This window comes from Haliotis cracherodii, unplaced genomic scaffold (genome assembly GCF_022045235.1).
Source record: "Haliotis cracherodii isolate W230 unplaced genomic scaffold, xgHalCrac1.p SCAF_27, whole genome shotgun sequence".
Lineage (NCBI taxonomy): Eukaryota > Metazoa > Mollusca > Gastropoda > Lepetellida > Haliotidae > Haliotis > Haliotis cracherodii.
This window is the reverse complement of record NW_027266283.1, coordinates 4,010,330-4,081,672: the sequence shown is the minus strand read 5'-3', so window position 1 is coordinate 4,081,672 and position 71,343 is coordinate 4,010,330. Positions and strand designations below refer to the sequence as shown.

The 71,343-nt window shown below is 43.2% G+C and overlaps 7 protein-coding genes and 1 long non-coding RNA gene across 8 annotated transcripts; all 8 read right to left on the bottom strand.

The window, feature by feature from the left end:
• Positions 1–4,326: 4,326 nt before the first annotated feature.
• Positions 4,327–5,666, bottom strand: LOC139473195 (uncharacterized). The gene is made up of 3 exons (XR_011653922.1): positions 5,609–5,666; positions 5,202–5,387; positions 4,327–4,439 (listed from the first exon to the last, which is right to left on the bottom strand). It is a non-coding gene; the product is annotated as an uncharacterized lncRNA (long non-coding RNA).
• Positions 5,667–9,369: 3,703 nt separating this feature from the next.
• On the bottom strand, positions 9,370–10,956 carry LOC139473166 (wnt inhibitory factor 1-like). Its single transcript, XM_071255682.1, has 3 exons — positions 10,944–10,956; positions 10,577–10,762; positions 9,370–9,662 (listed from the first exon to the last, which is right to left on the bottom strand). Exons 1-3 carry the CDS (start codon positions 10,954–10,956, stop codon positions 9,370–9,372), a joined length of 492 nt encoding a protein of 163 aa, XP_071111783.1.
• Positions 10,957–11,963: 1,007 nt separating this feature from the next.
• Positions 11,964–16,418, bottom strand: LOC139473165 (multiple epidermal growth factor-like domains protein 10). The gene is made up of 5 exons (XM_071255681.1): positions 16,226–16,418; positions 15,080–15,265; positions 14,535–14,720; positions 13,181–13,366; positions 11,964–12,178 (listed from the first exon to the last, which is right to left on the bottom strand). The coding sequence occupies exons 1-5, from the start codon at positions 16,416–16,418 to the stop codon at positions 11,964–11,966; spliced, it is 966 nt and encodes a 321-aa protein (XP_071111782.1).
• Positions 16,419–18,639: 2,221 nt separating this feature from the next.
• LOC139473164 (protein shifted-like) lies at positions 18,640–20,052 on the bottom strand. The gene is made up of 3 exons (XM_071255680.1): positions 20,029–20,052; positions 19,058–19,286; positions 18,640–18,833 (listed from the first exon to the last, which is right to left on the bottom strand). The coding sequence occupies exons 1-3, from the start codon at positions 20,050–20,052 to the stop codon at positions 18,640–18,642; spliced, it is 447 nt and encodes a 148-aa protein (XP_071111781.1).
• Positions 20,053–22,300: 2,248 nt separating this feature from the next.
• Positions 22,301–27,111, bottom strand: LOC139473163 (adhesive plaque matrix protein 2-like). Its single transcript, XM_071255678.1, has 5 exons — positions 26,889–27,111; positions 26,114–26,299; positions 24,952–25,137; positions 22,621–22,806; positions 22,301–22,344 (listed from the first exon to the last, which is right to left on the bottom strand). Exons 1-5 carry the CDS (start codon positions 27,109–27,111, stop codon positions 22,301–22,303), a joined length of 825 nt encoding a protein of 274 aa, XP_071111779.1.
• Positions 27,112–34,296: 7,185 nt separating this feature from the next.
• LOC139473162 (wnt inhibitory factor 1-like) lies at positions 34,297–38,242 on the bottom strand. Its single transcript, XM_071255677.1, has 4 exons — positions 38,092–38,242; positions 35,214–35,399; positions 34,921–35,106; positions 34,297–34,508 (listed from the first exon to the last, which is right to left on the bottom strand). The coding sequence occupies exons 1-4, from the start codon at positions 38,240–38,242 to the stop codon at positions 34,297–34,299; spliced, it is 735 nt and encodes a 244-aa protein (XP_071111778.1).
• A 1,542-nt stretch (positions 38,243–39,784) lies between these two features.
• Positions 39,785–42,906, bottom strand: LOC139473161 (adhesive plaque matrix protein 2-like). The gene is made up of 5 exons (XM_071255676.1): positions 42,864–42,906; positions 41,788–41,973; positions 40,957–41,142; positions 40,408–40,593; positions 39,785–39,849 (listed from the first exon to the last, which is right to left on the bottom strand). Exons 1-5 carry the CDS (start codon positions 42,904–42,906, stop codon positions 39,785–39,787), a joined length of 666 nt encoding a protein of 221 aa, XP_071111777.1.
• A 2,280-nt stretch (positions 42,907–45,186) lies between these two features.
• LOC139473159 (tenascin-like) lies at positions 45,187–48,783 on the bottom strand. Its single transcript, XM_071255675.1, has 6 exons — positions 48,753–48,783; positions 48,282–48,470; positions 47,888–48,073; positions 47,100–47,285; positions 46,091–46,276; positions 45,187–45,473 (listed from the first exon to the last, which is right to left on the bottom strand). The coding sequence occupies exons 1-6, from the start codon at positions 48,781–48,783 to the stop codon at positions 45,187–45,189; spliced, it is 1,065 nt and encodes a 354-aa protein (XP_071111776.1).
• Positions 48,784–71,343: the final 22,560 nt, after the last annotated feature.

Sequence of the window (71,343 nt, the reverse complement as noted above, 5' to 3'; positions counted from 1 at the left end):
AACATTTTATCAAGATCACGTGAACCAATCGGATCATCATTTTGATATGGAGGCAAGGTAATATTAATACACAACGAAAAGGCCCAACGTTTGCATACACATACCTAGCTTTAAGGAATATGAAATGTCAATCTTACGCCACTCCCTGTTTAAGAATGTATAAATACATGACTCAAATGAAACTTGTCGGCCTTATCAATATACAGACATGTAGCTTTCAGACAAACATTGTAGCGTTCATATGAGGGATCCACATGCCATGACTCCAATACTGTGATACTGACAGCGACCTTGGTTGTAATTAAAATAACTTTTGAAGTTGCAACAAAAATTACACATTTCTTCCCACACTTTTCAAGAAAACCGCAAATATGACCTTTGATAGACATAGCACCGACATATGACTTGGGATATTTGTAGATAGATGCAAATATTATATTTCATGCTAATTGCTTTGCCTCAAAAGAGAATGTAGAAAACATGTAATGCAAATTCTGAACGTCGACCTTGACCTTCCAGCTATTTTGAACAAATCCGTTCCACAGCAAGGCCTCATCTTTGAGAAACTGAGTACTAAGTTAGTGATAAAGGCATCAGTACTTTGCGAAAGTGTAACCCAAACCTTATTTAACGTCATATCTTATTGTAAATAACCTTGAAGGTATGTGAACCTGGTGAAAGTCGGGCAAAACTCATCTTCCTGAGGCAAGCGTGTCCACTGGACTTTCCATCAAAGTATTGTTTCCACCCTGAACACCCTGTTCTAAATATCATTGGACTTAAACCTAAACAGTTATTCCCGTGTAACAAGGCTGCTACTAATTTAGTAGCAGTTAAAATCTGTTAGGAAGTACATCAGATGATCTGAACTGTGTGGCCAGGCTACAGTTCCACAAAGTTGTTCTCACCGCATTTCGAGCCACTCCATCCTTCTGAGCATTCGCAGGCACAGCTCTTGGGGTTGTGTTTTCCGTTGATGCAGGGGCTCTTACACGGAGGCAGGCCACATGCGGCTCCTCGGAAGCCATTGACACACGTACAGGAACACTTGTTGGGGTCAAGGACGCCACCATTCCGGCAGTTAAGGTTACAGTCTGAAAATAAACGGCGAGACCAAAAATAAATAAATATATATTCTAACCAGCGTTTGATAGGATTTCAACCAACAGGGATTCACGCTGAGCCTGGCTTTCAACGTCGTGTCGGCTATATCCGGAGTGTCAGCTTGATGTGGAGGAAATCTCGGAGTGATGCAGGTCTTAGACGTTTACCACTTTGGTAAAAACGTCGCCCTTGGGTTTGGTGCCGAGAAACCATGGATACTAATCAGTGATAATTTAGGATGCGACCCCACTATCAAAGGATCCTGGCACTCCCAAGGGAAGAAACTCTGCACGGGAAACAGTTTGTATCATGGAACGCTACCTAAAGTCAAACGTCATTTTTATATGCCGATATACAGTAGTGCTGCAACCTGCAGAAAGTTATTATTATCCTGTCTTTAAGAAGCAAAACAGTAAGTCATCAGGACGAGTATTAATAGCTTTATTATACATACGTTTGTTTGTTTGTTGATGCCGCACTCAGCAATATTCCAGCTATATGACTACGGTCAGTAAATAATCGAGTCTGGACCAGACAATCCAGTGATTGATATAATGAGCATCGATCCACGCAATTGGGATCGATGACATGCATCAACCAAGTCAGCGAGCCTGACCACCCCATCCCGTTTGTCGCCTCTTACGACAAGCATGGGTTGCTGAAGACCTATTCTAACTCCGATCTGCCGAATTGAATAGTTACATCATTTTCCCTCGTTTTATTCAAACATATGGCTAATAGTCCGTTTTGTTTACCATGTTATTCATACAACTTATTAATATTTAAGTAACTATTTCATGTATATGGCATATCAAACATTAGCTACCCACTTGCCTGGGGAGATTGCAAATAATTATTGCTCAATCGCACCAGCAATCTTGCAGCTATTCGCGGCGATGCCCTGAAAGAATATCTTAAACATTTTGATTGACTAAAAACATCGTGAGTGGATTTTTAAGTCGCAATGAACGATATTCTAACTTTCTGTGAACGAGTGTGGTCCTGTAAGACAAGAGCTAGTGGTCGATAGCAAGAGCAACAATCACGCCTTCTGACGTACGACGTGCATCCGACAGTTTAGTCTTAAAGTTTCAAAATAAATACAATACCGTCACGATATACCTACCACATTTGGGTCCGGACCAATATTTTCTGCAGACACATTCACAGGTGCGCTTGTTGACCCGGCCGCGCACACACTCCGTCGTACACGGGGGGTCGCTGCAGGAGTCGCCACGGTAGCCGTTGGCGCACATGCATCGGCAGTATCGCGTTAACAGGGTGCCGCCATTGTTACACTTCAGCCCGCATTCTGTATTCAAATACAATATTTTCTGAGAACGTACCTTAAGATGCATGTCAAGATTCTAGAAAGTCTAGAGCATTTGTGAAGCCTTCCCAAAGTAAGACTATAGCAGGAGCAGAACTACTACTACAGCAGGAGCAGTGCCACTAAAGCAGGAGCTGTACTAATATAAGTGCAGTGAAATGGGGTTTTAACGTTGCGTCCAAGATTATTGCACATATATAGCGACTGCATGCGTGCGTGCGTGCGTGCACTAGTCCGGACTGATGCCGATGTATAGTGCTAGCTCACTGAGATACAATGCCACATGAATACCCCACTCAGACACAGCATACTGACTCCGAGCCGACCAGTCCTTGTTTTAGCCCCTTAATGCCGAGCGCCAGACAGGGTAACAACAAGTACCATCTTTTAACGTCTTTTGGTATGACGCGGTCGGGGATCGAACCCCGGACCTTCCACTCTCCGGGCGGACGCTCTACCACTAGACCACGGAGGCGGTCGGCATTATTGTTTATGAGAACTATTGGTGCTCCACGGGCCGCTGCCTCATGACGGGAGGATGCCATCTTCTTCCTCTTGAACGGCCGTCTGGTATCGTTCATGCTCGATAACCCAGTGTATTATATTCTCCTTTATATTACGACAAGTACCCTATACCCTTTCGCTGTCAGTTTCACTTCGGTGGAAACTTCATCTCCAATGAGTAACATCTTTCCGAAAGTCCCTCGTCTGGATGTATTCTGTATTCGGTTATTTGCAGCGTGACAGTTTATTCAAGCTGCCGTGAGGTATCCATCATAATAGAATAGACATACGACCCTGGAGTATCGATGGATGTGTTTGTAAATATAAATTTGTGGCGACGAGTGTGAATGCCCGCTCCTGCCTTGACTGCAGTATCGCGATGTCCGACACCAATGTTTACACATAATCTATTAATATGGAGATAAAACAAGGAATTCACAGAGCTAATGAAATGGTTAAGCCACTATGTCACTCCACCGATCACCGACCCTCCACCGATCCCCGCCCCTCCACCGATCCCCGCCCCTCCACCGATCCCCGCCCCTCCACCGATCCCCGCCATAAACAAATCTGACAACAGTATTTCAATTTCCAATAACACGTAATCCCAAACATGAGCGAGTAAGGTTTGTCTCCGCTTTTAGAAATATATTCCATCAATATAAAACAGGGGGACATCTGCAATAGCCTTCACGCATCATACCAATGCGGGGAATTGAAGCCTTCGGTGTGATAACCGAATGTTTTAACCACTTGACTGCACCCCTTCCTCTCACACGTGGGTAATTGTGACAAATGTGATGAAAGTTTCATTTTGCAGAATGTTTGCAGGATCACTGTTTTAAGTGTTTAAAGCAAAAGTCAATAGTCCAGTTATGTTTCAGATTTTGCACTCAGCAATATTCCAGCTATATGACTACGGTCAGTAAATAATCGAGTCTGGACCAGATAATCCAGTGATTGACATCATGAACGTCGATCCACGCAATTGGGGTACGATGACATGCATCAACCAAGTCAGTGAGCCTGACCACCCGATCCCGTTTGTCGCCTCTTACGACAAGCACAGTCACCATTTACAGCATGCATTGGATGCTGAAGATCTATTCTACTCCGGATCTTCACGGGTCCAGTCCAGTCATGACGATATGACAGGAACATACATCATATCGGTGCCGTGACGCAACCAAGGCACTGTCTGACCACACTATAAATTTAGTATCAACATGAATCTTAACATAAGTTTGCTGGGTACCGTTTCTAATCCCTGTCTAATAATGTCAGTTTTACAAGTTAACCTCATCTAACCACTCACCACAAGACGGACCGCTCCATCCTTCCAGACACTCACACTTGCAGTTCGGCTGATTGACCTTGCCATTGATGCACTTGGTGGTGCAGGGGTCAAGGCCACACAGGGCGCCGCGGTAGCCTTTCACGCATGCGCACTCACAAGTTTCCGGATTCAGCACACCTCCGTTTCTGCACTGCCGCTTGCAATCTACAGGCCAGAATGACAGGTTTTGGGAACATCTGATTTACGGTAAAATGTGGTACATACATGCGATTGGTCAATGCCTGCAATGACCCCATTACTTGGGTTTGGCGACCGTTGTTAGGGACATCCATCGTGTATAGGATTGCGATAGTTTACAAGCAATTTTGCAACATAAATACAATTGTATTGTCTTATATTTGCATCCATACAATTTGTCATTGTAGCTTTCCTCGTGATCAGTCAAATACTTCAACCATGTCATTGCTTCGGATGTTTGTTTGTTGTTTAACGCCTCAATCAGCAATATTCGAGCTATATGACGGCGGTTTGTAAATAATCGAGTCTGCACCAGACAATCAAGTGACTGATATCATGAGCATCAGTCTACGCAGTACAGATACGATGAAACATCAACCAAGTCAGCGAGCCTGACCACCCGCTCCCGGTAGTCGCCTGATACGGCAAGCATAGATTGCTGAAGATGAATTCTAACCCGGATCTTGACAGGTAGTTCCGGATGTTGTGAACAAGATATCTCAATCACCTTCCTACATATACTACTCAAAAGAAGTTAAAGAACACCCGATTTTTTTTATATGACTAAAGTTAATCTGCCATTGCCGGTTGGTCTTGCAACACACAGCCTTCGAAATGGGTGTTCCTTAACTTGTTTTGAGTAGTATATCAATTTGCAAATTATGCAATCACTGCAGTCACGTATTGAGCATTTCAATTAAAAAGGTAATCGATTAACGGGTCACGTACCGCATTTTGGTCCCTTCCAACCGAAGTTACATTCACAGGCACAGTCTTTCTGGTTGACCTTGCCATTGATACACTCCGTCTTGCATGGAGGAAGACTGCAGTCGGCACCACGGTAGCCACCAGTACATGCGCACTTGCAGGTGCTCGGATCCAGTTTACCTCCATTTGTACACTTGAGATTACAGTCTGTAACATGTTAGGACTTTGTAAATCAAGCTGTTTTCGCTGGATGTTCACTTCAAGAGTGACAGTGTGTTCATTTAATCGAACCTATCAAGCTAAACTAAGACGTCTCAGTTAGCGTCTCTATTAGACTATCAGGGAAAGTATCTTCGTTTAGCGTTTGTCGAGCACTAACAAAGACAGAGGGTACCTTCCGAATTCCGATGAGAAGAGAACAAACTCACCGCACTTGGAACCAACATATCCTTCCGCACACTCGCAGGCACAGTTCTCCTGGTTGACCTTTCCCTTGACACATTCCGTCTTGCACGGAGGCTTGGTGCAATCCGCTCCTCTATAGCCTCCTGCACATGCGCACTGACACTTTGCCTTGTCCAGTGTTCCTCCGTTAGAACACTTCAGTTGGCAGTCTATATAAACAGTCAATGATACAAATTGTAACATTCTTCAAAGCTTTTGGCAGTGATGCAATTTTGGTAACAAAAAGAACAATGTCGGGAAATCAAGATTAGTCTGGAATTAATGCTATCCCAAAGAACATACACTAAAATGGCTCAAAGATGCAGATTACATGATGCACGACATTTGATAAAGAAATCTAAAAAATATCCACGATCCTGAACTTTAGTTCAGTACAGCTCCATATCGTTTAATCAAGGAGCGTTTCCTTTAAATCAGGGTCTATACATTTTCCTTAGAATGAGTGAGTTGGGTTTAACGCCGCTTCTAACAGTATTCCAGTTATATCACGGCGTGTCAGCTTAATGAAGGAGGAAAGCCCGAAGTGATGCATGTCTCGGACGTTTAACACTTCGGTGAAACCAACGAGCGCGGGTATGGTGCTGACAAACCTAGAAACGTAATCGGGGCGAACCGGGATTCGAACCCACAATCATAGGTTTCTGGCATGCCCAAGGGACGCAATTCTGTCCAGCGAATCGCGGCGCCCTCGACGACAGGGCCACCCGTGCCCCTCATTTTCCTCAGAACTTGGAATTCCAAGGACCACCAAAAGGAACCGTGGTGCCAGCCTTAGTACCATTACCATCGATACTAGTATGTGTAGCTTCACGGTTGGTTGTTGGTTGATTTGTTGTTTTACGCAGCAATATTCCAGCTATCCGTCGGCGGTCTGTAAACAATAGAGTCTGGACCAGACGATCCAGTGATTGACATCATGAACATCGATCGACGAAATTGGGATTGATGAAATGCATGAACCTGACCACCTCATCCCATTAGTTGCCTTTCACGGCAAGCATGGGTTGAAGACCTATTCTTCCCCGGAATCTTTAACGGATCCACATTTGGCTGTATACTTATCGAAATCTTACCACACTTAGGACCGTTCCAGCCTTCTGTACATTCACAGGCACAGTCTTTCTGGTTGACCTTGCCATTGATACACTCCGTCTTGCATGGAGGAAGACTGCAGTCGGCACCACGGTAGCCACCAGTACATGCGCACTTGCAGGTGCTCGGATCCAGTTTACCTCCATTTGTACACTTGAGATTACAGTCTGTAACATGTTAGGACTTTGTAAATCAAGCTGTTTTCGCTGGATGTTCACTTCAAGAGTGACAGTGTGTTCATTTAATCGAACCTATCAAGCTAAACTAAGACGTCTCAGTTAGCGTCTCTATTAGACTATCAGGGAAAGTATCTTCGTTTAGCGTTTGTCGAGCACTAACAAAGACAAAGGGTACCTTCCGAATTCCGATGAGAAGAGAACAAACTCACCGCACTTGGAACCAACATATCCTTCCGCACACTCGCAGGCACAGTTCTCCTGGTTGACCTTTCCCTTGACACATTCCGTCTTGCACGGAGGCTTGGTGCAATCCGCTCCTCTATAGCCTCCTGCACATGCGCACTGACACTTTGCCTTGTCCAGTGTTCCTCCGTTAGAACACTTCAGTTGGCAGTCTAGTCAAACAGTCAACAATGATACAAATTGTAGCCTTCTTCAAAGCTTTTAGCAGTGAAGCAATTTTGTTAACAAAAAGGACAATGTCGGGAAATCAAGATTAGTCTGGAATTAATGCTATCCCAAAGAACATACACTAAAATGGCTCAAAGATGCAGATTACATGATGCATGACATTTGATAAAGAAATCTAAAAAAAATATCCACGATCCTGATTTTGTTGTTGTTCTGTACAGCTCCATATCTTTTAATCAAGGAGCGTTTCCTTTAAATCAGGGTCTATACATTTTCCTTAGAGTGATTGAGTTGGGTTTTACGCTGCTTTTAACCGTATTCCAGTTATATCGCGGCGTGTCAGCTTAATGTGGGAGGAAAGCCCAAAGTGATGCAAGTCTTAGACGTTTACCACTTCGGTGAAACCCCAGAGCACGTGTATGGTGCTGACAAACCTAGAAACGTAATCGGGGAGAACCGGGATTCGAACCCTCAATCATAGGTTTCTGGGGTGCCCAAGGGACGCAACTCTGCACAGCGAATCGCGGCGCCTTCGACGACAGGGCCACCCGTGCCCACCATTTTCCTCAGCACTTGGAATTCCAAGGACCACCAAAGTGGAACAGTGGTGCCAGCCTTAGTACCATTACCATCAATACTAGTATGTGTAGCTTCACGGTTGGTTGTAGGTTTGTTGTTTTACGCAGCAATATTCCAGCTATCTGTCGGCGGTCTGTAAATAATCAATTCTTGACCATTCTTGGGATTGATGACATGCATCAACCTGACCACCAGATCCCCGGAATCTTCACGAGTAAACATTTGGCTGTATACTAATCGAGATCTTACCACACTTAAGACCGTTCCAGCCTTCTGTACATTCACAGGCACAGTCTTTCTGGTTGACCTTGCCATTGATACACTCCGTCTTGCATGGAGGAAGACTGCAGTCGGCACCACGGTAGCCACCAGTACATGCGCACTTGCAGGTGCTCGGATCCAGTTTACCTCCATTTGTACACTTGAGATTACAGTCTGTAACATGTTAGGACTTTGTAAATCAAGCTGTTTTCGCTGGATGTTCACTTCAAGAGTGACAGTGTGTTCATTTAATCGAACCTATCAAGCTAAACTAAGACGTCTCAGTTAGCGTCTCTATTAGACTATCAGGGAAAGTATCTTCGTTTAGCGTTTGTCGAGCACTAACAAAGACAAAGGGTACCTTCCGAATTCCGATGAGAAGAGAACAAACTCACCGCACTTGGAACCAACATATCCTTCCGCACACTCGCAGGCACAGTTCTCCTGGTTGACCTTTCCCTTGACACATTCCGTCTTGCACGGAGGCTTGGTGCAATCCGCTCCTCTATAGCCTCCTGCACATGCGCACTGACACTTTGCCTTGTCCAGTGTTCCTCCGTTAGAACACTTCAGTTGGCAGTCTATTTAAACAGTTAACAATGATACAATTTGTAGCCTTCTTCAAAGCTTTTGGCAGTGATGCAATTTTGGTAACAAAAAGATGGCGCGTTTCAAGAAGGATGTCGGGAAATCAAGATTAGTCTGGAATTAATGCCATCCCAAAGAACATACACTAAAATGGCTCAAAGATGCAGATTACATGATGCATGACATTTGATAAAAGAAATCTAAAAAAATCTAAAAAAATATCCACCATCCTTAACTTTTTGGGTTCAGTACAGCTCCATATAATTTTAATCAAGGAGCGTTTCCTTTATATCAGGGTCTATGCATTTTCCTTAGAACTTGGAATTCCAAGGAGCACCAAAGTGGAACCGTGGCGCCAGCCTCAGTACCTTACCCTCAATACTTGTATGTGGGTAGCTACACGGTTGGTTGTTTTACGCCGCACTCAGCAATATTCCAGCTTTCTTCGGCGGTCTGTAAATAATCGAGTCTGGACCAGGTAGTCCAGTGATTGACATCATGAGCATCGATCCACGCATTGGGATACGATGATATGCATCAACCAAGTCTGTGAGCCTGATCACCCGAACCCGTTAGTCGCCTTTTACGACAAGCATAGTCGCCTTTTAGTAGCTTTATGGGTCTCTTGGGATGGCCTTACTTGACATGGTTGATAGGTACAGGCGTGGACAGTGAGAAGAGAAGAGCAAGTCATTTGGCTGAGTAGTAATCGAAATATTACCACACTTAGGACCGTTCCAGCCTTCAGTACATTCGCAGGCACAGTTCTTCTGGTTGACCTTGCCATTGATACACTCCGTCTTGCATGGAGGAAGACTGCAGTCGGCACCGCGGTAGCCGCCAGTACATGCGCACTGACACTTGGCTTTATCCAGAGTGCCTCCATTTTCGCACTGAAGACTACAGTCTGGAATGGTTAACACCACACGATTATATACACGCTTGAGAAGTGCCACTACACATGTAATGAAACAAATGAGGCGAGGTGAAATAGGGTTTAACGTCGCGTTCAAGATTATTGCACTTATGTAGTGATTGATCGTTGTTTAACGCCGCACCCAGCAATATTCCAGCTACATGACGGCGGTCTGTAAATAATCGAGTCCGGACCAGACGATCAAGTCATTGACATTATGAACATCGATCCCCGCAATTGGAATTGATGACATGCATCAACCAAGTCAGCGAGCCTGACCTCAAGATCCGGTAAGTCGCCTTTAAGGCAAGCATGGGTTGCTGAAGACCTATTCTATCCCGGAATCTTCAAGGGTCAAATGAGGGTAAGGTATTTCACTAGGTATATAACACAGATTGCAAATAATGTTAATGTCACGATGGCGCGCACTTGTTTGTGTCTAACACTGCAATATTCCAGCTATATAATAGGACAAAAGACCAGTGATATTGTGAGCAATGCATCAATCAATGTATGGTGAGATGACACTTCATCAACCATAGTTTAGCTATAATTTAGCTGCCTCTGACACCTATGACATTATCTGGATATAAGGTATAACTTGCCGCATTTGGGTCCACTCCAGCCCTTTGTACACACGCAAGCACAATCCTTCTGGTTAACATTGCCGTTGATACAATCCGTCTTGCATGGTTCCTTGTTGCAATCAGCACCTCGGTATCCACCAATACAAGAACACGCGCAGGTGCTCGAATCTAATGTTCCACCATTGGCACACTTAAGACTGCAATCTGAAACATTTAATGGGGTTAGGGCGATATATTCAAATTTGCACTCGAAACAGTAATTTTTACAGAATTCTGTGAACAAACATGACATACAAGAGGCAATTCAAAGTAACTTACCACACTTGGGACCAGACCAGCCTTTCGAACACTCACAGGCACAGTTCTTCTGGTTGACCGTGCCATTGACACAGTCTGTTTTGCATGGAGGGAGACTACAATCAGCTCCTCGATAGCCACCAGTACAGGTGCACAGACATTTGGCCTTGTCCAAGGAGCCACCGTTGTCACATTTCAAACTGCAGTCTGCAAAAGCGAAATGAAATGGTTTACTGTGAAGAAAAACTAAAGTACCGTCGGAAATTCTAGAGGTATGCTTACCTTGCTTTATATAATAAAAATGAACCATAGGTCTATGTCATCGGTCTCAATTGCATGGATCGATGTTCATGTCAATCCCTGAATTGTCTGGTCCAGACTTATTTACGGACAGCTGTCATATAGCCGGAATATTACCAAGTGCAGCGTTAAACAACAAACACTAGCTTATATGAATGATTTACTACACTTCTGCTGCAGTTTGGCAACATTTGCTAAAATCTGTTGACAAGTCTTCCAGTTCTTATTACCGATATCAAACAAATTTAAAACTACCCACCACACTTTGGCCCACTCCAGCCTTCAGTACACTCGCAAGCACAGTTGTTTTGGTTGACCTTTCCGTTGACACAGACCGTCGTACAGGGAGGCTTGCTGCAATCAGCACCACGGTGACCACCAACACACGTGCACTCACATTTGGCACTGTCCAAGCTTCCGTTGTTTTTGCAGATGAGTTTGCAGTCTGGCATTGATAAAAATACATAGCTAAAATTTTAATAGTGACATTGTGGTTATTGCAAGAAAAGAAATGTCCCCCTCAAAAGTAGAGATGTTTATTACATATGATCAAGCCTTTTTAGGTTTCCCGAAAGAAATACAGATTTCGAATTGGACTGATGCAGTTCATGTATACAGATCCTTTGATTTTAAAAAGGACTATTTCTGTTAAGATTAAATAAAACTACGTACCACACTTGGGACCAGTCCAGCCTTCTGTGCATTCACAGGCACACGTCTTCTGGTTGACCTTCCCGTTGACACATGCTGTCTTGCAGGGAGGCTGTGCACAGTCAGCTCCGCGGTAGCCTCCAACACAGGCACATTTACAGGTGTCCTTGTTTAGGGTACCGTTATTGGCACATTTGAGGTCACAATCTGTAATAGTTGCAATAAACACAGAAACAGCTACACAATAGCACGGGGATCAGAATAAGGAATTTAGTACACATGTATTTAACCAGCCAGTATCACTATTAATGAAGCTTTCAATTGACACTTTCCTGTAGACCGAGGCATTCCTATGGTTTGTTAGCGCAAGGCTGCAGTGGTTTTGCCTGTTCAGCCACATTGTAATCGCCTGTCACAACCACAAATAGGGTGATGATGCCTATTCTAACCACGGTTTCTATTGAGCTACGCCGAAATAACACCTACCACACTTGGAACCCTTCCAGCCTTCTGTACACACACAGGCACAGTTTTCTTGGTTGACCTTTCCGTTGACACAGGCCGTCGTACATGGAGGCTTCTTACAGTCAGGACCTCGGTAGCTACCAACACAGGTGCACTGACACTTTTCCTTGTCAAGGCTTCCTCCATTGGCACACGTTTGGTTGCAATCTGTGCCATGTACAAGAAATGATATGTTATGTGATAATACAGAGTGAGTGAGTGAGTTGGGTTTAACGCTGCTTTTAACATTATTCCAGTTATATCACGGCGTGAAAGCTTAATATGGGAGGAAAGCCCGAAGTGATGCAGGTCTCAGACGTTTACCACTTCGGTGAAACCCATGAGCACGGGTATGGTGCTGACAAACCTAGAACCAGGATTGGGGTGAACCAGGATTGGGGCGAACCAGGATTGGGGCGAACCAGGATTGGGGCGAACCAGGATTGGGGCGAACCAGGATTGGGGCGAACCAGGATTGGGGTGATCCAGGATTGGGGCGAACCAGGATTCGAACCCACAATAATAGGTTTCTGGCGTGTCCAGGGGACGCAACTCTGCACAGCGAATCGCGGCGCCTTAGACGACTGGGCCACCCGTGGCCCCCTGATAATACAGAAAAGAGGGAGGGAGGGGAAATGGGGATTAACGTCGCATCTAAGAATATTGCACTTTTCTAGCGACGTGTATTCACGCGTGTGTGTGGCTGTTCGTACTTGTCCGGACTGCTGCCGATTTATAGTGCTAGTACGGACTGATGCCAAATCATGGTGCTAGCCCACCGAGATACCATGCCGCAGTTTAACATGAATTCCCCTCTTAGACACAATATACTGACTGAGCCGACAAGTCCTTGTGTTAGCCCCTTAATGCCGAGCACAATACATCTTTTCACGTCTTTTGGTATGACGCAGCCGGCCTTCCCACCTTCGGGCAGACACCACAAGACTATGGAGGCGGTCGTAATTACAGAAAAGAAACCATGAACTCGTTTATTTGTTGTTTAATCTCCCAAGCGGCAATATTCCAGCTGTATGACGGTCTATAATTCGTAGTTCATCACACTCTTTGACAAACACAGGAAACAGTACGGAACCGATGTATTAGAATCCAAATGAATCCAATCGCTTGAAATTACAATTGGAACTAGGGAACTTAAAAGATGGGACCTACCGCACTTGGGACCACTCCACCCGGCTGTACACTCGCAGTCACAGTTCTTCTGGTTGACCTTGCCATTGACACATGCCGTCGTACATGGAGGTTCCGTACAGTTGGCACCGCGGTGACCACCAACACACGTGCATTCACATTTGTCCGCATTCAAGGTGCCATTATTGCCACACTGACGACCGCAATCTGATATATAACAAATAAAATTATGCCTCAGTTATCTTTGCCAAGTGCAATGCCTCCTTACTGCTGCAGCATTCTTAAAAGAATCGATACAGATGGGCACCTAATTGTTACAAATATCACAGGGATTTGGTAAACTATTCTATAAACTCATGCTCGGAACTGTTCAAGTGAAAAATAGTAAATATATTTAAGAAAAGCTCTATGACTTATCGAATAAATATAAAACGTCAACAACAAAGAATAACCAGTCTGGATTACCCCACGATTCTGATTCCATTGGGAGTAAAAGGCAAAATATTAGCGGTATATTAAGCTAGACAATCAATTGATGGACCAGAAATCCAGTTACACGGAAGCGAATTTAATGATTGTTGAAACGAAATACTATGTTCATTTTGAATTACGTCTGTCCGACACGCACAGAAAGTAGCAAACAATTATTCTTTCCATGAAAGCTCTTAACCTTCTGAATGTTTTCTTTACAATCAGTCTATGCGTGGGCCTACGTTGATTTCACATATAGCTTCCTCGTGGATGTGGGTACAGGAATGTAGAATATCACCGTTCTTGTTCAGATGGGTAAAGCAGAGGAAGTGAACTGGCTATTTGATGTTTATTGAACAATATCAGATCATCAACGAAGCAGAAGCTGAAGTATTCCTTCTTGGCCAATTTTGATTTTGCTCATTTGACAGATCGTGTCTAAGAGGAAGTCCGGCAATTTCCCATTCTGTTCTTAGTAAACGTCTAATGGCACTTGCTTTCATTTTTGACAAATTGTCCTGAACCTCTAAAGATAGATATGCCACTACATCTAAGGTCATCAAATACCCCATAGATCGAGGAACAAAGTTTTCACTAAATTGTCATGGGGTAGTGGTGTACAAAGTTGAAAAATCAAATGTTTTGACAGACATGAACTTTGAAATCTTGACTCTTTTCCGAGTAGAAAAGTTCAACCAGATTTGTTAATCCACATGCACATGGTATTAGTTCCACTTATTATGAACTATTTTACACAGATACATATTAAAGGGTATGCCAAATGTGTTGTGGAAAACACTCGCTCCGTATCAGCAGGAAACGAAAGTTGGAGATTTAATTAATAAGGAGACATGGGTGACGAGTTCAAAATACTCTACTTACGAGAATACAGTTTTCAACCTACCGCACTTGGGACCACTCCAGCCTTCCATACATACACAGGCACAGTTCTCCTGGTTGACCTTTCCGTTGATACAAGCTGTCGTACATGGTGGCTTGCTGCAATCTGCACCTCGGTAGCCACCGGCGCATGTACATGTACACTTGTCCTTGTCAAGTGTGCCACCATTCTGACATTTGAGGCTGCAGTCTGAAACGCCACAGAACATGCAGAAAAAAACCAGAACGAGCAAAACTGGTTAGTGTCACCAAGCCCAAATACCAAATTTTTCAAAAAACATAGTAATGAAGAAAGCATATTTATAAAGAGTCAAGAAACAACATTTACATATTTAGTTAAATTGCTATATTCTTACTTCGGTTCCTAGGGTTATACAAATAGTGCTTATTACAGAGCATATTTGTTATCTCCTGTTTGGAAAAGACCTGGTTTATTTCTTCCTGCAAATTAAAATTATTAAACTATCTATTTTAGATTATAAAAACACTGTTTAAGAGCATGCATTGTAATCTAATACTTGTCCGACTGAATGATACGCTGTCACTCACCACACTTTGGGCCACTCCAGCCTTCCGTACACACGCAGGCACAGTTCTCTTGGTTGACCTTTCCATTGACACATGCTGTCGTACATGGAGGTTTGCTGCAATCCGCACCCCTGTATCCACCAACACATGTGCATTCGCATTTGTCCTTGTCAAGTGTACCTCCATTTCCGCATTTAAGACTGCAATCTGAAAAAAATTAACAATTCCTAACCTCCCTTGTAATACTTCCCGAGGCAAGGAACTTGGCAGGAATTCCGGAGTTATATTTTGGCTGGACCAACGAGTCCATGCATAGTCCAATCAAAATGGCGTAATGAAGACATCCGGTTCGTCAAAAATGATTTCAACGTGCAGGTTTCGGTCGACTGATGGATTTGCAAATCTTTTCATGTTTTTTTATCAAGGTGCTCAAGTGGATTTGATGCACTTTGCGGGAAAAGACCAGTTTTATTACAATATAGATCTTGATTATCGATCACATCGTCTGGGAGCAGCCATTTTGTTTTAAGCAAATGCAAGTGATATGAAAGGCGGAATCTGATTGCCAATAAGAGGGATATCGAAGGGATAACAGCTACTGGTGGTGCTACGATCGAGCATGGATATTCCGGTAATGAATATTACACCTATATAAAAAGAGCCATGAAATGAACGATTCTGAACAAGATACACCAGTCCAGTCAAGCATGAACACTGAACAATAAGAATAAGCTTCCAATATTACGTGTCACATTTTGAATGAAAGGTTTGATGGAATAATATGCACTGCGAGTTCAGTTTGACACGATATTTAGCTGATTTCCGGGTCAGACTTCCTTCATCCAAAGACTAAGCTTTGATTCAAATAAGGAAATCCCATCTACAACAAGCACATGACATCGCACATATTGTATTATATTTGCTGTTGGTAAATAGGGACCCGATACCTATGCTCGGGACTCACTAAATAGAGTTCCCACGTCAGTTTTCCCCGAACACCAAGGTTCAAAATCAAGGAAGATGTTTTGGGATCTACCTGCATTCAGTGGATATTATGAAAAATACAATACTAACTTAATCTAAAAATTATACAAATCTTTAAATTTATCTCCAAGGGGTTTATAACCATTTGAAATAACAAATCTGGAACACAGTTTGTACACTCACCGCACTTTGGACCCTTCCAACCTTCTGTGCACTCGCACACACAGTTCTTCTGGTTGACCTTGCCATTGACACATGCCACTGTGCATGGGGGCAGACTGCAATCGTCCCCACGGTAGCCACCCACACAAGAACACTGGCACTTTGCATTATCCAAGGTACCTCCATTGCCACATTTCCGACTGCAATCTAACATGTAATTTTAACAATAAGAAAAAATTATTTGTTACTTTCAAGGAATTACTGCTCACATGAAATATAGTTTAACATATTAAACAACTAATCAAATTTAACGTTATTTAGATTTATCCACAAAATAAATCGAAGGTAAGGATAAAATATAACGATTCATAACATTAAAAAAATATTGCATTGTGCCTACTACCATATTTATCCTTCAGGATTTCAGAAATGGGTAAATAATGCTGCTAAAACGTGACAGTATTGAATTCAGCTCTTCTGGCCTGACAGTACAACTAAAAGGTCATATTGCTGGATAAAACTTAAGTTAATGGTGTCAACAGATGATCAACGTCATACAGCAGCTACATCAAATGAATTTACAGAGCAAGTAATGCATACACAATCAATGTGTTGTGAACACACGTTACCAAAAACACCCTTGAAATAATTACAACAAAATATCAGATGCTTCAACATGCTCTTTTAACGCATATGCTGCACATTTATTAACCTAATCTGGAATTGTTTCAATATATACTATTCTCCACAATACTAACCACACTTGGGGCCACTCCAACCTTCCGTGCACATGCAGGCACAGTTCTCTTGGTTGACCTTCCCGTTGACACAGGTCGTGTTGCATGGAGGCTTGGTGCAACCAGGACCCCTGTAGCCACCAGCACATGTGCACTCACATTTGTCCTTGTCTAAAGTACCTCCATTAGCACATTTAAGACTGCAATCTGGACAAAATGTGAAAATTAAATACACACACACACATGGAGCATGAGGTAGAAATTCACATTGTTAGATGAATGAGAGTTTTACCTTGTCCAATAATGTGGGAATTAATAGTTCCCTAGTCTGAAGTTACACCAGTTCTACAAAGCAACTACAGCCATTTTGGGATTGTTTTGCCTATTTCTAAAATAAATTTGTAAAATGTAATTTCAAAACAAAGGGTTACCACATTATCGCCAACTTCCACAACATAGTAACCTATATCCATTGCATGCCTATGTGTTTGATTTCAACGTATAGCTATGATCATTTAATTCGTCCAAAGCAAAAAAACACAGACAACATTCTGGATAAATGAAACGAAAACATTTTACAAAATATGAAGGCAATGACAGAAAGAATATGACGAACACAAAACATGTCTTAGTTTATCTGTATTGTTATGTTTTTTAAGTGTCTAAATAGCAGATCAGGTGGTGATAAATGTCAAGCATGACTAGAGATGCCTATTGTATTGTACATTGAGCGTCATTAAGAAATACATTGACAACTTACAGATATCCACCAATCTTACACTTCCTCAGGGAAGTTGTATAGTTTATTCTCCTCAAAACACTTTATTCTTTTGTATTGCCATAGTATCTCGGAAGTCATGAAAACATCAACATGACAAACGGTCATTGGCGAGAAAATACAAATAATCATGCTATATGTTTTTATAAATGCTAAAAAGGTGGCGGAGAGTCAGATATTTTCAAATTCCAAATTGGTGATATTTTTTCAAACAAGTGTTGTCATATGATAGCCAATTTGAATTCATGTGACATTTACCTCATATACAGCATGGCGTCAGCTGTTGACATGTAGTTGTGAATTGCAATTTTTCATGGCGATTTTCCATAAATTCCATGGAAAATTTCCAACCTGTCAAGGTTCTAAACATCTTCCATGTAACTTACTGGTCCTGTATGGCGTATGCGATTAATAAACCGGACAAAAACAATTACTAATCATAAATTATGCAAAGAATCTTACCACACTTTGCACCACTCCACCCTTCTGTACATTCACACAGACAGTTCTTCTGGTTGACCTTGCCATTGACACAATCCGTCTTACATGGAGGAAGAGTACAGTCGTTTCCTCGGTAGCCACCGACACAGGTGCACTGACATTTCTCCTTATCCAAGGTACCTCCATTCCCACATTTCAAGCTGCAATCTACATCAAAAGGAATTGAAACAGTTTTTGATCATTTACGTTAATAGTAAACAGTAAATGAGTTACAGAATATAATCATGGGAATACTTCTATTTTGTTAAATTGTGATCGTTTGATTCATGTCCCTTTTCCAAATCGTAAAATACGATGTAGTTCCTATTCATTAAAAAAGGCTTTGGTTCACTGCCGCGTAAGTGACAATCTCTTCCAAATGAATGGAAATTCCACCAACACTGCATATCACATAACAAAGATCAGGTCGTCCCTTAATATTACTTACCACATTTAGGACCACTCCAGCCTTCAGTACACTCGCAAGCACAGTTGTTTTGGTTGACCTTTCCGTTGACACAAACCGTCGTACAGGGAGGCTTGCTGCAATCAGCACCACGGTGACCACCAACACACGTGCACTCACATTTGGCACTGTCCAAGCTTCCGTTGTTCTTGCAGATGAGTTTACAGTCTGGCATTGATAAAAATACATAGCTAAAATTTTAATAGTGACATTGTGGTTATTGCAAGAAAAGAAATGTCCCCCTCAAAAGTAGAGATGTTTATTACATATGATCAAGCCTTTAGGTTTCCCGAAAGGGATACAGATTTCGAATTGGACTGATGCAGTTCATGTATACAGATCCTTTCTTTTAATTTTTACAGAAATATTCCTTTTTAAACCAAACTACGTACCACACTTGGGACCAGTCCAGCCTTCTGTGCATTCACAGGCACACGTCTTCTGGTTGACCTTCCCGTTGACACATGCTGTCTTGCAGGGAGGCTGTGCACAGTCAGCTCCGCGGTAGCCACCAACACAGGCACATTTACAGGTGTCCTTGTTTAGGGTACCGTTATTGGCACATTTGAGGTCACAATCTGTAATAGTTGCAATAAATGTTGGGAATACAAGTTCTTTCAACTACACAAACACAAGGATCAGATGAAACTAAATCAGTTATTCACGTACTTAATCAGTAAGTATGACCACTGGTGAGGTGAGACGAAATTTTTAACGCTTCATTCAAGATTTTTGCACTTATATAGCGGCGTACGTGCCGCTAGTCCGGACTGATGCCAATTTATATTGCTAGCTCACCGAGATACCATGCGGCAGTTTAACCCCACTCAGACACAGTATACTGACTCCGAGCCAACCAGCCCTTGTTTTAGACACTAAATGCAGAGCGCCAGACAGGTTAACAAGTACCGTCTAGTAACGTCTTTTATCATGACCCGGCCGGGGATCGAACCCCAGACCTTTCCCTCTCCGGGCGGACACTACCACTAGACCATGGAGGCGCTCTTGATCATTGAAATATCATTGCTGCCTGTAATACAAAGACCAGGGTAAGCTGTGAGTGTGGAAGCAATTCCCATTGGCTTCGGGGCCCAATACCTTAGCCATGTCACAGTCTGAAGAAGCAGCCCCATAAGTTATTTGTTGTTTCACGCAGCACTCAGAAATATTTCAGCTATATGATGGCGGTCCATAAATAACCAAATCAAGACCAGACAATCCAGTGATCGACATCATGAGCATCGATCTACGCAATTGGGATACGATGACCCGCATCAACCAAGTCAGCGTATCTGACCACCCGATCCGGCCTCTAAAAAAATGATACCAGGTTCTAATAGAGCAATTCCAAAATGACACTTACCACACTTTGGGCCAGTCCAACCATCTGTACACTCGCAAGCACAATTCGTCTGGTTTACCTTCCCGTTGATACATTCCGTCTTACACGGTGGTAGACTACAGTCAGCTCCTCGGTAGCCACCAACACAGGCGCATTCACACTTAGTGCTATCCAACTTTCCTCCATTTGCACATGACAGCTTGCAATCTTGAAAATGAAGTGATCTATCAGCACAGAATTTGCCTTATAAAACGAAACAACCTTACTACCTAGTGGCCACTTTATGTTGCATGGACAATGTTTCCTTGTAATGAGAGTCATCTGCATGGTGATGGGAGCGTCCATTTCATAACATTTTATATACTACTCATACAAAGTTAAGGACAAAAAAACCCTGATTCGTTCATATTACTATAGTTAATGTCTTGGCAGGATAGATGATGACAGAATCAGGTCTCTTAGCTTCTTTTGAGGACTACAGTAAACTATGGTTATCATGACCTCAAAGGGACCAAAACGCCTGTTGTGTACTCTGTACTCTGCATAACGCCAGTCACATACTCTGTATAACGCCTATTGTGTACTCTGCATAACGCAAGTCACATACTCTGTATAACGCCTGTTGTGTACTCTGCATAACGCCAGTCACATACTATGTATAACGCCTGTTGTGTACTCTGCATAACGCCAGTCACATACTCTGTATAACGCCTGTTGTGTACTCTACATGACGCCTATTATGCACTCTGAAAAACGACAAGCATGTACACTATATAACGCCAATCATGTACTCTGTATAACGCCAATCATGTACTCTGTATAACGCCAACCATATACTCTGCATTACGTGTACTACATGTCCAGTATATCACACACGCTTTATGGCGCATATTATGTACACTGTATCATTTACCCCTCAAAACGTTTTATATACTACTCATACAAAGTTAAGGACAAAAAACCCCTGATTCGTTCATATTACTATAGTTAATGTCTTGGCAGGATAGATTATGACTGAATCAGGTCTCTTAGCTTCTTTTGAGGACTACAGTAAACTATGGTTATCATGACCTCAAAGGGACCACTAATTTTAGTTCGTAACAACCGTAGTTCGTTATAAGCATATAAACATTATATATAAAACAAATGGCCTGCAATGTTTGTTATATCGGTCATTTTTTTTATAAGAATGTTCGTTATAAATGTAGTTTACTGTATACAGACACATTCTGTCAGCTAGATGCAATGATTTGCAATCCTTCAAGTAACCATAAGGTTTTTATTCTCCGACACAGATGCGGGTTAAACATTGGTGTGACCGTATATATTGAACATGTTTATACTACTTTTAAGCTACTAAATCCAAGGAATACATGCCAGAGGTTTGTAGTAAGTATAAACACCTACCGCACTTGGGACCACTCCACCCAGCTGTACACTCGCAGGCGCAGTTTTCCTGGTTAACCTTGCCATTGACACATGCCGTCGTACATGGAGGCTTGGTACAGTTGACACCGCGGTGACCACCAACACACGTGCATTCACATTTGTCCGCATTCAAGGTGCCATTATTGCCGCACTGACGACCGCAATCTAAATGGTAAATTCACATGATATTGCATTTATATGCAAGTCATGCAGTCTGCATCAGACACTTGTTAAAGTCTATTCATGGAAGAGTTGACCGAGGCAATTAAAACTTCCATTGCTGTCTCATTTGTGAACGCAAACCTATATCCCACAAATGCCACAGAAAGGCGAGTCTTGCATACAATATCCGAATGAATGAATGTGTTACCATTGATCACACTACCCAACTAATGCCACCAGACACTGTGCTTTTCATCTTCCAAGCAATAAAAAGATACTTCAGTCATTTTACTCAGATACGTATGGAAGGAATGCGAGTGCTTTGGCAATCTACGTAAACTATGCAACACGACCAAATAAAGGCTATACTTCTAAATAACTTACTGCATTTGGCCCCGCTCCATCCTTTATTACATTCACAGGCACAGTTCGCCTGGTTGACCTTCCCGTTGACACAGTCGGTTGTACACGGAGGTTTGGTACAGTCCGCTCCACGGTGTCCCCCTACACATGCGCACTGACACTTGTCCTTGTCCAAAGTTCCCCCATTTGAACATGTGAGGCTGCAATCTGGAATAATAAACACGCTGTTAAATCCGAAGAAGTAGAAAGCACAACTGCTACAACCATACCTCATGTGTGATAAATGGAGTATTTACACACAAATAAACATCCAATTAAGCTACATATCTTCTCCATACCATCACAACACTTTGGAAAGTTTCGCAGGTTTGCTTGTAACATTAACTACATGAAATAATGTTCGATCACAATTTTACAAAAAGAGCTTGAGAAATGCACAAATGAATACAGGTTCCATGCGAAATGTAATCTGCAACGTTAATACATGTTCCTTCTGCTATGTTTATGCAAATACTGGTTGCGCTGCTGTTCTATCACAGCCCAGATCAAACATCAGCAAGGGCAAGTACTTAAGGTCCCTAAAGTTCTAAAAGCTGTTCTGAATTGACTTGAGGTCTCAAAGTTTGGTAATGTGAATGTAAAACCATTTGCCATACTTACCACACTTGGGGCCACTCCAGCCTTCGCTACACTCGCAGGCACAGTTCTCCTGGTTGACCTTCCCATTGACACAGACCGTCGTACATGGAGGCTTGGTGCAATCCGCACCCCTGTATCCATCAGCGCAGGTGCATTCACATTTGTCCTTGTCAAGTGTTCCCCCATTTGCACATTTTAAACTGCAATCTGAAAATTTAAACAGCTCCTTAACATCCTTTGTAATAGGCCTATAATACAGTCGGAAAATGCTAAAAAGTTTTCTTTTGGCTTCATTTGATGAATACAAATCATAGGGAAATAAATATTTTGCAAATCTACCTAATCAGGCCTATCCTAACTGAGTGAGTGAGTTGGGTTTAACGGCGCTTTTAACAGTATTCCAGTTTTATCACAGCGTGTCAGCTTAATGTGGGAGGAAAGCCCGAAGTGATGCAGGTCTCAGACGTTTACTACTACTACACGAGCACGGGTATGGTGCTGACAAACCTAGAAACGTAATCGGGGCGAATCGGAATTCGAACCAATAATCATAGGATCCTGGCGTTCCCAAAGGACGCAACTCTGCACAGCGAATCGCGGCGCCTTCGACGACTGGGCCACCCGTGCCCCCCATATCCTAACTGACACCGGTTAGGCTAAAAAAGGTATTTTTAGAGGTAAAACTATCAAACTTCTGTCATACATGTATGAAACGGCCTACATACTGGGGTAATTACCTAACACCTGTTCTGAGGTGATTTCACAGGTGTTAATGTCATCTGAGTTGGCGTGGTCTCAAGATAATCATGTTACTGTATTTCATTGAGTGAGCGATTATGATTTTACGCCGCTTCAAGCAATATTCTAGCAATATGAACCCATGTCTTCGACATGAGCGAACGCTTTAACCACTAGGCTACCCGGCCCGTGAAGATCCGGGGTAGAATAGGTCTTCAGCAACCCATGCTTGCCGTAAAAGGCGACTAACGGGATCGGGTGGTTCGGCTCGCTGACTTGGTTGATGCATGTCATCGATCCCAATCGCGTGGGTCGATGCTCATGTTATCAATGACTGGATTGTCTGGTCCAGACTCCATTATTTACAGACCGATAATGATCTGGAAAGCCTGACTGCGATAGTCATGAACGGTGAGTTGATAATGTGACCACAGACAGAATGGAATATTTCACCTGAAAACTGCTCAGTCATTGCCACGTGCAGTGAATCAATAACCCATCTCATATGGAGCAATAATTAATGTAGTCCAGGAAACAAATTGTTTCTTTAATTTCCTCACGTAATCTACTACAAGTTGGCATACCATCAGCTCCAAGCTGTACGCCTAATCACCCCTGTATCAAAGCAGACTAGTATCCTTTTACGTCCCGGTTTTGGTTTTGAGACAACCACTTTGTTTTATGTATCATACCGTAGATTTGTTGGTATGAAAGCCCCCGAGCTTGGACACTATCTAAACTAATAAATGGCTTCCCTTTCAAGTGTAAATAACTTGTATTCATTTCCTAGTACAGACTCCATGTGGTGTACCATGGCTACGCACGTGTAATGCAACATGCACCATGGCTACGCACGTGTAATGTAAAATGCATCATGGGAGCAGTGTCAACAAGTGCAGCGTCATTTTCTTATTTTCTAAGATGCACATCTTGAATTTCTCCGACAGATTTGTGTTTGTGGATTAGATGTTTTATAAATACTACATGATTATTATCATAGAGTTGCAGGCGTATATTTTTTATGTTCCGTTTTAGTCTTCCCTCATTTGACTGATCTATTTTGCCTTGTAAATTGACTGAACTACCGTGATATACTGTGAAACATTATCTTGTCTTAACGGGCAAAATGAATCTTTCCAGCATTCCGATACCTTTGTAAGGAAGCTTTGGATCGTGCACCTGAATCCTGTTAAACATTTGAACTTGTGATAGAATCTCACACCCATGACTTGTGATCAAATGCTAACATATGAAATTTGGCTTGTTCCAATGAAATGAGCGAGTTGGAATTAACGCCGCTTTTAGCATTATTCCAGTTATATCATGGCGTGACAGCTTAATGTGGGAGGAAAGCCCGAAGTGATGCACGAGCATGGGTGTGGTGCTGACAAATCTCGAAACAATCGGGGCGAACAAGGATTCGAACCCACAATCATAGGTTTCAGGTGTGCCCAAGGGACGCAACTCTGCACAGGGAATCGCGGAGCATTAGACGACTGGGCCACCCGTGCCTCCTCCAATGAAATGAAGTAAATATATGTACGCATCAAGGACGACATCAAATTATGTGCCAACAGTATGAGGGCATAAATGATAACACTGAAGAACACTTACCGCATTTCGCACCACTCCAACCTTGCGTACAATCACATACGCAGTTCTGCTGGTTGACTTTGCCATTGACACAATCCGTCTTGCATGGTGGAAGGGTACAATCATTTCCGCGGTAGCCTCCGGAACAACTGCACTCGCATTTCTCCTTGTCAAGAGTACCTGCATTCTCACATTTCAGACTGCAATCTGAAACGAAAATGTAATGTGCCATGAAGCAGGTTTTTTGGACAATGATATACAAAACGATGACAATCCTATGTTAAGGTCACCTAGTGTGAGCCCCAACTACAGCTGTAGATCTAGATACCGTTTGTATTCTACGGCTGTAACGCCTGATAATGCCCTTATGACAATGATGATGACATGATTCGCAATATCTTCCAAAATTGTCACTCCAACCATTTAAAACTGCTTATCAAGCATACTGCTTAGGGGCACCAACATCCTGATCCTCAGGAAAAGTGCCAGTCAGTTTAATCGTTCTGCTTGGCAATAAAACTGTTCATAATGATAAATCTCTGCTAAAAGCAGAGTACATTGTAAGATCACACTATATCATAGACATGCCTTATGAAATGGTGATGGTACAAGGTGTTCGCGAAAAGATGAGCGAGTATTGTTTAAATGCCGCTTTCAACAGTATTCCATCAGTATGGATGTGCACCAATAATTGCTTCACCCATGGTACATATGGGGAATCGAATCAGGGCCTTTGGCTTTACGGATGAACACTTAACCACTCTGCTACCCCACCACCACTCTGCTACCCAAACCACCACTCTGCTACCCAAACCGCCACTCTGCTACCCAAACCGCCACTCTGCTACCCAAACCGCCACTCTGCTACCCCACCGCCACTCTGCTACCCCACCGCCACTCTGCTACCCCACCACCACTCTGCTACCCCACCACCACTCTGCTACCCCACCACCACTCTGCTACCCCACCACCACCCTGCTACTCCACCACCACTCTGCTACCCCACCACCACTCTGCTACCCCACCACCACTCTGCTACCCCACCACCACTCTGCTACCCCACCACCACTCTGCAAAAGTTAGCACATGCTGTACCACCGATGGCACCGTCACAAACACTTGCGAAGGTAAGTCAATTATTCACCTGCCTATTTACTACTATTTGCAATACAACTATGCTTACCACAGGCAGGGCCAGTCCATCCGGCTGTGCATTCACAGGCACAGTTCTTCTGGTTGACCTTGCCATTGACACATTTTGTCTTGCAGGGAGGAAGACTGCAGTCGGCCCCACGGTAGCCGCCATTACATGCGCACTGACATGTTTTTTCGTTCAATGTTCCTCCGTTTTTACAGCTAAGGTTGCAATCTACATAATTTTAAAACAATTCCACAATAGTTAAGGTTCACACTGATGCTCATGCAGATAGAAATCAGTTGTATGAATAAATCAAAATCGAAATATATCATTTCATTCTGATTCGTTTATTTGTTGTTTAATTCTGCACTCAGCAATATTCAAGCTATATGACGGCGGTCTGAATAATCAAGCCTTGACCAGACAATCCAGTGATGGATATCATGAGCATACATGCATGTCATCGTATCCCGATTGCGAGGATCTACATCAACCAAGTCAGCGAGCTTGACCAACCGATCCTGTTAGTCACCGATGACAAGCATAGTTGCCAATTACGGCAAGCATGGGTTGCTGAAGACCTATTCCCCTGATCCTTGTGGGGCTATTTCATACTCAATACTACTCAATAGAATATGACATGAAATAACTGCGTGCACGTCAAACATTTTGAGTAGTATTAGTGATGGTAACAAGGTATGAATAAAAAAGCCGTCGGTTTTCTCCTCATTCATATAAGAACGAGGTTGCATATGGTAACTAGAGGTCAGTTAGAGGACCAACTGAACACTTTCGTTAAAAACTCCGCCCATCCACTTACCACACTTGGGTCCAGTCCAGCCGTGTGTACATTCGCAGAGACAGGTTTCCTGACTGACCTTTCCATTTGCACATTCTGTCTTACATGGCGGCTTCGTACAGTCGGCACCTCGGTAACCACCAGCACAGGCACATTCACACTTCTCCTTGTCCAGCGATCCTCCATTGGCGCATTTAAGACTGCAATCTGATTCAAAGATAAGGTTCGTATTGAGTACTATCATTCGGATTTCAGACTGCAATCAGCATTGTTAATTTGACAAATATTTATGTGCAGGAGCGCAGTAGAAAATCAAAATGAAAGCTCTTTGTAAAGTCTTGGTAATGTATGTTTTAAGTATGGGAATACAATGCCGAAGTCCAGGCGAAAAAAACAATAGTCTTGGTTCTCAGGCACCACCCGCATCATCATAATGTCTGCAGCATGTTTGTGTTTAAGTATTAGGATTTTGGTATATATTTTTGAAAATGGAAATGAAAATGGAAATAAAAATCAATGCACACAAAAAATGAAAATGGAAACAAACGAAACGTGCAATGAACCTTATGATGATCAGGGCAGTGCCTGAGAACCAAGACTTATTTTTTAGCCCCATATAGAGTTCAATATACTGTTAGGTGTCAGTGTATTTTATTGTTACACAGTGATTGTAACTGTATTACATTATTTCTGTTGAGATTCGGTAGAAGCTCGTTGTATTGTATTTTGACAGTGATTAGTAGTCAGGAATTTAGTACTATTTAATGTAAGCAGTTTTGTGGAAGTTCCTATATTTAGATGTTAGTGTGATGTGTACACTTCCGGAATGGAATACCGTGGACTGATAGTGTTATGGAAACATGTGGAATATTTGGTGATGTGATGTCACTGTGTGGAAATTTCCAGAAGTTAGTTAGACTGTTAATATGGGGAGGAGAGCCTGTCATTCGTATTTAACACATTTCATTACATATACACCAGCTTTCGTATTTGATACTGACCACTGCCATATTATCAAATCCTGTCATTGAATATTGTACTGCCACTATTGTGTACTGCCATTGTAGTTGCTGTAAAGTAATTTGTATTGATTTGTAAACCTAGTTAATTTCGTAATACATTTGTTGATTGTATTCCATTTGTTGGTTGTTTGTTGGTTTCACACAAAGTCATACGATGTACGTACGGATTTCTGGGTTAACATTGTTTCAATTCGGGAATACACTAGCATATTACTTATTACTTTCATAGTTTTCATTGTAGTTTTTTTATGATTTTTCTTGAAATCTATGATGGATCACATTGGAACTACCATATTTTCTTGAGTATAATGCGCACTTTTTTCCGAAAAAGACACAGCTGTGTTAAGGGGGTGCGCATCATACACGCCATAATGAGTTTTGATGTTTCTCCCCCCAACGCAAAGACATTACCGTCAGCACGTACAGTCATTGGCAATGAGTAACACCGGAAATACCATGTCAACAAATCTGTACTAGGGTACACAATGTAATCTTGTAATTACACTGTCTGGTTACAAAAAGTGTTAGTTGTATATCTAGAATAATGTTTGTAACCCATTTCATTAATTTCATTCAAAATTTCTTTAAATTTTGTTTAAATTAAAATTCGGCTAAATCGTGTGTGAAGTGATCGGCAGATCGTTCATACACTTGCCACAACTTACAAGTTGGTCCACTCCAAAACATCTTTACTCACCACACTTGGGGCCACTCCAGCCTTCGCTACACTCGCAGGCACAGTTCTCCTGGTTGACCTTCCCGTTAACACAGACCGTCGTACACGGGGGCTTGGTGCAATCCGCACCCCTGTATTCATCATCGCAGGTGCATTCACATTTGTCCTTGTCAAGTGTTCCTCCATTTGCACATTTTAAACTGCAATCTGAAAATTTAAACAGCTCCTTAACATCCTTTGTAATAGGCCTAAAAGGCGGGGGGAAACCAGAAATGGGCTTCACACATTGTACCCATGTGGGGATTCGAACCCTGGTCTTCGGCGTGACGAGCGAACGCTTTAACCACTAGGCTACCCGACCGCCCCCTTCATTTGATGAATACAAATCATAGGGAAATAAATATTTCGCAAATGTACCTAATCTGGCCCATCCTAACTGACACAGATTAGGCTTTTTAGAGGTCAAACTATCAAATTTATGTTATGCATGTATGAAACGGCACTTCAACTTGTCTTAGGTCCCACCGTTTTTGCAAGCAAGTTGGCAGTCTGAAATGTCAATTGCCCAAACGTCTACAGGAATATAATTTCAGTCATTCCAAAAGTTTCTATTCGAAACAAATAGCGGTTAGCTTTTAGAAAGACACTGTATCCGAGAAAGACCACGCTTAACACGAACCACACTTGGGACCAGTCCAGCCTTCTGTGCATTCACAGGCACACGTCTTCTGGTTGATCTTCCCGTTGACACATGCTGTCTTGCAGGGAGGCTGTGCACAGTCAGCTCCGCGGTAGCCACCAACACAGGCACATTTACAGGTGTCCTTGTTTAGGGTACCGTTATTGGCACATTTGAGTTCACAGTCTGCAATTACAATACTATACATGTGTTGGCATTTATTTATACGTTTGAAACAATTGTTACTATTTCATACATATCCTAGTTGATGTACACCAGTATCTGATCATGTTCTATTTTTTTCATGTGTGATCTCAGGGCGAAAAAAGACAAAAACAAAACAAAAAACAAAACCACAATTCAAATTCTGCATTGCATTTCGTTCGTTCGTTTGATACACAGGTCCCGGTGAAAGGTTTGCTTATTTTCAGGCTCCATTAGAGATGTACATCAAAATGAAATGGACTGAACTTTGGTCTTCATTGTGTTCAGCGTGCGTGCAAGGTTAATGCCGGCTATATAGTTCTAGATCCCGGAATTACCATGCTGCCGTTTAACATGGATACCCCACACAGACAGTCTACTTATTCCGAGACAATCGAGCCTTGTTTTTAGCGCCAGGCATGGTAACAAGTACCATCTGATCAGTATGAAGCTGTATTCACTTGGCCACGGAAGAGGTTATTTGCGTCACTTTCTTTTTAACGCCAAATCACTTTTAAACAGCGATACCCAAAGAACCCTGTCCTGCCTTGATATGCTGTGTAAAAGAAGGGTCAGTGGAGCCTTTTTAACTTTCAGTTATCAATAAATTTATGGGTGTACATTGCCACAAACTACTGGTAAGTTCATTGTCGTGAGCGAGTCTGGCTGAAGGCCACTTTGAACAATGTTTCAGCTTGACTATCATGACGTCATGACCGCAGCTTCTATCATTGGTGTTGATGTGCTTCAAACAACTGCTTATCAAGCATGTCTGTGTTTTCAGACGTTCTTTAACAGGTTTAAGAGCAATATTAACTATGTTTTTGGTTGATGACACCAATGAAACTTACATCAACATTTGAATTCTATCCAACATCTACAGCAGTTGTGGACAGTCACGTACACTGGTCGGGAAACCAGTTGCTTATATTTTAGACATACATGTCCCAGTTGAAACGAGGTGACCACACCGTGTTTAGTCGATGTGCTAACTACACTCTCCAGATCAGCGATTGTTATCCCCATTCAAAATAGAGTTGCATTCTGTTATTACAATTTGGAAATTTGCACCGTTATGAATCTTGATGCTAGTATGTGATGAAGAGGACAAGGCACACAGGAGTAATATGGCATCTTGTAATGGCTTTACTTTCTCCAAAAACCAGTGAATAACAATTTCATAATTATTAAATATTATCTGTATTACTTGGGTAATAAGCAAAGACAAATCTGTCATTGTATAAACTGATTGTGATCATTTCCAGTGAGGGATGTTAATTAACGGTGCAGTGGCCACTCTCCCTGCTATTTTATCTGCTTCAGATCGAGTCTGGACCAGATAAACCAGTATTCGAGAGATTCAATGGTCAATACCACAGGAGTGCCATGTAACCAACTGATACTCCCTTAATGGGATGTATGAAGGTATAAGGGACCTCGTACATTGCAACATAATCAAGCATCTTTTAAAACATTCTTTAAGCTATAGAAGTATTAAATTGTACAAAAAGTAGAATTAAGCAAACAAAGGGTAATGAAGACTAACTTACCATTATGACTCATCTTAAACGAATATTTTCCACAAAGGGAAACAAAGTTGGTGCATCTTCATTCGTATCTATTACGTTGTTATTTTCTAAAGATTATCAGTAGCAAACGACCGAGGCGTTCCCAAACTATTGAGCGCTGAGGATGGCCGTCTGCACCCGTGGTTCAGAGTTTTACGCCCTTGGCTGTCTTACATTACAGACTTGATGTGGCTTGCTCTCCCACCCTATCATTCGCCTCATAAAAAGGGGCAAGATGTCGCCCAAGAACGTTGTGCACATTAATTTATTTTTTTCATAATCCGTGTCATAGAAGACATTTTATGGATCAATAAAACGTTACTTAGGACAATTTTGTTAAACTTTTATACATAGAATCCAAGTTTGCTTGGTCCGACATCTGCAGATATATCAAAAGTTTGAAAATCAGAATGCATCATCATTTGCCATACTTACCACACTTAGGGCCACTCCAGCCTTCGCTACACTCGCAGGTACAGTTCTTCTGGTTGACCTTCCCGTTGACACAGTCCGTCTTACACGGGGGAAGTGTACAGTCGGCACCTCGGTAACCACCAGCACAGGCACATTCACACTTTTCCTTGTCCAAGGCCCCTCCATTGGCGCAGCTCAGCTTGCAATCTTGGAAACGAAAAGCCCCATTGCACTATTATGTTACGTTACCTGCCTAATATTCAGAGATACATACTTTATCTAAAATATCTTATCAAGTGCTTGCAGTAGAGCCAGCCATAAAATAGTGTCATGCTCCTATCTCCTACTAAACGTAATTGTGTAAGGTTTTGATTAAGTATTTACGATTTTTTGACAATATTTAATAGTTATAATTTCCAAATTTCGTGACAAGGTGAAGGCAACCTACCGCACTTGGGACCACTCCACCCGGCTGTACACTCGCAGTCACAGTTCTCCTGGTTGACCTTGCCATTGACACATGCCGTCGTACAGGGAGGTTTGGTACAGTTGGCACCGCGGTGACCACCAACACACGTGCATTCACATTTGTCCGCATTCAAGGTGCCATTATTGCCGCACTGACGACCGCAATCTAAATGGTAAATTCACATAATTTAATAGTCAGTACATAATCATAAAGATGCAGCCTTCCGTTTGACACAAATATATTCAAGTCTTTGAATGGCATTTAGAAGTGAAACGTGAGAATATATTTATGTCAACTTCTTTATATTGTGGAACAACGTTTCGGAGTGTATGCTTACATAGTTCAATTAGCACGGGCAGGTAATAACCAATGGACAAATGGAAGGCAGGGGTGTTAATTAGCAGTGGTTCACGACTGATTTAATTAATCTGTACCATATATCTGTTGCATTATCTCCCCATCAAGACTAATCAGGCTGGTTTCCATTTGTCCATTGCTAATCACCAATCAGTGCCCATTAACTGTTGGCTTCCTTGTCAAGTTCTACCTTTGTTATCTTATAGGTACATGCATGTTTTCTGCATCCAACATTCATTCACCTGTTGAAGTTAGCATATACTCCGAAACTGTTCCTCCATAAGTATTAACATCCATATTGGCCTGTTTTGAATACCCTTGCTTTACATCCCCCTCGGGTCACTTGGGAGTATTTGTCTGGAAACTTGAACTCACCACACTTTGGCCCAGTCCAGCCTTCTGTACACTTGCAAGCACAGGTCTCCTGGTCCACTTTTCCATTTACGCAGGTTGTCGTACATGGAGGCTTGCTACAATCATTTCCCCGATAGCCACCCGCACACGCGCACGTGCAGTTGTCTTTGTCCAAGGTTCCACCATTCAAACATTTGAGGTTGCAATCTGGAGCAGTGTAGTAATTTTCATAACTGTCTCACAATATAATATTTGACGAAATAATCGGCTGTTCAAGGAGAAGACTTTTGGAACTAGACAGCTACTATAAATTGATGGTCGTGTTCCACCAAGACTTCCTTCCTTGCACTGACGATCATAAGTCATTGTTATTGGAATTGTGCCAGTCGTAGCGCTTAAGATCGCTTAGTGGACAGCTACGCAACACTATTAATTGTTATGAATTAACTGTAAAAGATATTTCAGACCTAGTTATTTATGAAAGTATTAGGGACGAAACGAGAATGCTTCAATATGGATCGTTGACACTCGTCACACAGACGATTGTGTATTGAAAGAAGTATAAAATTCTACTCAATTTGAAAGGGAGCCGATGAAAAACACGAAAAAGCGAATAAACAAACGTATCAAATCTTAAAAATAAGTATAAGAATTGCGCGTAAAATGTAGAATGATATTGTGGCTGAACATGAGACTTGATCCTTGCGCAGTATTGTGATGTGACGGTTTCCACTTCGGCTGACTTGCAGAAAGTGAATTCAAGACATTTGAAGATGGCACCCTGGACTTTTGTGAGTACATTGACATAGGATCAGTTAGGTATTGGTGCTAATTTGATCCATTGAATTGCATTTTATGATTTACAACCTTATATGTTTCAATATAATTTCTTAAGTATTCATTGATTTTGGTCATCTGATTTGACAATGTAGTTATCAACGTACGAATTTCCGGGTTAATTAAGCTCTGCGTTTAATGAGGATATCACGCCCGTTTTAATGAGGATATCACGCCAGTTTTACTGAGCTTATCACGCCAGTTTTAATGAGCATATCACCCTCGTTTTACTGAAAATATCACCCTCGTTTTACTGAAAATATCACCCACCCCACACCCTGCCTTTTTGTATGACGCAGCCAGGGCATCAAACCAATGACCTTCCGGTCTCCGGGCAGGTGCAGCTCTCCATGGGAGGCAGACTCTTACATTAAGTACAAAGAAGTTCAGAATATATCACTGGCAGTAAGTGTCATCATGTTATACAAATGACATTGACATTAACGAATAAGCTGTAAATGTTTTTGTAACATTTGGTAAAGACCTGGAGGAAAGTTTCAAAATATGAATAAATATGCTTTTAAAAACTAACCGCATTTTGGACCATTCCAGCCTTCTGAACACTCGCACACACAGTTCTTCTGGTTGACATTGCCATTAACACAATCCGTCTTGCATGGTGGAAGACCACAATCGTTTCCCCGATAACCGCCAGTACATGCACACTGACAATTCTCGGTGTTTAAAGTGCCTCCGTTCTGACACACAAGACTGCAGTCTGTAAATATGGACAATATTGAATGTATCTTAAAAAGCGAATAAATGGTCATATTGCCATTCATCAACGTGAAACAAATCGCCACATTGAAGTCATTTACCAGAAATTGCTTCTGTAGAAGTATCAAACTTTTAGAAGAACCCACCAACCAACTCACCACATTTAGGACCATACCATCCTTTGGTACACTCGCAAGCACAGTTCTTCTGGCTGACCTTCCCATTGATGCACTCCGTCTTGCAAGGGGGTTGTGTACAGTCGGCTCCTCGATATCCACCCGCGCAGGTACATGTACAGCTGTCTTTGTCCAAAGAACCCACGTTGGCGCATTTAAGACTGCAGTCTAAAATGCGAGCATTGAAACTGTTCTATATACAGATTTAAACTTTTCATTTTTGCAAGCAATAGTACTATTTTTGAGCGAGTATGGATATACGCCGATTTTAGCAGTATTCAAGTTATATCACGTAGGGGCAGAACAGAAATGGACTTCACACAATTTACCCATGTGGGTAATCTAGCCTGGGTCTTCGGCGTGGCGAGCGAACGCTTTAACCACTAGGCTACCCAACCGCCCCTGAAGTATCAGAATGATTAGCTCCATGAAGCTAATATAATAGTACATAAACAAACAAGTAAAAAATATCACTTTAAATTTGAAGATGTACACAGTTTATCTTTGAAACATTTGTTATTCACATTAATTTAAAGGCAAGTGAACCATGAAGAACAAAATCGAATTACAATGTACGTACCACACTTTGGTCCACTCCATCCCTCGCTGCATTCGCAAGCACAGTTCTCCTGGTTCACCTTGCCGTTGATACACGGGGTCGTACAAGGCGGCAGGCTGCAGGCAGCGCCGCGGTACCCACCGGCACACGCGCACCGACACTTGGCTTGATCCAACGTGCCGCCATTCTGACATTTCAAATTACAGGCTGAAAGGGCGAAGTAAAAACAGTTAGCGCGTTAATTTGTTTCATCCATTATCAGCCTTCAACATTTCAGTCGATAGTTAAATATAAATTATAATAAATAAACTCACCACACGTTGGGCCAGTCCATCCTTCGTTACACTCGCAAGCACAGTTCTCTTGGCTGACCTTTCCGTTGACACATTCCGTTGTGCAGGGAGGCTTACTGCAGTCACGTCCACGATAACCTCCAGCACATGCACATTTGCAGGCAGCGTTGTCCAAGGTTCCTTCGTTCTGGCACTTCAGGCTACAGTCTACAATACATAGAAATTATATAATACTAAAGGTTCGATTCTAACCAGCATTTGCGCACGCGATTATGGTTCAAAAGTTTGCAGGGTAAGTTACAATACCGATGTCTTCATCCAGTAACTGGATTTAATGCCAGAGTGAATAATAGACAATATAGCAAACTATTGGCGATGGCAGGATAAGTGTCCAAGGGAGACCTCGCATCATTGTGTATCAACATGACTTGGCAACTAAAAATGAATATTCATGAAGGCGACATAAAACCAAACAATATCACGGCGGGGGATACCAGAAATGGGCTTCACACATTGTACCTATGTCGGGAATCGAACCCAGGTCTTCGGCGTGGCGACCGAACGTCATTTTGTCTGGAGAGTATATTTTTTTGCAGTAACACAAGCAAAACCAAATATATCTTTTTAATTAAAACGATGGGCACACTATTAAATACACCCTGCAACAATGTAATTATAATGGCGGACAAGTTTTTTTCAACAGTCTGAAGCATAATGTTTTTAATAATTTCAAACAATTTATTAGTTTCGATAAAATCCACGATTATCAAACGATTGATTCCTAAGAATTAGTAAAAGGAAGTTTAGTGGACGACTATAGATGTCTATTCAGAATGCGTTTTCTATCATATACCACTATTTATAACAGGATATTGCAAATGCATATAGGTGAGGTGAAACGGGGTTTAATGTCGCGTCCAAGATTAACCCACTTATATAGCGACGTGCATGTACGTGTATGATGTGTGGATGCTTGTACTTGTCCGGACTGATGCCGATTTATAGTGCTAGCTCACTGAGATACCATGTTGCAGTTTAACATGAATACCCCACTCAGACACAGTATACCGACTCCGAGCCGACCAGTCCTTGTTTTAGCCCCTTAATGCCGAGCGCCAGACAGGGTAACAACAAGTACCATCTTTTAACGTCTTTGGGTATGACGCGGTCGGGGATGAGACCTCGGACCTTCCGCTCTCCGACCAAGGAGGCGGTGCAAATGCACATAGACTCATGTTGTCTGAATGAAGATGTTCTTAATCATTGGAGGCGACCATGTAGACAAGATCTTATGTATTTGTGATTTCTACAATTGCCCAATGACCACACTGAGTATTGGTGGTTTGGGGGTAATAGCGTTCACAGTTAATTATTGGAGAAATCTGGCAATGATTACTGAACACTATTTAGATAGGATGACTTGAGGATTTTGGATTTTGGGGTTAATCCTATCTGTGGGAAGTCCCTCAACCAGTACATGCATTCTATGTCAAAGACGACCTGGCTTGGTTAGAATCAGTGTTCGTCTGTGACAAATTCCAGCTGGTGACATGTTAGTGAACTTCACAAGCGATGATGGCTTTTCTTATTGATAGTATTACAGTTTCTCAGACTATACCACACTGTAAAAATAAATCATATATTCCATGTGGACAAACATCTATGTATTATGAAAAATGTATTGTTTACACGTTAAGATTATGCTTAAATCTTAATAAAACTTTTTAATAAAACTTTTTAATAAAACAATTCATTTGCCATGTTTGTCCTCACTAAACATGAACATGTTGATAAATTTCATATTCGGTTTTCTTTTCTGTTTCCTTTCATGACGAGATGCTTGCAAACTGCACAAACATTGAATACTTCGTTAGTGTAAATTCAGTATCACTTTATGCGAGTTGCTTGAAAATTGCGCAAATAATAACATCAAGTGAAAACATTGTTTCTGTAATTTCAGTCTATTCAATCAGTCATACTTTAGGGCACATTAGAATTTTGTTTTTTCATATAGTAGTGAATATAAACTATGAATATTAACTATGAGAAAAGAGTCCTATATAAAGCATTTAGTCATTTTGGCCGCTTTATGGCATCAGGAAAAATATTAAATGCTAACTTAACAAAAGGCACCTTCTCTGGGAAAATTAATTTATAGAACAAATTGATAAGTATCTCTTAGATATGCGTGCAGAGCTTCAATCATGTAACTTTCAGTAGTTTCTGAGAAAACTTGTCCCCATTGCAGACACTCTGCACCAAGTAAAACATGGATCAAGGGCCATAACGCCAATTTTCGAACTCATTTTGGATCAAGATCAGTTACTGTAAAATTTCATTCTCAGACTTAAATAGTTTCAGAATTTGTCCCCTTTGAGAAATGGACGGAAAAACTCCATCCTGCGGCACCCTCCCATTTCGTAGCGGGGGGGGGGGGGGGGGGGGGGATAAATGCATTGGGTAGAAGTAGAATGAGTAAACAAGGGATGCAAAAAAACATGTTTCTCAAGACGAAACTGAGATTGCCGATGTCTAAAAACCAAGTAAAAAATTCGTAAAGTACTTCACAAACTGTTTTTCTAATAGTCAGACAATCTTTTGGCATGAAATAACATCGGTCTAAGTATTTTGGCCAAAACCTCACCGTCCTCGGACTGTTAGGGTTGTGAAACATATATACGCTGGTCGCTTCTTACAAATCAGACATTTCGTTGATATACTAGTAACTATATTATCTTACATCGGCTGCAAGAATTGCGTTGGCATTCGAGAGAGCTGAAGGAGCTAAGTATCAACATATGTCGTGCGAAAACAGATTTTTGGTTAGCCAAATTGTGTTTGCAAGGTTATGTTGTCCCTGCGAAGTCGCCTTCAGGTTTGGATCGTTTGAAATGTGTACCAACAAGAACTACATACCACACTTGGGACCACTCCAGCCTTCCGTACACTCGCAGGCACAGTTCTCCTGGTTGACCTTCCCGTTGACACATGCCGTCGTACACGGGGGCTTGCTGCAGTCGGCACCTCGGTGACCACCAGCACACGTGCATTCACATTTGGCACTGTCCAGCGTCCCGTTATTTTTGCATGTTAGTTGACAGTCTGTAATATCAAATACAAAATGTTAACGTTAGAAATGCCTCGATTATCTGCCGAAACAGTTAATTAAGCGTAACTTGCATAAAAGTGATGAAAAATATACCAATAGATCACCGAATGATGACAGGTTTTCGCGAAAAGGGTAAACTTGTGCTGCTGTACCGGTAACGCCCGCCACTCAATTCACATTAATCATTATGTATACTACTCAAAAGAAGTTTAAGAATACACACTTTTTGTATATGACTACAGTTACTCTATCATGGCTGGTTGGTCTTGCAACACCCAGCCTTCCAATTGTGGGTGTTCCTTAACTTGTTTTGAGTAGTATATATTGCCAAACATCTCGCATTAGTACTCCTCCCCGACGCCAGTGGACTAAACAACCCAGTGATGCACCAGAATCCCGTGATAGCGCATTATCTGATTTGGTTAAAATTAAAACGAAAGTCATTCAAAGTAACTCATATCCGAACGCAGTGAGTTAGATGGGTTAAACGCTGCGTTTCACAGTATTCCAATTGTATTACGGTGTGTTAGCTTAATGTGGGGGAAAAGCCCGAAGTGATACAGTTCTCAGACTTTTACCACTTCCGTGAAACCCACGAGCACGGTATGGTGCTGACAAACACAATCGGGACGAAGCTCGATTCGAACCCACAATCATAGGTTTCTGGTGTGCCCAAGGGACTACTCTGCACAGCGAATTGCGGCGCCTTCGACGACTGGGCCACCCGTGCCCCCATATCCGATCGCAACCGACACAGCATGTATGGAGTTTTACAGGTCACTCAAAATCGTTACATTAGAAAAGGTACATACATGCAGATCACAACCAATGCACACGTAAGCTTCAATTTGCATACCGCATTTTGGACCAGTCCAGCCTGTCGTGCATTCGCAGGCGCAGTTGGCCTGGTTGACCTTGCCGTTGACACATACTGTGGTGCATGGATCTTGTGTACAGTCTGCACCTCGGTATCCACCGGCACATGTACATTTACACGTTTCTTTGTTCAAACTGCCGCCGTTTTCACACTGCAGATCACAATCTGGAACAAAAGTACTCGTAGTCAACCACCATTGTGACATTAACATGTTTGTTGTTTGACGCCGCACTCAGCAATATTACAGCTATATGACGGCGGTCTGTAAATAATCTAGTCTGGACCAGACAATCCAGTGATTGACATAATGAGCATCGATCCACGCAAATGGGATGCGACGACATGCATCAACCAAGTCAGCGAGTCTGACCACCCAATCCCGTTAGTCGCTTCTTGCCACAAGCATGGGTTGCTGATCAAGAACACCTTCACGGGTCTCTCATAAACTGATTCAACTCACCGCACTTGGGGCCATTCCATCCTTTGGTACACTCGCAGGCACAATTCTCCTGATTGATTTTCCCATTGACACACTCGGTTTTGCACGGAGGCTTGGAACAATCGGAACCACGGTAGCCACCGGCACAAGCGCACCGACAGTTGATTTTATCCAAGGTTCCTCCATTGGCACAGGTAAGGCTGCAATCTGATTCGGAAACAGGAACTAGTGTCTGTTTATAGCGAGGACAATAGTGAGGGAGTATAGTATTACGCCGATTTTTAAGAAATATTCCAGCAATATCACGGCGGAGGACACCACAAATGAGCTTCAGACATTGTACCCATGTCTGGAATCGAACCCGGGTCGGCGTGACGAGCGAACGCTTTAACCATTAGGCCATCCGACCGCCCTGATATCAAGAGTAAGGGAGTACAGTTTTACGCCTCTTTTAGCAATATTCAAGCAATATCATTGTAGGGATGGAAGTGGGTGGTATTGAGGAAATGGGCTTCGGCCTGACGAGGGAGCGTTATAATCACTACACTACCCCACAGCCCCCATACGACAGACCAAGGCCAAGTACTAAATACTGAGGGAGTACTACTTTACAATTTTCGTGAAACAATCACAAGCGTGGTGCAGACATACCATTAAAATATGCTCAAATAACAAAACTGTCAAAATGCGTTGTTTATCAGAATGTAAGTTATTACCTGCACGTAACATACATTAACGAACGATATGCAAGTATATATTTGTGGTTCTGTTGAAACCACAAGAAACCTACCGCACTTGGGACCACTCCACCCGGCTGTACACTCGCAGTCACAGTTCTTCTGGTTGACCTTGCCATTGACACATGCCGTCGTACATGGAGGCTTGGTACAGTTGACACCGCGGTGACCACCAACACACGTACATTCACATTTGTCCGCATTCAAGGTGCCATTATTGCCGCACTTGCGACCGCAATCTAAAAAACATCGTAATGACACATATGCACAATATAATTATTTGCTCTTGCTTATTACTTGAGATTTAAAGATGTTCCGTTTGAAAAACGCATGTTCACATAAGACTACGGGAGACACCAATGACATGCCGACAAGTACAATAGATTGTCTGGAAACAGGATGAGTGAGTATGGTTTTACGCCGCTTTTAGCAATATTCCAGCAATATCACGGCGGGGGGACACCAGAAATGGGCTTCACACATTGTACCCATGTGGGGAATCGAACCCGGATCCTCGTCATGATCACGAGCAAACACTTTAACTACTAGGCTACCCCACTGCCACTGATACAGGATGAAGGATCTGTTATGTTATAACTCACCACACTTGGCACCACTCCAGCCTTCGGTACACTCGCAGGCACAATTCTTCTGGTTGACCTTTCCATTGACACAGACTGTCTTACATGGGGGGAGACTACAGTCGGCTCCTCGGTAGCCACCAGTACACGTGCATTCGCACTTGTCGCTGTCCAGCGTCCCGTTATTTTTGCATGTTAGTTGACAGTCTGTAATATCAATTAAATACACAATGTTAACGCAAGAAAATGATTATTATCTGCCGAAACAGATTTCACTGAGCATTACATGCAACGCTGATTTCTCCTGGTCTAAGGTACCTCCATTAGCGTATTGAATCTGAATATGTTTGGCAAGTATCACAAAAAAATCACGCCATTCCAACATAAGACTTTAGAAGGCAACATTCAACCAGGTAAAACAGATGTTGCCTATGAGCCAAGTATTATCCACTGAATTCCACCATTGTAAACCAAGGACAACCATCGCCGATTCTTGTTTATAAAATGCACGTGGGTTGGGTGTTAGTTGTGCTTAACAGTATTTCAGTTATATGACAAGGTGTTTTTGGCTAAAGGTGGAACGAAAGACTGGGAATATCCAGAGTTGAAAAGTAAAGATTCACAATCAGGCTGAAAGGGTAGACAACTCTGCAAAAAGTGTGACACGTGACCACTTGGCAATTTTGTGGAATATAGGCTTAGACAAAATGTAGCTGTTAGCTAATACTGACATGTTACGAATGCCAAAACGGAGTCCACCATAGTCATACATATTCAGTTCGAGCAAACGCAGATCATGTGTTTTCTATGCGTACTTTGAAAAGTAATTTTAATGGAATAAGAAAGACTTGCCACACTTGGCACCAGTCCATCCTTCAGTACACTCGCAGGCACAGTTCTTCTGGTTGACTGTCCCGTTAACACAGACCGTCTTACACGGGGGAAGTGTACAGTCGGCACCTCGGTAACCACCAGCACAGGCACATTCACACTTCTCCTTGTCCAAGGCTCCTCCATTGGCGCATTTAAGACTGCAGTCTGAAACAAAGGATTGATTGGTTGGTTGGTTGTATTTCGCCGTTCTCATCAATATTCCACCTAGTTGACGGTGGTCTGTAAATAATCGAGTCTGGGCCAGACAACCCAGTGATTGACATCATGAGCATCAATCCACGCAATTGGGATCGATGACATGCTTCAACCAAGTCAGCGAGTCTTACCACCTGATCCCGTAAGTCGCCTCTTCCGAGAAGCATAGTCGCTTGTTAGGACAAGCATGGGTTGCTGAAGACCTATATTCTACCGAAATGTCAGGTTCTCCTGGTGGTACACAAGTTACACATATCCGACTGATATGAAGGCGTAAGCAAACAATAACCAACACCTTATTTGTTTTAACGCAGATTTAAATACTTTTTTGTTTCGGCTACATCACGATGTGTCCAAACCAGGAAACATTATCTGGTGACTCTAGGATTCGAACCAACGATCACGTGTTCAGTACTTGTGACGCCCAATCCTATTTAAAGTTTGATAATTACGTGCAGCGTTAAGGGATATTGTAAAACTGATGAAATATACTGATCTAAAAAAGGTTCGGGATTATTTAAGGATTTATTTTGCGAAATTGTCTGCTCAGTATCCACTACAGAACATCCCCAAAACTGTTTTTGTTCACTAAATGGTCCAGTTGAAGTAAGTAGCACAACATACATTACCATCCAAAAAGTGAACATTTACCGATCACTCAAGAATAACACTTTGTAATCACAAAATTCAGTTGCATAGATCGATGCTCATGATATCAATCACAGGATTGTCTGGTCCAGACTCGATTATTTACAGACCGCCGTCATATAGCTGGAACATTGCGGAGTGCGGCATTAAATAACAAACCATGTGGAGCAGGTCATGTTTATACATTTCACGAACACTCGGTGTTCCCTTCACATCCGTTCCATTCACATCCATTCCATTGATCCATTCACATAATCATCACAGACAATGGAATCTCTTTCGTGATGTGAGGTGAGGTGAGGTGAAATGGGGTTTAACGTCACGTCAAAGATTATTGCACTTATATAGCGACGTGCATGTACGTGTGTGTGTGTGTGGCTGCTTGTGTTAGACCGGACTGATGCCGATTTATAGTGCTAGCTCACTGAGATACCATGACGCAGTTTAACATGAATACCCCACTCAGACACAGTATACCGACTCCGAGCCGACCAGTCCTTGTTTTAGCCCCTTAATGCCGAGCGCCAGACAGGGTAACAACAAGTACCATCTTTTAACGTCTTTTGTTATCACGCGGTCGGGGATGAGACCTCGGACCTTCCGCTCTCCGGGCGGACGCTCTACCAAAGACCAAGGAGCCGGTCCTCTTTCGCCAGATAATCGAGACTGGCGTTGATGTGTTATGTCCATGTTGGAAAAATGACTCACCGCATTTGGACCCTGTCCAGCCCTCCGAACACTTGCAAGCACAATCCGTCTGGTTGACCTTGCCATTGACACAGCCTGGCTTGCATGGTGGTAAACCACAGTCGGCTCCCCTATAGCCACCAACACATTTGCATTCACAGGTTAACGTCTGCAACGATCCTCCGTTCAAGCACTTTAGCTTACAATCTGAAAACGTGTACAAAAAAATCCTTCACTTTTCTCAAATGACCTACAGATAACATTAAATGTTGTAGAGCATTTAGCAATTTTTAAAATGAAAACGAGACGGTGTCAATGACGAGTGGTAAAGAAGGCCCCTTTAAATCTGAATCTCCTTGTGGAATATCAATTCAAGCGAGCCAGTATCGATATTTGGAATTTTATACTGCATAAATACTCATCCAGACCTGTTCAAACCTATACGTTGATAAGGGTATGAAATTATATATTTGTCTTTGTATTATTGAGAATAACGGGTGAGGGTTGAAGGATAATACATTATAAGCTTACATCGACTTAAATCGAGCAGTATTTAATACTCTTGTTATATTGTATTATAGAGATGATTTTCAAAAATCGAATCAAGTAACGAAATTACAGATATTTCTGTCTAAACTAAAGAAGAGACTTGAGTCGGCACAACTGACTAGTTTATCACAATTCAACGTCGCTATATGGATGAAATAATGCCGATGCAACTTTAATGTTGAATGATGAGTGAGTTAAAATTTAAAGAGTCCTGTAAAATTTGAAGATGTTCAGAGTTGATTTTTGAAACATTTGTTATTAACAAACAAAGGTAGATAAACCTTCAAGGACAAAATCGAATTACAATGTACGTACCACACTTGGGTCCACTCCATCCCTCGCTGCATTCACAAGCACAGTTCTCCTGGTTCACCTTGCCGTTGATACACGGGGTCGTACAAGGCGGCAGGCTACAGACAGCGCCGCGGTACCCACCGGCACACGCGCACCGACACTTGGCTTGATCCAACGTGCCGCCATTCTGACATTCCAGATTACAATCTAAAATACAGCAGAGCGAGTGAGTTGGAGCCATATTCTCGCAGTATCAGGCGAAGTGAGGTGAAATAGGGGTTAACGTCGCGTTCAAAGATTATTGCACTTCTGTAGCATGCACACGTGTGTGTAGCAGCTTGTACTAGTCCCGACTGATGCCGATTTATAGTGCAAGCCCACTGAGATACCATGCCGCAGTTTAACATGAATACCCACTTAGACACAGTATATTGACTCCATGCCGACGAGTCTTTGTTTTAGCCCATAAATGCCGAGCGCCAAACAGGGTAAAAACGAGTACCATGTTTAAACGTCTTTTGGTATGACGGGGATCGAACCCCGGACCTTTCGCTCTCCGGGTGGACGCCCTACCACTATCATCGGGTATCGATGTCAACTTCTTTATTGCGAGGAACATACCTTTTCGGAGTTCCTTCAGGTGACTTAAGCTAACAATTTGTTTTATGTATCACTTCTAAATGTGATATCATTTACAGAAGGCACGCATAGTCACATTAATTGTTTCATGTTAACGAATCTCAATTGAAGAATTTTCTATTAGTGTCACGCATTGTACAGCATACAAATTGCTACGTAGTTCGTGTGCTAAGTCCGTCCAGTATGATCTATGACACTAAATTAAAATGCGTAAAATATTAAATTAAAAGGAAACACTGAGTTTTAAAAATATGACATCAGTATTGGCACACCCGGTCCCCCAACCCCAAGTCCTCCCGTGTATCTATAATCACACCTTAAAACATGCATCCGCAACCATCTAACTTACACAATCATATCACTATCTACGTCAGCCCTCATGGAACCATGCGCATGCTCACATACATAAAATGAGGGCCCCTGATAGTGACAGATTCTGTACTCACCGCACTTGGGACCAGTCCAGCCCTCGGTACATTCACAGGAGCAGTTCGTCTGGTTCACCTTGCCATTAACACATACAGTGGTACACGGTGACGTCTTGCAGTCTGTACCACGATAGCCCCCAATGCATGTACACCGACACGTGTCTTTCTGCAAACTTCCTCCATTGGCACACTTCAGGCTGCAATCTGCCAAAAGTGTTCAAGAGTCAAGTAGAGGATTACCTAATGCGCTTTAGACTCTCCCACCCGTGAAGATTCCGGGTAGAATATGTCTTAAGCAAACAATGATTGTAAGAGGAGACTAACGGGATCGGATGGTCAGGGTCGCTGACTTGGTTGATGAATATCATCGTATCCCAATTGCGTGGATCGATGCTCATGTCAATCACTACATTGTCTCGTCCAGACTATTATTTTCAGACCACCGCTATCAAGCTGGAATATTGCTGTGTGCGGCGTTAAACAGGATTAATGCTATCGCAACAACTCACGTTGTATTACATCCACACGTTCATTATATGTCACATGTATACAGTAAACTACGTTTATAACGAACACGCTTATAAGGTACTGACCGATATTACGTACTTATGTTAAAGTCCCGGCCATTTGTTGTATACATGCTGTATATATGCTTATAACGAACTAAGGTTATTACGAACTAAAAATAGTGGTCCCTTTGAGTTCGTTATAACCGCAGTCTACTGTAAATGATTGTTTTATCTTCAATAACCCGAGAATGGGGTTTCTAGTATACGTTTCGAAAGATCTGTCACATAACCGCTCTAGCTATTGGTACGTACCACACTTGGGACCACTCCACCCAGCAGTACACTCGCAGGCACAGGTCTCCTGGTTGACCTTCCCGTTGACACATGCCGTCTTGCACGGAGGCTTGCTGCAATCGGAACCTTTGTAACCGTCCACGCATGAGCATTGACATGCATCTCCATCCAGTTTGCCTCCATTCTTGCATTGGAGACTGCATTCTGAAAAGTCGGGTCCATCAACATTAGTAATCTGCTCAAAGAAATCTTACCCTCCATTCTATCAGTGCTTGAACACGTCATTGTGATGATGGATGCAGTGACACAATCAGCAGAATGCTGCCTTACTACCGTGCCTATTCGAGAAACTATTCTGACCCAGAAGCCGCACGGATGTTTAACACTGCCTTCCTGCTATATGATGGCGGAATGCGGAACAAGACAATTCAATGGTTTACATCACAAGTATCGACTGGCGCAAGTTGGATACCATGAGTGAGTGTGGTTTTACGCCGCTTTTAGCAATATTACAGCAATATCACGGCGGGGGACACCAGAAATAAGCTTCAGACATTGTACCCTTGAGGGGAGTCGAACCCGGATCTGCGGTGTGACGAGCGAACACTTTCACCACAAGGCTACCCGACCGCATATTTCCTGTCAGTGCCTCTTGGGACAAGAATGGGTTACTGAAGATCAATTCTAACCGATCTTCACGGGAGAGATGTTCATTTTCTCTCCTGCGGTAACGCTACAGTAATTGGGATGACTTCAGCATTGGGAAGCAAACATGAAAAGCCAAGATTCGTTTGCAGTATTGTAACATCTCTTAGGTGTCGAATGCATTCACATAGACATATTAACCTGGCAAAAGGATTTTGTACATTCAAACATTCTAAAGTTTACTAAAATGACTAAATCGTTTCGTTCTACAGCCAATACTATAGCATTCAAAATATTTGTGCCTAGCGTGATGCCAGTTCCCAATGAACACAACTGGCAATACAACTGGCAATACAACTGGCAATACAACTGGCAAACTCACCGCAAGAAGAACCACTCCAGCCTTCTGTGCACACGCAAGCACAGTTGTCCTGGTTGACCTTGCCATTGATACACTTGGTCTGGCAAGGTGGCTTACTGCAATCCAGCCCCCTGAAGCCCCCGACACAGGTGCAGTCACACTGCGCCCCGTCCACCGTGCCACCGTTGGCGCATTTTAGGCTGCAGTCTGGAACAGCAGTTATCGCGTGTTAACTTATGTGAGTGAGTGATTATGGCCTCACGCAGCTTTTAGCAATATTCCAGCAATATTCCAGCAATATCATGGCGGGGGGACACCACAAATGGGCTTCACACATTGTACCCTTGTAGGGAATCGAACCCAGGTCTTCGGCATGACGAGCGAACGCTTTAATCACTAGGCTACCCGATCGCCCCCAGTTCGATGAGAGGAAAGTCCCAAATGTAGTAGCTCTTAGGGAAAGCCGTTCACGGATATAATGCATATAAAACAATCAGGGCGCACAGGGATTCGAACCCATCAGATGTTTCTCCGTGCCCATGGATGGGGCGAATGGTCTCTCGATTTGGATTAGGCATTCATTTTCGATGAAAGTATGTGGTTGTTAAAAAATATGTCAGTTTTAGCCAAATGGGTTCAAGGAATCTAGGTCATCGAATCGTATTCTGTAATTGACAACAGTTAAAACCAGGTGTCACAAATGGGCTCCACATATCGTGGGAAATGTGGGTGAAAGCAAAACGGGTCTTCGAAGTGACGGGCCAACAGATTCAGTACAAGGCCACCCCATCTATTTGCCTATATCTTACCACAGGAAGGGCCACTCCAGCCTTTTTCACACTCGCAAGCACAGGTCTCCTGGTTGACCTTCCCACTGATGCAGGAGGTCTTGCATGGAGGCTTGCTGCAATCCTGACCTCTGTGGCCACCGCTGCACATACACTGACATCTTGCCCCGTCCAAGGTACCTCCATTCTTACAAGCAAGATCACAGTCTGAAATTAAGTATGCACAGGGTTAATTGTTGACGGCGTATCCACACTCCAGTCTCACAAATCCAGTCTCCCAAACCAGTCTCCCGACCTCACGACCCACTTGAACCTCGCCCTCTTCCCCCTGTTCATTGTCTTCCAAATACCATCTACGACCGTCGAAACATACCAGACTGTTTGGTTAAGGTTGGATTAAAGTTATACCACATACCGCACTTAGGGCCATGCCAGTTTGGTAGGCACTTGCAGGCGCACGTTGTCTTGTCCAGGCTCCCATTGACGCAGTCCTTGGGGTTACACGGAGGTTTGCTGCAGTCCGATCCCCGGTAGCCCTCAACACATTTACACTCACACCTTAGCTTGTCCAGGATGCCTCCGTTTGCACACTTGAGGTTGCAATCTGAATGAAATACGAAACGTCAGTATGGCTTTGATTGTATGTTTAACGCCGCAATATTCGAGCTGTGTGACGGCGGTCTGTAAGTAATCGTGTCCAGTGATTGATATCATGAGCATCGTTCCACGCAATTGGGATACGATGACATGAATGAACCAAGTTAGAAAGCCGTTAGTCGCCTCTTACGATAGTAAGGTGTGCACGTGGTTATCCAATGTGGACCCTGAATCACTAACTTCAACAATTTCATCAATTTCAATCCATATTTAAACTTCAGGCACTTACGACCACAAATCGTCCGGTCTGACAACGACATCTATTAAGTCAATAATCTGATTGTAGATTCCACATAGCCAGAGTAAGGTCTATTGGGTTTAACGTCGCGTCCAAGATTATTGCACTTGTGTGGGTGTGGGGTGTGGGGTGTGTGCGTGCGTGCGTATGTGGGGGTGTGTGGCTGCTTGTACTAGTCCGGACTGATGCCGATTTATAGTGCTAGCACACTAAGATACCATGCCGCAATTTAACATGAATACACCACTCGGACACAGAATACCGACCATTCCTTGTTTTAGCCCCTTCATGCCGAGCGCCAGACAGGGTAACAGCAAGTACCATCTTTTAACGTTTTGTCGCGGCCGGGTATCGAACCCCGGACCTACGCTCTACCACTAGACCGCGGAGGCGGTCCACATAGCCAGAACCATACTTACCACACTGATTTCCGTACCAGCCTGGATTACAATTACACTCGCATTCCTTTAGATCCAGCACACTATTGTTTGGGCATTTGAGGGTGCAAGCGGGCGTGGTCGTAGGCGTGGTCGTAGGCGTGGTCGTAGGCGTCGTCGTAGGCGTCGTCGTTGGCGTCGTCGTTGGCGTCGTCGTTGGCGTCGTCGTTGGCGTCGTCGTTGGCGTCGTCGTTGGCGTCGTCGTTGGTTTCTCCGTAGACGTAGCTGCAACATGTCCAATTGGGATAACTCGATACCGAATTTTGTACAAAAGGAAAACAGCCAGAAATGTTCGTTAAGAATAAGTATTTATGCTTTAACTTGAACCACATTTCAAAATGTGCACAGTTTCACTGAAAATCACTTCTCTTCAGTTGTTTAACTATTCAGGATGATGTTGAAAGAAAGTTCGAAGTGATGCAAGCCCTTAGACGTTTTGTATTAACCCTCGAGCACGGGTATGGTGCCGACAGCCTATAAAATAAAAAAGAATCAGGACGAACCGAGATTCGAACCCATGATCACACGCTTCTGGCATGTCGAAGGGGCAGAACTTGAGTTGATAGATACTGTTTGTGTTGTAACCTACCTGGAGATTTCGGACACACGCCACAGGATATCGGACAAGACAGCGGGAAAAAACGGCAATTGGGCTTCGAACAATGTGCAGGCTCTTCCACTGGGCAATTAACTGTTGGAGAAAGTATGACATTGTGAAGAAGGGTTTGAAAGTTGTGTTCATGATTATTTCACCAATAGCGAGGTGCATGCAGGGGTGACTTTTGTAAATGCGGAAAAAATACGAGTTTCATAGATGGTTTTAACATGGATAACCGACTCGGTCACAGAAAAGACACCGATCCGACCAGTTCTTATTTTGTCCCATTGATACAGAGTGCCAGGCAGGGCTACAACAAGTAACATCTTGTAACGTGGTTTGTGGGATACGACAAAGGATCGAACCCAGAGCTTCCGCAGTACGGACAGACGGCCATCGACTAGACGACGGAGGTGGATTTCCACAGTTAATACAAATGTAATGCACCCGTGAAGATCCGGGTCACAAGAGGTCTTCAGCAACCGACGTTTAATGTAACAGGCAAGGTGGCGTTGTTGTCGTTGATGTCGTTGATGGCGACTATGCTTGTCGGTGTGGTTAAGCTCGCCGACTTGGTTGATGCATGTCATCGAAACAATTGCATGGATCGATGCTCATAATACCAATCAATGGATTGTGTGGTCCAGATTCGATAATTTACAGACCGCTGTCATGTAGCTGGAATATTGCGCCGAGTGCGGTGTTAAACAACAAACGAAAAGAAAGTAATACATTATATCAGATAAAATTCAAGAATACCCGAGGCTTTGGCCAACAGACTACCCTGAAGTCCGCCTATTGATCAGGGCGCCGTTGTACAAAACAAACTAAGCCCAACGATTGCGTAAGTCAATGCTAAGATATGGGAGTTTTGATCACCTTAGGGCCAAGTTCGCTTTGTACAACGGCACCAAGATAACTTAATATTTGTGACATATCTCAGTGTTGTCGATCTATTGTGATGCCATCTCTTCGGCGATTGTGAATGGCTAGATTAGACGATCTTGATGCATACTATACATGGATATGGATTGGGTTGAGGAATTCTGTCCCATCTCATGCAAAGCAGCAGTCACTTCACTGAGGGTATGGACAGGTGGGTCTCTTTGTCGAACACAACAGTCTAAAATGGGAACAGAATGGGGCAGAATTCCTCAGAATCAAATCCAGAGATTTACCCAAAGAATGAGGTGGTGTCTTGAAGCAGTTGTTCGGGTTCAGGGAGGTTACACAAGATACTGATGGAAGTCAAAATTTGGACTTGCAGGACATTGTTCGTCAATTCCGTAAACAAGAAGTGTGCATGGTACTGACAGTTAAGACTGTGCAACCAAAGTGACATTCGTAACTTTTTTGGATGAAATTAAAACATTTTCCAAATCTGTAACATCTCCAAAAAAACACATTATATTATTTCATGGTAATCTTGGCTTTGTTCCTCCCCAAACCTTTCTTTTCACTAAATAATTTATTTGGTATGGAAATCTTTTTCATGCACTAGTTCGTTAAAGTTGCTCAGTCTCAGAATACACGGGTGTTGCGTAACTAATTTCCATGTGTATACAAGACAGATCTTACGTTTTCCGCAACTTTTTCCAGAAGTAAGTTTCGGGCAGCTACAACTACAGGTGCTAGGCTGAAGACGTCCTCTCCACTGACAGATGCGTCCTCCACAATCTGAAACAGAGGGAAGCATGGAATCCCTATCTACACATCTTGAAGACCCAAATGCATAATGGGCTGTATACATCAGTTGATTTCATCTATGCACAGGGCACCTGGACGAGAGTAAGTAATACATGTTGATACAACATATTTCACAAAACAAAACGAACAGGTGAACATTGAAGAAGGCAACTCCTACCAACCCATCAAACTAAACTTCTAGTGTATAGGAGGACACCAGAAATTGGCTTTACAAATTGTACCCATGTGGGGAATCGAACCCGGGTCTTTATCGTGACGTGTGAATGCTTTAACCACTAAGCAACCCCCTGTTTTACAAAGTTAAATAGATAACATAATCACCACTGAGCAAGTTTATCCCCGACTTGTGTATATTATAATCGTACTGACTGATAACACCATTGGGTGCCAGTAGGCTGTCCATGAGAGTGGTGAAGGTGAACAGGCGACTTTATATATATATATATATATATATATATATAAACCACAGAGTCCCGCCTTCTTGTAAGCGGCTCGTATATATACCTACCACAGAGTCCCGCCTTCTTGTAGGCGGCTCCTATATATACCTACCACAGAGTCCCGCCTTCTTGTAGGCGGCTCCTATATATACCTACCACAGAGTCCCGCCTTCTTGTAGGCGGCTCCTATATATACCTACCACAGAGTCCCGCCTTCTTGTAGGCGGCTCCTATATATACCTACCACAGTCCCGCCTTCTTGTAGGCGGCTCCTATATATACCTACCACAGAGTCCCGCCTTCTTGTAGGCGGCTCCTATATATATATACCTACCACAGAGTCCCGCCTTCTTGTAGGCGGCTCCTATATATACCCACTACAGAGTCCCGCCTTCTTGTAGGCGGCTCCTATATATACCTACCACATAGTCCCCGCCTTCTTGTAAGCGGCTCGTATATATACCTACCACAGAGTCCCGCCTTCTTGTAGGCGGCTCCTATATATACCTACCACATAGCCCCGCCTTCTTGTAGGCGGCTCCTATATATACCTACCACAGAGTCCCGCCTTCTTGTAGGCGGCTCCACAGGCGCTACACTTCGCCCCGGTACAATAGGGGGTGTGGAAGTTCCGCTGCCTGGAAAGGGCAATCACACGTCAATATCTACGGTTAGAATGGGTCACAAATTTGTGACTGAAGACTGTTGATTCCCAAATTGAAACAATGTTAACCCCGAAATCTGTACTTGAAAGATCCTATTGTGAATCCAATCAACAAGAGGTATACATACAACAAATGTATAACAAAATTTATTAAGTTTACAAATAAATACGATCCGTGACGTTCCGAGGTAGAATAGTTCTTCAGCAACCCATGCTTGCCGTAACAAGCGACATTGCGGGGACTCTCTACCATTAGACCACGGAGGCGGTCGACAATGCTTGTAAGAGGCGACTAAAGGGATCGGGTGTTCAGACTCGCTGACTTGGTTTATACACGTGATCAATCCCAATTACGTGGATCGATACTCATGTCAATCACTGGATTGCCTTGCTCAGACTCGATTATTTACAGATGCCGTCATATAGCTGGAATATTACCAAGTGCAGCGTTAAAAACAAACGAACCAATAATTACTGGACACATTTAGAGAAAAGGTTACCCGATGCTTTCATATTGCTACAATAACCTGACGAATCAACTACAGTAATATGTAAGAAACGATGTTCTTTAACTTCTTTTGAGTAGCATATGTCACTCAAGCGTTTGGGTTGGTTGGTTTGTTGTTTTACTCCGCACTCAGAAACATTTCAGCTGTATGACGGCGGTTTGTAAAAAATCAAGTCTAGATCAGACAATGCAGTTATTGATATGAGCATCCATCCACGTAATTGGGATCGATGACATGCATCAACCAAGTCAGCGAGTCTGACCATCCGATCCCGTTAGTCGCCTTTTACTACAAGCATAGTCACCTTTAAGGGCAAGCATGGGTTGCTGAAGACCTATTCTGCTCAGGATCTTTAAGCGTTTGGGTCAACCGTTACTACGCCGGGAAAGATGAAACGTCTTGTTCCAGATGAAGGGCGATACACCATGGGAGCTTACCCTTCAGCATAGTTGCAGACATAGTACCGATGCTGGTCGCAGGCGGCTTGGCCACAGCCGATACGGACAGTATTCCCATACACCACCTGCATATATACAAATCAACTTTGTATCAGTAATCAACGACAGTCCACAAACAAGTAAAGCATAGTCACAAATGTGTAAAAATTATTTCAAATACATTTGAATGTGTTATGTCCGACTTGCAGCTTTTTCTGTATTCAATGTTGCAACACCCATCGTCCTAAACCTCTACCCGGGATGAAGCTGAACTCAGTATACATATTGTAACAATGTTAGAAAATTGGGACAACACTTTTTAAGGTTCAGTCTCATCCAGGATTTGAACAAATACTCAGTGAGGCACCCAAACGCCAGTACACAGTCAGTGTAATCGGCCACTCAACCACCGAGGCTTCCACAAATATGAATAGTGCAAGAACTGGTACTTCAACGAAGTCTTATTCCAAATATAACATTTGTTACATCTGACACTTTTCTAAATGTAATTGTGCTTCATACATAATACCTTATTGTTTCCGCCAATCAATCCTGACACGGGCTTGCCTCCAACAACGATGGGACATGTCACTCCGGGGTAGAATTGGTCTTCAGCAACCCATGCTTGCCGTAAAAGGCGACTATGCTTGTCGTAAGAGGCGACTAGCGTGATCGGGTGGTCAGGATCTCTAATTTGGTTGATGCATGTCATCGATCCCAATTACGTAGATCGATGCTCATGATATGAATCACTGGATTGTCTGGTCCAGACTCGATTATTTACAGACCGCCGTCATAGCTGGAATATTGCTGAGTGCGGCGTTAAACAACTAACCTACCAACCACCACAAATAGGACCATTGTTGATCCCGACGCCCATCATGACGACCACCCACCTGTGTGTAGTGACCAACAACTCCGCCGTTGATGGAACCATTCCCATACTTGTAGTCCTTGATCTCTCTCGTCCAGGCCAGGAATGCTTTGGTGAAGTTGAACTCTCCGCCTCGGCGGGCCAGATTTTGACCAATGTTGTATAGTGGCATTCCTGAAAAGTAACAGCGTAAAGCTGAACTTTGTTCCAGCATTTGACAAGTCCTATTTGTTTGGCAATTGCAATATGTACTGGCGGCAGGCTATTCCAACAACTAAACCAAGTTAGTCGCCTCCACACGCTTGGTCGCCCCATTATGAAATGTGTCTAAAAAATGTATGCTACAAAATAATTAAAAGGTTTAGACTATTACTCCTAAATTAGAGTGGAAACTTGTGTTGCCTATCTCCGATCTGAACGGTTTTTAGTACTTCCAGCTCTGTATTGAATATCTTTGAAATAGAAGGATTTAACTAGGTGACGTGTGCAGCGAGAGTCCGGTCTGATGTGAAGATATGTCTAGTCACGTGACAACATACGATGTCCGTCTTTTCTGTCCGTAAGCAGGTCTTTCAGTGAGAAAGGGTATGGTTTTACGCCGCTTTTTTCCAAAATTCCTTCAATAACACGGCGGGGGATCATTGGCGTCACACATTGTGCCCATGGGGAAATCGAACCCGGGTCTTCGGCGTGACGAGCGACCGCTTTAACCACTAGGCTACCCGACCGCCTGCGATGAGTGAATGTGAAAGTTACCGTGGACTTGCTATACTTATCGAGATGTCGGCATGAGTTGTACATCTGTGCATAGAAGACTCGTACATCACTGTGGGAGACTAACCGATTGCCCGCCTCTCCGCGCCCTTGTCATGGCCAAGGAAACACCGCCTTGCCCACTTTCCCGCTATGGCCGCCAACTCCTCATCCCAAATCTGAAATTATCAATCATGGTTGCCTTATGGAGTGGACGCGCATCTTAAGGTACAGGATGCTAGTCAATCATCAATAACCGTCCCGTAAACTGAATCCGTTATTAAACACCAAAGGTCAGAAACTTGGCGTTTGATGCCACATGTCACCTGCCTGATGTTGTTCACATTATATATATATATACACATATACACATACACACGTGTGTGTGTGTGTGTGTGTGTGTGTGTGTGTGTGCGTACGTGCGTGCGCACTAGTCCGGACTGATGCCGATTTATAGTGCTAGCTCACTGAGATACCATGACGCAGTTTAACATGAATACCCCACTCAGACACAGTATACTGACTCCGAGCCGACCAGTCCTTGTTTTAGCCCCTTAAAGCCGAGCGCCAGGCAAGGTAACAACAAGTACCATCTTTTAACGTCTTTTGGTATGACGCGGCCGGGGATCGAAGCCCGAACCTTCCGCTCTCCGGACGGACGCTCTACCACTAGACCACGGAGGCGGTCCCACATTTAAGTGGCGAATGTCCATGCATAACGACATGGTCATGCACACTGGAAAGTGGAGAAGTGCTTGGATCGTAGAATAGACAGGATAGGTTGAGTTGAAATGGTTGGTTTGTTGTTTAACGCCGCACTCAGCAATATTCCAACTATATGACGGCGGTCGGTAAATAATCGAGTATGGACCAGACAATCCAGTGATTAATATCATGAGCATTGATACACGACATTGGGATACGATGACATGCATCGACCAAGTCAGTGAGCCCGACCACCCGATACCGTTAGTCGCCTATAACGATAAGCATAGTCGACGTTTACGGCAAGCATGGGTTGCTGAAGACCTATTGTACCCCGGATCTTCACGGGTCAGTTCAAATGGTAGCTGGTTCCATGCAACTACTGTGCAAATGAAATGGACCATACGCCATATGGCATTGTCACCAGGCTGCAGCATTAAGACCCTTAAAACGTGACCTAGTAAATTTTCACGGGTTCACCAAGGGTTAAACGTTCCATGAAAGTGTTCTGTGAACATGTTGACAAAACCTAATTGAAAATAGTGTATCCAAACGTCATATCTTCCTTTGAGGTTTATATTTCCAAGGATCGCAACAATCAAGGATGAGAAAAGGAAAGTGGAAACTTGGAAAAGCATGTTAAGTGGGAAAATACAAATGAAACTGCTTCAGTAACATTTCATCTCCATGCAAACATGATACACCATCCACTACGGAAATTAACAAAACTAGGTAATCAGGGATTTTAATCTCCCCTACAGCGTTGACAAATAAGTGTAATGCTCCTTTTAACAATAGTAATTAAGTCCTATGACAGCGTGTCGGCTTAATGTGGGAGGAAAGCCTTTAGTGATGCAGGTCTCAGACGTTTAGCGCTTGAGTGAAAACACGGGTATGGGGGTATGGTGTTGATAAAACAGAAATGATCGGGGCGAGGCAGGATTCGAACCCACTATTATAGGTTTCTGGCGTGTCCAAGGGACGCAACTCTGCACAGCCAATTGTCCCGCCTTTGAAGACTTGGACACTGGCAACAGACATCGAAACCTTCCACCAACCTGACAAGAAGGCCGTCCTGTGTAGGAGATTCCTTCAGTGAATCATGTTGTGTTCAAAGCAAACGGTCACCAACATTGCAGGGTGGACAATGTACAGATACATGTTTGACAGCCGCGAAAAAGATGCGATTTTCGATACATATAAATGAATTATACTGAATAAAACATTAGGGGTCATGAATATTTTTGGGGATATTCTTTTGTAGTGAAGACTGATGACAATTTCATAAAAAATATCCCATAAAATATTCACGATCCCTAACCTTTGTTAAGTATATTAATCAATTCCACCAACCACTTTCTGCATTGCTGGGGCCGGCGGGTCCACCTTACTGCGCCACTGGTTGTGGAGATCTACAATCTTCTCCTTCCAGTCACTGGTCAGTGGGGCGTCCACACCAACGTCCTGACCACACATGGTGTGGGTGCTGGATAACTTCTTGTAGCGGGGGTCGCACTTCATGTTTGAAAAGAAAAAAATAATTTGATCACTTGACCAATCCAACCTCATATTCGGACCTGAAGATTGAGTGACTACAACAAAACCGATCTTCACACATGGTGGGGAATAGAACTGATGTTGGTGCGATTATATGTTTGGTTTTATTTATTATAATGATTTGGATGGTTGGTTTGTTGTTTTTCGCCGCACTCAGCAATATTCCAGCTATATGACGGCGGTCGGTAAATAATCGAGTCTTGACCAGACAATCCAGTGATTAATATCATGAGCATCGATCCACGCAATTGGGATCAATGACATGCATCAACCAAGTTAGCGAGCCTGACCACCCGATCCCGTTAGTCGCCTTTTACGACAAGCATGGGTTGCTGAAGACCTATTCTACCCCGGATATTCACGGGTCTTATTATTATGAAAACCCGTTAGGGACCGATCATTTGATATTGTGGTTGTATGGGTTGGTAGGGGTAGGGGTAGGGGTAGAGGAGTGGCTGGGCTGGGCTGGGCTGGGCTGGGCTGGGATTTTGTATAGACGATTACATATTTCTTTCAACTTCATCAACACCAGATATTTTCTTTAAAACGTTTCGGGGACAAATTGTTTTATATAATCCACAGACTCGCGTCTACGGAGGCAGTCACTCAATGTTCGACATGAAGTGGTTTTATTATTTGCCTTTCGTTTATCCTACCTTTCCTGGTGTAGTGGTCGTAGTTGGTTGTGTACCGGTTGGTCGTGCAGTTGTTGGCCCAGTGGGTTTCGTTGGTGTTGGCGATCCTGAAAGTGAAAATACATGTAGCACTCTATTTGGAAGGCGATTATAATTACGAGGTGGTGGAATACACATTGTCCACTCAAATGAAGGAGTTATTGTATCTTACCTGGACATAGGCCACATGTTATAGGACAAGACAGTGGAAATCGTTTGCAGTTTGGGCTTGAACAGCGCTCGCCCTCCTTTGCAGGACATACAACTGCAAGAAGACATACAGGTGTACTTGTTTCAGCTCTATTTGTACGGAGTAAGGACCAAATATACTACTCAAAAAGGTTAAACTACACATTTATAATGCTAGTTATGAAATAAATCTTATTTTGAGTAGTTGACGGGGCAGTAGCCCAAATGAGTTAAGCCGATTAAGAAACGCATGCTATTTTTCGTGACCTTTCTGGTAGGAAATACATTTTTAATGAACAGGTTAAAGATTTATAAACGTAATCTTGACTGATGTCACATAGGCCACATTGATCGTGACATGGTCCGCGACTATTGTGCGCATGTGATGGAATGAAAAGAATATATAAGTTCAAATTGTTGCTTTAGAACAGAACGTAAACATGAAAGTAGAAGGGACGGGGGAGTTTCTCGGGATGGACGTGACGAGAACAAAATTTAATGTAATTAGGTGTTTTATCCGACAACTTGCACAGAAGAGCCTCCTCGACCTGTAATCGCTACAATGAGAACCTCGAAATTCATTTTCAGATTTTCACCAAAACAATTGTCAATTTGACATTTTTACAAGTCACAGCAAATTTCCAGCATATTGACGAGATACATTTTCTTACTTGTTTCACAGTTCTTGCCCTTTGTTCCCCGTTTACACTTGCACGTGCAGGTAGCGGCATCCAGTTGTCCTCCCCAACGGCACACGAGGCCCTTACAATCTGCAACACATAGTCAGTTGTGAGGTAATCAGTTTGTACACCATCTCCCCTAGGCAAGGGGATTAACTGACTATAAAAGTCCGGTTTCCACCCTTGCCGAACTAGACTGGTATTATGGAGTTACATTTTGGCTGGACTAACGAGTCTATGCATAGTCCAATCAAAATCGCGCACCGAAATCTAAATCCGGTTCGTAAAATGTCGTGCAGATTTCGGTCGATTGCAGGATTTGCACATCATTTGCACCGCCAGCTCGTTGTCAATAGATATTTTCTAAATCTTTTCATGCTTTTAACCGAGGTGCGCACGTGAACAGGGAACCAGTTCTGCCCCGATATAACCCACGACGCCCAGGGTGTGGGTGGGTGGGGGGTGGGGGGGGGGGTGGGGGGGGGGGGGGGGTGGGGGGGGGGGGGGGGGGGTGGGAGGGTGCATTCGGGTTAAACTTGTGAACATTCCAGGTAGATCTTAACGCTGTACGGGCGTTCCTCAGACATGTTTTATTCGGCTCTAACTATGACATGCTAGAAACATTGCACTGTTGTATGATGCTTGAGTGCAAAATGGTGCCACAACAATGTTTCTGTTAATTGTGGATCCAGGTGTACTACAGTCAACAGAAACGGAAACTTGACAAAAGTTGCTGTAACAATTGATGTTCAATAGTTCTGCATAAATACTGAGTACTAACACTAAAATTTAATAACTTTAAATATATCATAAGGTGGGGAAAGACGTTTACACTAAACAGTCAAAAAGGTCAATTTTGTTGGTCAAATATAGAACACTTCCACTTGTACAAAAATACCAGTATCGGACGTAAGGTAGTTGAAATGCAAAGGTTAAATCAAGGTCAAAATCTATATATTAAAAAAGGGAACATGCCTTGAACCAATATTAACCACCTATGTACAGACTTTCAATTCAAATTTAACAAGAATGTGAAAATTATCGCTCTAAATATTATATTCGAAATATCTTATTCGGACCTCTTGAAAATATTCGGGTGTCATCACTTGGGGCCCGTGAAGATCTGGGTTAGAACAGGTCTTCAGCAGACCATGCTTGTAAAAGGCGACTATGCTTGTCGTAAGAGTCGACAAACGGGATCAGGTGTTCAGGCTCGCTGACTTGGTCGATGCATGTCATCGATCCCAATTGCGTGGATCTATGCTCATGATCTCAATCACTGGATTGTCTGGCCCAGACTCGATTATTTACCGACCGCCGCCATATAGCTGGAATATTGCTGAGTGCGGCGTTAAACAACAAACAAACACAGGTAGTTTGATCTACTCACCACATAACCCTGTTCCCTTGTCGATGTGTCCACAGGTGCCACATTTCGCCCCGGTACAATATGGTGTGTGGAAATTGGTCTGTCTGGAATAGGTAGAATCAGTCATACAGCACTGGACCTTGTTATATGGCAGTGTGTTTTATTGCTTAACAATGATTGCATCTGTGTGACATTGTTATTGGTTGTGATTCGGTAGACGCTCATTGCATTGTGTTTGGACAGTGATCAGTCGTCCGGAAGTTACTATATTTAGATGACAGTGGGGTGTGTAAACTGCCGCTGACGGTATGTTATGGAAACGTCTTTAATGTTCTAGTACCGTTAGACTGGTGAGGTCACTGTATAGAAATTTCCAGTAGCTTGTTATGCTGTATGTATAGTGGGACTAGAGCGTGTTTACGTTCTCTCACGTATTTCATCGCTTTGGAACTAGCTTTCATGTGAGGACCGTTCATCATCCCCGATTCCCTGGCTAGTCCATCTCGGAAACTTGACCACTATCGCCGCTGGGTGAATATGTATCATTAATTTCTGACTTTTTCTATCACCACTTTGTGTATTTGATACTGGCCACTGCCATCATATTATATATTGCTATTGGATATTGTATAACCACTATTATTTACTGCCATTGATTTGTATTTGTAAACTTAATGAATTTTGTAAGATATTTGTTGATTGTATACCGCTTGTTTGTTGATTTCACACCAGGTTCTTTTAAGTACAGATTTCTGAGTAAACATTGTTACAATTTGAGATTCGACATGTAACCTCCTCCAGAGTCTTCCAGTCAAAAAATGGTAAACACGCAAGACAACGGGTAAACACGCGAGACAAAGGATATCCCGAGCAGCCAGGATTTAAATCTGCTAGAGCGAGTGAGTCACAATTCAATGTTGCATAGGCTGATTAGCTGGAACTTACCCCTCGGCATAATTACAGACGTAGTACCGACCATCGTCACAGTCAGCCTGGCCGCATCCTATCCGGACAGTTTTCTCAAACACAACCTGCACATATTCAAATCAACTTTGTGTCGGCAATCAAAGACAGTCCATGCACAGATGTAGCATGGTCACAGATATGTAAAAGTCAATTCAAATTTATTATTTTGCATTTTGTCATAATTGTCCGACTTGCAGCCTGTTGCAAATGAACCCAACACCCGTCGTCTTAAACCTCTGCCTCAAAAGCAATGAGATATTGAATGCAATTTTGTCACAAGCGACATGAATCCTACTTTTTAACCCGTATTTCTACGATACCAGATTGTCTTTACATTAATTTGGCCATAATTTCATTGGGGAAGCTTAACCCACGTTTCTCAAATTTTATCCAAAATGCACCCCAACAACAGGCTTTTGCGACAAAAATATTGAAGTTTAAGTATCAGAAGGTGTCGCTAATTGACATGGCACAGGGACGCAGCCTGACAAGACTCAGATCCACTCGGTGCTTGTCCAAAAAGCGATGTTTCCCAAGCCGATTTGGTAGAAAAGGTTTGAATATGAGGAGACAGACATACAATGTGTTCAATGTAAAGCTGTGTCTATAACACTGTCATTGAATTTGGAACTGAATGCAAGTGGTTATTTCCACATACTTTCTCAGTCATTGTCGGTAAGCATTTTCGGTGTCTGTGATGCAGCAGCCACGTTATTGTAATTTGAACCCTCTGAATGACCATGTACCTGTGTGTAGTGCCCAACGATCTTCCCATTAATGGACCCGGTCCCATATTTGAAGTTCTTCAACTCGTTCACCCAGGCTAGGAAGGCTTTGGTGAGGTTGAACTTGCTACTCTGACGGGCCAGATTCTGACCAATGAGGTAATCCGGTATACCTGAAACAAGTAATTAATCAGATTGTTGTTTGAGGCCGCACTCAGCAATATCTCAGCTGCGTGACAGCGATCTGGAAATAATCGAATCTGGACCAGACGATCTAGTGATTGACATGAGTATCGATCCACGCAATTGGGATAGATGACATGCATCAACCAAGTCAGCGAGCCTGACCATCCGATCCGGTTAGTCGCCTCTTAAGACAAGTACAGTCGCTTGTTAGGACAAGCATGGGTTGCTGAAGATCTATTCTAACCCAGATCTTCAAGGGTAATGTCTTGTGAAACTAAAATGGTGGCAGAAATAAGTGACGTAAACTCCCTTCAGGGCGACCACCAGGTGTTCAAAAAGATTGATTATACATGGCAGATTCATAGTGAACTTCAAACCTAGGCACAAAACGGTTAAGCATTTTGATAATCAGTTCCATAATATGTTTATTATCTGTTAATCATTTGTTAACAGATTGACAGATTTTCGAAACGTGTTTTTTCGCTTTTATTGGCATTTCTTTTGGGCGACTGATTGAATGCACGCCCCAGGGCAGGAATATTACTCGAAGTTCTACTCAAAACGTCAACAATCTACCACATTATTTGTCCGCGAAGGGTCTTTTATCAGGGTCACTAGGGGTTAACACCCTGAAAAGACAACCCCATTCATAAACTGATCTGATGTTAATAAATATTCAGTTAATTGCATGTAGAATGTCTTCTGATGTTTGTTCGAGACATTATTCCAGTCAGACATACTAACTTTCCCCGTAATTGAAAAGCAACGGGGCATTTTGACCAACACATTTTTTTCAGAACCAGGATTTTCTGTAGATATTTAATGTACTAAACAGAGTAAAACCTTTCATGCATTTTCGGGTAAAGAATACTTTTGAAAAATTATGTTTTGGTCCAAAAAAATCCCAGGCACTTCCCAAATAGTTGTACTCCAAAAAAATCCCAGGCACTTCCCAAATAGTTGTACTTACCTATTGCCCGCCTTTCGGAGCCTTTGTCATGCGCTAGACGACACTGCCTTGCCCACTTCCCAGCAATCTTGGCGAGTTCCTCATCCCACATCTAAACATACCGTTACATTAACATACGTTACATTGCCAGGCGAGTCAAAGTCTAACACTAACACTCAAAAGATACGCTGTGTAATTTTGCAACAGATCACGGCTATGCCTTTGTCTTATAAGTGAGTGAGTGAGTGAGTTGGGTTTAACGCCGCTTTTAACAGTATTTCAGTTATATCACGGCGTGACAGCTTAATGTGGGAGGAAAGCCCTAAGTGATGCAGGTCTCGGACGTTTACCACTTCGGTGAAACCCACGAGCACGGGTATGGTGCTGACAAACCTAGAAACAATCGGGGCGAACAGGGATTCGAACCCACAGTCATAGGTTTCTGGCGTGTCCAGGGGACGCAACTCTGCACAGCGAATCGCGGCGCCTTAGACGACTGGGCCACCCGTGCCCCCTTGTCTTATAAGTAACTAGGCCTATACCACACAAAGCACGAGACTACCATATTGCATGGTGCACGGTGATCAGCAAGACAAGTCCTTTTTGCAGTTCCGTTCACATATTTCGCACAATCCTCATTTCTAACTAAGCAGAATTTACCCCCCATAAAAAAAGACAAGCATTACAAATGATTTTACTGTGCTCAAATACGGACACCCACAGAGGTTGGCTGGTTTTATAACCAGCGGGGAGAGCGAGTTGGTTGAAACTAGTTAGCCTGCTATTCCAGTCACACGAACGCTGGAGACCCCATATACTGGATACTGTCACTTCTCATTTTCAAATTTAGAGTGCTCCCTAAACAAGATTAAAATAAGCCAATGACTATTCTGACGAGCGCTTTATTTTGGAAGTAGGAAGATGAGTATTTAAATTAAATATCAGTCTCAATTTAAGATTAGGATTGATATACCAGTTACTTTTGTCGACTGTCACAAGGCAGTCGGGATATCTTTCGACAACGGTAATGAGATAAATATGATGATCGGAATGAATGATGATCGGATAAGTATGATCCTTGTGTGAATATGCGAACAATACGCTTTTGAAAAAAGTCTCGACCAGGTCATACATCACAGCATCTCCATAATAGTGAATGATGGGTTGCCATACTCACCACCTTCTGCATGAGAGGTGCGCTGGGGACCACTTTCTGGCGGTACAGGTTGTGAAGGTCTACAAGTCTCTGCTTCATGTCAGCGGTCAGAGGAACATCCTCCCCCTTATCTTTCTGGCACATGGTGTGAGTGGCGGAGAGCTTCTTGTAGCGGGGGTCACATGCCTGATGTTCAAATATGATTTTTTCTAACGTTCAAATTGTGAGCAGATGTTTGCATTTGAATATGTTGGGTTCAACGCCGTTTTAACAGTATTCCAGTTTTTCAGCTTAATGTGTGAGGAAAGCCCGATGTGATGCAGGTCTCAGACCTTTAACACTTCGGTGAAACCCACGAGCATGGACAGTGCTGACGAACCCCGAAACAACTGGGGGGAACCGGGATTCAATCACAGGCTCTCTGCGTCCCAAGGAAACATCTGAACCAGGCCAATATACATAAATACCTGCGTACAACTAGCGTGGCAATGGGATTTTCATTTATGAAATGTTGGGTTGACTTAGCGTAAATATTGGCGTGAAGATAACGTACACCGCCTTCTGCAGATCAATTAAAGAAGCTGCGGGTTATTTCCTGTGCACTAACGATTGAACATGAATTCGGTTATAGCAGAGCGTATCAGTCTAATGTTGTGGGAAGGCGTCAAACGTTGAACAACGCAATGTGCAAACAGAGCAAGGATGACAATTGGGCAAACCTAAGGGAAGCAACTCTTCACAATGAATTACGGCTGCCACCCGTCGACGTCATGGAGAATGATAAAATCGCAACGTCTACGAACCTGTTTTGGTTTTTCAGTTGTAGACGGTGTACTTTCCGGTTCTTCAGATTCGTTCGGAGTTGTTGGGGGATTCGTCGACTCATCAGGTGTAGTGTTGTCTGCCCCGGGGGTTGTTTCCTGGTTGTTTTCGGGCGTCGTTTCTTCCTTTTCAGGGTTTGGCGTCGTTTCTCTTCCTCCACCGTCACCCGGATCGTCGTACATGTTATGACGAACGTCTCTAGTTTCACGGATTGGATCTGACGAAAAACAATGACAATGTAACCCTGCAGCACTCGACGTTGTCCGGATATTTTTTAATGTCAGGATTAACAAGTCAGGAAATGTATACAACCCAAAATAGATCTAATGCCGCCGAGTCAAACAATATTTGGATAAATGAACCTGAACAACTTTGCAATCAATCTTCCATAGTTAAACTATAAGGTATGGTAAAGTTTTCCAAAATTATTTTTTTACATATCATTCGACTCATTACTTGTTTGGTTAGCAGTACATGTAAATGTGTTTAATAGTAGTCCGAATCGACGGGTTTTCAAACTTTAGTGAGTGGGTCAGGTTTAATACCGCTTTTAACAGTATTCCAGTTATATCACGGCGTGTCAGCTTAATGTGGGAAGAAAGCCCGAAGTGATGCAGGTCTCAGACGTTTACCTATTCGGTGAAATCCACGAGCACGGGGTGCTGACAAACCTAGAAACAATCGGGGCGAACCGGGATTCGAACCCACAATCATAGGTTTCTGGCGTGCCAAAGGGACAAACACTGCACAGCAAATCGCGGGGGTGGCCCTGCACCGGGGGGTGGGGGGTGGCACTAGTACTGCACCGGGGGGGGGGGGGGGGGGGGGGACTGCACCCGGGGTGGCACTGTACCCAGCCTGGCACTGTACCCAGCCTGGCACTGTACCCAGCCTGGCACTATAACCTGCCTGGCACTAACCAGAGTGACATTGAAACCAGGAACGACTATATACACAGAAACAAACCGAAAAAGACTTTCAGAGTAAGAACATGTGCTGTGTTGTTTCTTATGCGGGAACTCATAAGAACAAGCTGCTTAGTTAAATGGAATTTATTTCAGGGGTGGGGGTGGGGGGTGGGGGGGGTGGGGGGATCTCCTGTACAGTAAAACCTCGTATATCAGGACAACGTCATACTGTGGTTTACTTGTATATACATAATATAGTATATATCATTTACTTAACGTCACACTGAGCAATATCCCAAATATGGCGGCGGCCTGTAAATAATTAAGCCTGGGCCAGACAATCCAGTTATGATACATATGATTATATATCTTAAACAAAGGCAAGAACCTATACGATGATGCAAGTCACAAGCTGTAGTTGTGCAAATTGTTTTTCTTATTACAAATATTGTGTTTTACACTCGGATATGACAGCAATATTACAGCCATGTCACGTGGCCTGTAAATCATATCTGGCCAGACAACCTAGTGGTTGATAACATAAGCAACGTCCAACAGGATACAATGACGCTATATGTCCATCTGGTTCTCTTACAAGCACTGATAACTAGGGAATCCCTCAGTTTGCATATGGATAACAGAAACAAGGATTCGATAAGCGTACATCAACAGGTTGCATCCTTACTCAAACAGCGACATGATAACCGCAGCAGAATTTGTGGAGGCTTGCAAGACAGCGTGCAGTTCCCTACCAACAGAATACAGCATTAAACATAGGAGCGGAGTGGGTGAGTTGGGTTTAACGCCGCGTTGAACAGGCATTCTGGTTATATCACGGCGTGTCAGCTTAATGCGGAGAAAAGCCAGAAGTGATGCGTATACCACTTGGGAGTGAGTGAGTGGGGTTTAGCGCCGCTTTTAACATTATTCCAGTCATATCACGGCGTGTCAGCTTAATGTGGGAGGAAAGCCCGGAGTGATGCAGGTCTCAGACGTTTACCACTTCTGTGAAACCCACGAGCATGGACAGTGCTGACGAACCCCAAACAACCGGGGCGAACCGGGATTCAATCACAGGTTCTCTGCGTCCCAACGAAACATCTGAACCAGGCCAATATACATAAATACCTGCGTACAACTAGCGTGGCAATGGCATTTTAAAAAGGCGTCAGTCATGTTAATTACCAAGTAATTCCGGCTTCGAAAGCTTATGAAAGATCATTGACCCTGTACACAAAACTATCTTTTACTTCAATGTTTCGCTTGGTTTGTTTGGTGTTTAACGCCACATTCAGCAATATTCCAGCTATATGACGACGGTCTGTAAATAATTCAGTCTGGGCCAGACAATACAGTGATTGACATCATGAACATCGATGCACGCAATTGGGATACGATGACATGCATCAACCAAGTCAGCGAGCCTGACCACCCGATCCCGTTAGTCGCATCTTACGACAAGCATAGTCGCTTTGTAAGGCAAGCATAGGTTGCTGAAGACCTATTCTACCCCGGATCTTCACGGACCGTTTCGCTTGGAGAGATCGATGTATGTTCAAAACGGACAAGTCATCTTTACAAATAAGGATGTTATTGAGCGAATTCCTTCAGTTTAGGCCGCTTCAAGAGAATTCAGTCATCTCACGAATTGTCAGCTTGTGGGGAAAAATGTAGGTCTTAGACGTTGGTTTATCACGAGCACAAGCATGCCTGACAAACCAACAAACAATCACGGCCGAACGGGGATCAACCCCACAACCATGTTTCTGCGTTTTGGAGGCAAAACCTTGGATGACTGGGCCCGGATGTAAAAGAATCAGCAAGTTCAAGGTCACGTGGTCACCTATGACGAATGGTAAGTTGCCCTGACTAAAAATTCAAATTAACTAAAAATTCAAGGACATGTTACTAGCCACTATAACAGGTTATTTACAGTATGAAATATTGTTTTCGGTACGCTGGATAGTAGAAAACGTGTCCCGGGAGACAGACGTTATGGCAAACGCTTGTTTTGTGTGCTTTGCCTACCGATTTCGTAGGGTGACGTCACAGCAGGCAGCAGGGCAACGAGCAAGCCAAGTACCACGGCGAAGGACATCGTTCGTGTCATCTTCCGCCAGACAAGGCTGGAACAAACCACACAAATAAACGAGATCCGTGGGTCTGAAATAAGGAAAACGAAATGATATTTCCAGCACGACGTTCACTGTTGAAACGCTGACAAGCCTGATAATATATGGATGCATCTGACAACGTCCACATATTTATACAGTAGATTGAGATATGACGTATTCTGACAGATTCCACAGGTACTCCTACCCCCATCACCTGTGCAGCCTTTGGATTCCAGTCACGAGCTTACCTGACAGCTGTTCTGAAATTCAGAAATGAGGCTCTCTGGATAGGGTGGGGTCGGTGTATACGTGGGGTAGGGCTGTATACGTGGGGTAGGGGTCTAAACGTGGGGTAGGGCTGTATACGTGGGGTAGGGCTGTATACGTGGGGTAGGGCTGTATACGTGGGGTAGGGGTGTATACGTGGGGTAGGGGTGTATACGTGGGGTAGGGGTGTATACGTGGGGTAGGGCTGTATACGTGGAGTAGGGGTGTTTACGTGGGGTAGGGGTGTATACGTGGGGTAGGGGTGTATACGTGGGGTAGGGGTGTATACATGGGGTAGGGGTGTATACGTGGGGTAGGGGTGTATATGAGGGTGGGGGTGGGGGTATGTGGACACAATATCAGCACAATTATATAACATGTTTGTACAAAATGGATGAAACATTGAATAAAGATAACTTGCGGAAACATTTAGAATTACATACACAATGTTGGCTCTTCGTCCAAAGGTACAATGGTGAAAGCCTTTATAACAGTTCATGAGGGAAGCGGTAACAACCAAAAGATTTCATTAATAGAGTGAGTTGGGTTTAACGCCGCTTTTAACAGTATTCCAGTTATATAGCGGCGTGTCAACTTAATGTGGGAGGAAAGCCCGAAGTGATGCAGGTCTCAGACGTTTACCACTTCGGTGAAACCCACGACCACGGGTATGGTACTGACAAACCTAGAAACATAATCGGGCAAATCGGGATTCGAATCTACAATCATGGGGTCGCCTTAGACGACTGGGCCACCCGTGCCCCCTAAACTGTAAGTCAAAGTACGTGACAGTGAAGACGCATTGTTTGTGTGTTTATTGGTTTGTTGTTTTACGCCGCACTCGGCAATTAGTCCAGCTATATGACGGTGGTCTGTAAGGCCTCGTTCACACAATGCCGATTATGGCTCCCGTTTCAGATCCGACCGTCACGACACGAAAAGTAAAAAAGTCGGATTACCATCCTCAATGATCTGGATCCGTAATTCGGCCAATCTTGTCAAGTCTGATTACAATCCTGACAATGTTGTGACAGATTCTGCTGTATCGGATCAAAATCGTAACAATGTCCATGGGTTGTGTGGACGCTGTCCTGTGGATCAGGACGCTGTCGTGAAGAACGGACATGAATTGTTCATTGCCGTTTCTTGTTGATAGAGTCCAGATTGCGTCCAGATCTTCCCAAATGCGAACCGTCTTTGTCGGTTCACTGTCCTGTCACTGATCTGTCGGATCGCATTCGGGAGAATCGCGACACTGTCAGGTCAAATTCGGTCGTTTTTCATCATGCGGAAGATAAAAATGGGATCATATTCGGATTTGGCTGGAAACGGCTGAATAGAGAAGCTTCCTCAACAATATCTGATTGTGAATTTCCCGCCATGAATCACAGGATCTTGATCAGACTTGACACATTTTAATCGGGAATGGTCCTATCAGCAAGGCAGTATAAAATCTTGAATGAACCCTTAAAGATTAAGTCTGGGCCAGACAATCTACAAAAAAGTCCGTTTGACTCCAAATGAGAACGATGAATTGCAAAATAACTCGAAATCCAGAAAAGTGTATGAAACATCAATACGGTACTTTGATCATGAATACCCTGTACCAACAAAATCTGAATTTTGTTTATTTTAAGACCCATGATGGATGAAGTTCTTTAAGATACTATCGTAATTTTGTATGGAAATGTGTACATGACACGTAGGGGGGACGAACCGGGGGACAAACCATGGAAGGCACAGCGCAAGCACGCATTCACTGCACGTTCTGTGGTAGGGGAAATGACAGAGCGTTAGAGGGGCCGTCTCATAATTTCAGTCGCAATCTGACTCGCTCATGCCATAGATCTCGTCGTCGGAACTGCCGGTGCCTGAACCGACTGCCACTATTATAGGTTGGACTGTTGCTGGCCGTAGTCCATCTCGTGACCAATAACGTGGCTCTATCTCGTCAACGACTGTGGCCACACAACGCCTCCATGTTTCTACTGTTACCCGACCAAGGGATTCCTTTACGAGTTCAACGTGTCGTAATTTGAACGTTGTGTTAGATCGTCCAACGTCACCCTTGACGATGCCCCATACCAACTCGATTGGATTCAGGTCGCAGTGATAAGGTGGCAGTCGTAAGACAGCATGACCCTGACCCTTGATGTAACTCAACTTTATACACGGGGTCAGGTTTCATAGTTTTGATTTCATAGAGCTGTGGTTTCGTCGCTCGAGAAGGAAAGGTAATGTTCCTCCGTTGCAGCCAAGTAACCATGTCTCCTTTACGGTTATTAGAGGTTGGAGTCTTGCTTTCTGGATCCTGCACACTATGATACGGTGCATTGTCCATGACAATGACAGACTTGGTAGGCAAAGCAGGGACTAATTTATCTTTCACCCACTCCAGAAATACATTGCCGTTCATTTCTATGTGGTAGTCCCTGTTGTCTTTGGCCTTGGCTCTAAAGACGAGGTCACAGTCTGGGAGAAAACCCTGACTAGCAGAACCAGCATGGAGAACTATGAGTCTTTCACCCTTTCCCATTGGTAACTTTCTACCAGACTCCTTACAGTCACCACTGGGTACCCACTGACTGCTGGCTGTGTGTGACGCATTTACCCATGTCTCATCTAAGAATACGGGCTCACATCCTTCACGTTTCTGATTGATGGTACGAAGGTAATGATTTCGGAGACGAACAATGTCAGACCGTTCACACAACACAGCCCTATTTTCTCCAGTTATCTTTTTGTATTTGTAACCAAATGTATGCAGCAGCTGCCATAGTTTGTACTTTGTAACACGTAAATCATGGTCAGTTTCAAGGTGTTTTCTTCAAAGTTCTTAGGGACAGGTACTTATTTTCTGAGTACAGTTTAACAATTGCACGTCTGACTTGACCCC

Excerpts from the sequence above, each read along its gene's own strand:
- LOC139473159 (XM_071255675.1), bottom strand. The coding sequence starts at position 48,783 with ATGTCGTTGTCAGACCGGACGATTTGTGGTC. Across the intron at positions 48,074-48,281 it reads CTGGCATGGCCCTAAGTGCG|ACTGTGATCTTGCTTGTAAG; the intron begins GTATGTGGTATA and ends ACTTAATTTCAG. Across the intron at positions 46,277-47,099 it reads CTGGAGTGGTTCTTCTTGCG|AATGCAGTCTCCAATGCAAG; the intron begins GTGAGTTTGCCA and ends CCGACTTTTCAG.
- LOC139473162 (XM_071255677.1), bottom strand. The coding sequence starts at position 38,242 with ATGCACGTGTGCTGGTGGTCACCGAGGTGCCGACTGCAGCAAGCCCCC. Across the intron at positions 35,400-38,091 it reads GTGGTATGTAGTTCTTGTTG|ACTGTAGCCTGAAGTGCCAG; the intron begins GTACACATTTCA and ends TATGTATTGTAG. Across the intron at positions 35,107-35,213 it reads ATGGACTGGCCCAACGTGTG|CCTGTAATTTGAAATGTCAG; the intron begins GTGAGTTTATTT and ends TCGCCCTTTCAG.
- LOC139473161 (XM_071255676.1), bottom strand. The coding sequence starts at position 42,906 with ATGGATGTGAATGGAACGGATGTGAAGGGAACACCGAGTGTTC. Across the intron at positions 40,594-40,956 it reads CTGGAGTGGTGCCAAGTGTG|ATTGCGGTCGCAAGTGCGGC; the intron begins GTGAGTTATAAC and ends GATGTTTTTTAG. Across the intron at positions 39,850-40,407 it reads GTGGAGTGGTCCCAAGTGCG|ACACTAGTTCCTGTTTCCGA; the intron begins GTAGGTTTCTTG and ends CGCTATAAACAG.
- LOC139473166 (XM_071255682.1), bottom strand. Across the intron at positions 9,663-10,576 it reads CTGGTCTGGTCCCAAGTGTG|ACTGTAGTCTTCAGTGCGAA; the intron begins GTAAGTTACTTT and ends TAACCATTCCAG.
- LOC139473165 (XM_071255681.1), bottom strand. The coding sequence starts at position 16,418 with ATGTTAGATTGCAGTCGGAAATGTGGCAATGGAGGTACCTTGGATAAT. Across the intron at positions 14,721-15,079 it reads CTGGAGTGGCCCAAAGTGTG|ACTGCAGCCTCAAATGTCAG; the intron begins GTGAGTGACAGC and ends GTGGCGTTTCAG. Across the intron at positions 13,367-14,534 it reads CTGGAGTGGTCCCAAGTGCG|ATTGCGGTCGTCAGTGTGGC; the intron begins GTAGGTTGAAAA and ends GTTATATATCAG.
- LOC139473164 (XM_071255680.1), bottom strand. The coding sequence starts at position 20,052 with ATGGTTGGACTGGCCCAAAGTGTG. Across the intron at positions 19,287-20,028 it reads TTGGACTGGCCCAAAGTGTG|TTGAAAGAACTTGTATTCCC; the intron begins GTAAGTGTCATT and ends GTGTTTGTGTAG. Across the intron at positions 18,834-19,057 it reads CTGGACTGGTCCCAAGTGTG|ACTGTAAACTCATCTGCAAG; the intron begins GTACGTAGTTTG and ends TATCAATGCCAG.
- LOC139473163 (XM_071255678.1), bottom strand. The coding sequence starts at position 27,111 with ATGATAGTACTCAATACGAACCTTATCTTTGAATCAGATTGCAGTCTT. Across the intron at positions 22,807-24,951 it reads TTGGAGTGGTGCGAAATGCG|ATTGCAGTTTAAAATGTGCA; the intron begins GTAAGTGTTCTT and ends TTAAATTTTCAG. Across the intron at positions 22,345-22,620 it reads CTGGAGTGGCCCCAAGTGTG|TTAATGTTACAAGCAAACCT; the intron begins GTAAGTATGGCA and ends TATTTCATGTAG.